The sequence below is a fragment of the Dipodomys merriami genome, unplaced genomic scaffold (assembly GCF_024711535.1).
Source record: "Dipodomys merriami isolate MVZ:Mamm:240054 unplaced genomic scaffold, mDipMer1.0.p SCAF_1, whole genome shotgun sequence".
Classification (NCBI taxonomy): Eukaryota; Metazoa; Chordata; class Mammalia; order Rodentia; family Heteromyidae; genus Dipodomys; species Dipodomys merriami.
In genome coordinates, this window is record NW_027202270.1 from 125570205 (window position 1) to 125640739 (window position 70535).

Consider the following 70535-nt stretch of genomic DNA (forward strand, 5'->3'; position numbering starts at 1 on the left):
AAGCCAAAGTACACACACACACACACACACACACACACACACACACACACACACACACACACACACTTGACTAGTTTTGAAAGCTACTTTGTTGGTGTTATGAATGTTATCCTAAACAATGAGGATTAAACTTTGATATAATATAGTACCTAGAATTCTGCTTGCTGCAGAGTATTAAATATCTAGCTTACATGTTTCTCCATACTTGCTTTAGCTGTCATTTCATTGTCTACACTAGAACACTATAAAGCTCTTAGTTATTTCTGAACATAAAGGGGCAGAGCCATGAGAATTAATAATGATGAGTGATTGCAGCTCAGTGGGATGCTGTAATATTCTTACAATAGAAAACACACATGTTCACCTTACCTGGCTGAGGGGGTTTCAGCAGGTGGAGGTGGAAGAAGACATTGTTGCAATGTATGTCTAGAAGATTTCCTAGACTTGGAAGTGATCGGCAGCAGTAAGTGGGCTGCATGCCACGTGTGTCCAGCAGGAGCCACCATGCCCATGTGCACAAAGCACACGGGATCACTGAAACACCCAGTCCCAGGAACACCTTGCTGAAGCCTGAACTTGGCTGTCATCCATTCAGAATCCAAAGCTGAAGATGAAGCCAGGGAGTGTGTGCAGACCAGGTACTATGATTAAAGCCAAAGTACATCCTTACTATATTATGTTTCTACTGAAAAAGGGACCCACTAGTTGTCCATTGAAAACTTGTTGAGTACTGGAGGTACGATTCAAGTGCAAGGCCCTGAGTTCAAATCCTTGAACTGCCAAGAAGATGAACAAGGAGAAGAAGGAAGAAGAAGAAGGGGGTGGGAGGAAGGAGGGGAAGAGTATAAAAATGGTGTGGAGAAAAGGGAAGGGGAGGAGAGGGCAGAAGGAAGAGGATAAAGGGGAGAAGAGGAGGGGAAAGGGAAAAAAACATATTGGGAGAACATATTTAGCACTAAGCAGGGATCATCTTACTGTAGCTGAACTTAACAGCTGGTTATAAAGGAGATTGAAGATATGAGCCTAAATTTGTAATTAAGAGGAAAAAGCTGACTAGAAGATTGAAAGATACATATAAAATGTTAATGATGCTTATCTCTGGGATTTGGATTAAAAGATTTCTGCCTTGCTTTTAATTATTTTTTTTACAATGCATATTACTCACACAGTTTTCAAAAGTAAAAACATATTTAAAATGTGCTTTCTTTTCTGTCTTCTATGGGGCTCAGATTCTGAGCTTATGGAGCTGGCCAGGAGGCCCTCTCCTCTCCCCTCCTCTCCCCTACCCTCTTATCCCTTTCCCCCTCTTCCCTCCCTTCCCTTCCCCTCCCTTCCTTTTTTTTTTTAACTGTATTTTTTTTGTCTTTTCTTTTTTGGTACTGGGGATCGAACCCAGGATGTTGGACTTGCTAGGCAAGTGCTTTGCCACTGAGCTACATAGCAGCCCTTTGTTGTTATTGGTCCTGGGGCTTGAACTCTGGGCCTGGGCATCATCCCTGAGCTCTTCTGCACAAGGTAAGTGCTCTACCACTTGAGCCACACCGCTACTTCTGGTTTTCTGGTGGTTTATTCAAGATAAGAGTCTCGGGGACTCTCCTGCTGGGCGGGCTTTGATGAACCATGATCCTCAGATCTCAGCCTCCGGAGTAGGTAGTATTACAGGCATGAGCCCCCTGGTACCTGTCTCCCTCCCATCTTTTTTTCTTCTCTTTTCTTTTCTTTTCTTTTTGTGCCTGTAGTGGAGCTTCAACTCAGGATCTCATGTAGCCACTCATGCCATTGGCCTGGCATGCATTAGAAGTCAAGAAGTAAAAATCTTTACTTGAATGCCATTTACCCACCACTTCCCCTAAATCCATCTTTGAAAGATCAGGTATTGAGATAGAATTTATTATTTATTTATAATTATATTTATTTATAGTTTATTCAAATATTTATCAAGTTCCCTGTGTGCAAGATGCTGTGTTGGGAATAGGCTGTCAGGTGAGTTCTTGCCCTGAAGGTTTAGCCATGGAAAATGGCAATGAATGGGAAAGGACCATTCCCACAGGGTGATCACAGTGCGAGCTGAGCGTCAGGCAGCGTTTGACAGCAACAGCTGGAGGCATCAGGTGGACATGGTAGGAGTTACTGAGCTGATGTTAGCTAAAAATACCATTTGGTGGAGAGAAATGTGAGGCTCTGAGAAGCTAAGGAGCTACCTAAGAAGTTCAAAGCCAAGCACAGTGGCTCCTATCAGTAATCCTAGCTACTCAGGAAGCTGAGATCGAAGGACTGTGGTTTGGAGTCAGTCCTCGAAGCCAAGTCAGTGAGATTCTAATCTCCAATTAACCACCAAAAAAAACTGGAAGTGGAGATGTAGCTCAAGTGGTAAGGGGTTGGCCTTGAGTCAGAGCTGAGGCCCTAAGTTCAAGTCCCAGTACTGGTGCACACACACACACACACACACACACACACACACACACACACACACACACACACACACACACACACACAGAAAAGACAAAGCAGGAAGAGGAGGAGAAGGAAGAAGAAGAAGAAGAAGAAGAAGAAGAAGAAGAAGAAGAAGAAGAAGAAGAAGAAGAAGAAGAAGAAGAAGAAGAAGAAGAAGAAGAAGAAGCAGAAGCAGAAGCAGATATAATTCATAATTCAATCCCACACCAAAGATTGGGATTTTTTCATCAGAATGTACATTGACTGGACCCTGGGCTGTCTTGTCTGGGGCAGGGGAAGGAAGCAGGAGGAGCCAAGATATGAGGTCTGTGCTGCTCTGTGACTAGGACAACATATCCAAGAGGCCTCCACACAGCCAAGGGTGCCGCAGTGACTTCGCTGTCCTGACCTTCCCTCCCTTCTCCTCTAACGGAGATGTCGGCCTTCTGTCTCCCTCCCTCCTCATCCTGGACATCTGGCTCTCAGCAGAGCCTGCTGATCTCCCCCAAATCCTCCAGTATGGAGACATAAATCACAGTGTCCAACAAGTGTGCTGTACCTGCCCCTTCCTCTTTTATTCCTTCTTCTAGTCTGTCTCTCTCCTCTTCTCCTTCATCTTGTATCCCTTCTTTCCCCTTCCCTCTGCTTGCTACATGCTCTAAGACAAAAGGACCAATTTACGTGGCTGCCACCCCCACCACAGAGCTGCACACTGCTCCGAGGGTATCGGCATCCCTACCAGGGCTGCCTAAGTGGTCCCTGGAAACCATGGCTAATTAGGAAAAGATTGCATTCATTCTTCCACAGTCTGAGCACTACAAAAGAGGCTTTTCTCAGCTAAGCCAAGATTGCTACCCTGAAGCATCGATCACCAGGGAGACAGCTGGGGTTACCTGTCACCCATAGGGTGACATTCTCATCTGTTGCTTCTACCTTGATGTGGGGGCCTGGATACTGGGCATCCCTGACTCTGCTCAAACACACCTCCTCCAGCACCACCAGCCATGTGATCTGATAAGTGTACTGGAGACTTGCATATTTATCTGTGCAAGTATAGTTTTTTTTTTTTTGTCGGTCCTGGGCTTGAACTCTGGGCCTGGGTTCTGTCCCTGAGCTCTTCAGCTTAAGGCTAGCACTCTACCACTTGAGCCATTTGAGCCACAGCACCACTTCTGGTTTTCTGGTGGTGAATTGGAGATAAGAGTCTCATGCATTTTCCTGCCACGAACCAGTGTTAGCAAAGTGAATTACCACTTCCAAATAGACCTATGATAATCTAATTTCCATGTACTTGGTTGGCTGAGATAAAGATTACACTTATTTTCCAAAACAGGGCAAGCAGAGATAGCATCTTTTCGTGTATGTATGCAAGTCTTGGAGCTTGAACTCAGGGCTAGGTGCTGTCTCTGAGCTTTTGTGTTCAAGGCTAGCACTCTGTGACTTGAGCCACAGCTCCACTTCTGACTCCCCCCTACCCTCTCTCTCTAGTGTTTGATTGGAGATGATAGTCCTAGGAACTTTCTTGCCAGGGCTGGCTTTGAACTGCAATCCTCAAATCTCAGTCTTCTGAGTAGCTAGGATTACAGGCATAAGCCACCAGCGCTTGGCTTGGGGAGCACTTTGTGGTCATCCTGAGTTGCTGTTGTCAGGAAAGACTATCCTGCCTGAGGATATCTCTTATTATGGTAATTTCAGAGCACTGTTAACCTTGAGGCCCCAGCCTTTGTCCGTCTGAACCAAGAACATGAATATGAAACAAAGCCCAGCAGCCTTCATTACAGCTCTGTTGAATCTCAGATGTGTTTCTATCCAAACATTTGGGGAGCTTAGGGCTCACCAGACATTGATGGGGGTCTGCTACCCAAAAAGAATAGCTGCTTGCTTTATGGAATTTCTTCCTTTTGCCAAAAAACAAATGGAATAATTGCCACTCAGCAATAACACCACTAAATAGCAAAATTTACCATGTATAAGTCTAAGAAAGTGCTCAGCAACCATCAGATGCTTAATCTATGTCCCTGCCCCCTTGGGACTGCCTGCAGGCACAGGCACAGCTTAACTATGAGAATGTATGTCAAGAGTAAGCAGCGAATGTGCTTTGTACATTATTTTCTGTTTATGGAGAATGCGACTAGTCTGGGTGGGTGGCAGCAGAATGCAAGATCAATGGAAATTTATTCTCACCAAATCTTCCAAAGACCACAGGATATAGCTTTTCTTTTTAGAGAGAGAATGGTATTGACTCATCTGTCAATATACTTTTTTTTACTCAGTGCTACCCTGGACAAATCAGAAGCCACTTCTTCACCCCTCCACCAAAAAAAAAATTCCTCATTTTAGTTAGAGAAGACAGTTTTGGTGTAGATAAAGAAAAAGACCCCCCCCCCACACACACACCTGAAGCACTAAAATAACATCCCATTTGGCTCTCATTCCCATTTTATGGACAAGCATTCAGAAAGCAGAGAGGTTAAATGACTTGCTCAAGTTCATATAGTTGGTAAGTAGCAATAAAGTGTTTGTTCTTAGTCTGTTTAACTCTTGATAGGGTCAGAGTCAAAGTGAAGCACAAACTGACCTCCCTATTGATTAAAGCAATTGTGGAAAACAAAGCATTTGACTGCTCTTCCTTTCAATCCAGTCCTTAAGGTGGTATGGCTATAGGTATCTGGCTTTTATGCCTTTTTCTGTAGGCAGACTCTGTAGCCTTTGTCCATTTATGTCTGCCTGGCTGGATATCTTTCTCCCTCCAGGCTGACTGTTCCCCTCCCCCACTGACATCTTCCCACGTTTGCCTAGCTTCTCTCTCTCCTCTCCCTCTCTTCTTCCCTCCCTCCCTCATCTCTCTCTCTCTTCCTCCCTCCCTTCCTCTTCTCTCTCTCTCTCTCTTTCTCTCTCACACACACAAATTGAGACCCACACCTTCCCACCACACACCCATATGCAAAATAAAATTAGAAATACCACCTGACTATCAAGGTATTTAGGGAATGGAGATGCTCAATCAATATGGCCCAAATCAAGCACTCCAGGCTCCTTCCTTCCCAAGCCATTGTAAGAGGCAGCCAGAGCTGGCCAAGGGGCCAGAAAGCCGCTGGCCTGTGTCACAAGGCTGCTCTGAGGGGGAATAGGCCACTGGTGCTTCCCGGGGCCACTGGAACTTATAGCACTACCAGACTCTCAAAGGCCACCACCTGGTATGCTATTCTGCTTGTATATAAGATCCTTCCAGAACATGTGAGGTTTCCTGGCCCCCTTTTTATTTTTATGTATGCTGATAAAATACAGAGAAAACAGTGTCTGATGATTCAAAAATAGAGGCTGAGCTGATCAGCATATGGCCCTTGCTTCAAGGGATTGCTCTTGTTTTAATCAACCAGTGGAGAAAACAATAAGCATTTCTGTATTCTATTTGCCTGCTGCCAAAGGAGTGGAGCAGGCAGCTTGGTGGAGCTCTAACAGCTGGGAAACTGAGGCTAGCAGAAGCCTCTGTGACCCTACAGTGTTTCATGTTCTAAACCTGTCCTCATTTGTCACATGGTGGTGCTTCACAGCACCCATCGGAGAAATGTGACCTCTGGGTAAACAAAGGAGAAAGGAAGAGGGAGGTGGGTGGGGGTGGGGCTCCAAGCAGAAGCTCCAGGTTCCAGGTCTAAATCTGGATAAGCCTCATTGTCCTTCCTTCCCAGAAACCAAAGCTGCTCCCGGGTTCCCAGGATAGGTGCTTGATTGTGTTGAGAGGCTGGGAACTGGAGCCTAAAGGCTAAAATGAGGGACCGACCCAGGCTGTCTTCACCGACTCTATGAAGGTGGGCATGGAGCTGAAGCTCCTTGGAGCCCCAACCTTCTCATCCCTGGAATGGGGCTCATCCAATTCCTCAGATCGTGCCAAGAAGATTCATGAAACCACCTCACGCCAAAGGCTTAGCCCAGTGCCTGGGACCTAAGAAGGGCCGCATCTGTAGTGTCCAGCAAGCTGTTCTAAGACACAGACCTCTGCTTCCTCCAGGCAGGCTCTGGGTACGGGTTTTCTGTCGGTTGCCATTTAAGCTTCACGCCTCTCTACAGATGAGGATACTGGAATGTAAGATCGCACCCGTAGTGAATGGTGGATCTTTAAGCCCAGGCATACAGACTCTGGGCGGCTTTCCCCCCTTCCCCCGCCCCAGACCACGACCACAGCCCTTTTGCTAATCGACACGGGTGTTGTCTAGCTACGACGCCCTGCCGAGCTCTCAATCCCCCAGGTTTCCAAAGCCCACAGCAGGGAGGGTAATTGGTCACTGCCAGGGAGCCGGGAGGAGGGAGGAGGAGCAGGGGCTGGCTAGAGCATCCACATCAGGGCTGAATCCGCAGCTCCCAATAGGCACCGGCTCTGAAAGTCAGGCAGGGCGCCCCAGCCCGCCTAAGAGGCGCGGGGAAGGGCGGGGATGCGGGGGGCAAGTCCACGGCTGAGCCGGTGGCCGGAGCCCCGCCCCCAGGAGCGGAGGTGGAGGGGGGGCGCCAGCTGCCGTCCCCGCCGCCTCCCGGTCCCCACTCGCTGGCGCCCAAGTGGGAGGGCAGCAGCTGCCCGCTCCCTCCTCCCACACCCCCGCTACCTGCCCAGTCCCCCGACGCGGAGCGGGAGGCGGCTGCGAGCCAGCCGGGCCGAGCCCACAACTTTGCAGCCTCGGGGAGGGTGAGAGCCGACGGCGTCCGGGGCTCTCCGGTGGTCGGCGATCAGAGCTCGGTGAGTTCATTTCCTTACCCCGCGGCGGCACCGGGCGGGGCGAGGGGGAGGTTGGGGACGGGCGGTTTCCCGGGCGTCCCAGAGGCAGTGGCCGGGGAGCCCGCGGCCGCCCGCGCAGCCTGGCTGGTTCGGCCGGGCTCGCCCTGGTCTGCCGGCGCCGGTGCTGAACGGACAGCTCCCCGCGTCCCCCGCCGGCGCGCCGCCTCTCCCGCGCCGGGCCCGGGCGGCGGCGGCCCGCCGAGCACCCCTCTCACTCGCCGGCCCCTGCCCTCCGCCTTCCCAGCCGCATCTGGAGGCTGCTCCCGCGCCCCCCTGGCGACTGGCGCGGGGAAAACACTTGCTTCGCCCGAGCCCGGGACCCAGGGCCCTCCGGGGTGGGCAGAGGCGTTGCAGCCTCTGGGGGCGCACGGCTAGGGCCGGCGCCGAGCCCCCAGCTCCCATCTCCAGGCGCGCCCCGCGGCTGCACCCCGGCTGCAGAGAGGCCTGAGCGCCCCACCGCGGCCTCGGGGCCCCGGAGGGCGGAGGAGATAGCAATACCGTCACCTGCAGCACGGATTGCTTCGGTCTGGACGGGACAGCCAGGCCCGAGGCCCCGTGGCACCCGTCCATCCTGGGTGCCGCCGCCTTCCCAGAACTTTTCTCGCGCCTCCCCCTGGCCGGTTCCTTAGACCTTGGAAAAGTTCTCTCCCGCGCGCGGGGCTGATTTCCTCGCGGCTTCCGAAGTTGGGCGGGAACCGGGGCCGTGGGGGGGAGGCCGCGCTCGGCGTGGGGGGCGCCGGTCTCAGCAAACGCTGGCCAAGAAGCGGCCATCCAGGCCGGGCTTGGGCTCCCGTGCCAGGGGGTTTGTTCGGACGTCTCCGTCGGGGAGGGCGGGAGGCAGGCTCGAATTTTGGACCGGCCCCAGGGGCGGCAGCGGCGGGGCTCGGGCTGGGGATGGAGGACAATTCGGGCTGAAGCAGCACCCAACCGCACAGGCTCGTCGGCTGCGCCTCCACCTCCACTAGGCGTCAATGTATCGATTGTTTTAATTGATTGTTTTTTTTTTAAATAGAAAACCCAGGTGGCAGCGGCTGCATGTGTGTACACACACACACACACACACACACACACACACACACACACACACACACACACACACACACACCACGCCCCCTGCCACATACCTCCAAAGAAGCTTGGGTAATCTGTGAGGTCCCTCAATATCCCCAAGATGGGGATCTGGGGACAGAGGAAGGAGGGGTGAAGCAGGACTCCAGTCAGTCGAATGACTGACTTTGCCTCTGACTTCATCCCCCTCAATCCTTCACTTTCTTTTCCAAGAGATGTCTGAACCTGAAATCCCAGAGCTGGGCTCGTTTCCAGGGGGCCACAACCCCCACAGACCACAAACGCAGCTCCTCTCCCCACAGTGCTTGTTGAGCCCATAGCTGTAGGGCACCAAGGTCGCCAGATCCAGGGTGCTGCAGGCCCTGCTGGGATCCCTGGCTTTCTCGCCTGCTTGGACCCAGGATAGGGAAAGTGACCCAAGAAGCCCCCGCTTCGGGAGCGCACGAGGACGCCCCCACCTGGAAGTCCGCAGTAAGTCTTCCCCTCACCTTGTGCCCCACAGGAATGTAATCGAGGATGCTGGCCCTGCGGCTGCTCAACGTGGTGGCCCCTGCCTACTTCCTGTGCATCTCCCTGGTGACCTTCGTCCTGCAGCTCTTCCTCTTCCTGCCCAGCATGCGGGAGGACCCCGCCGCTGCCCGCCTCTTCTCGCCCGCCCTGCTCCATGGGGCGCTCTTCCTATTCCTCTCTGCCAACGCCTTGGGCAATTACGTCCTGGTCATCCAGAACTCTCCGGATGACCTGAGCACCTTCCAGGGGACCTCATCCAGGAGGGCTCAGTGTCCCCCGCCCAGCACCCACTTCTGCCGGGTGTGCGCCCGGGTCACACTAAGGCACGACCATCATTGCTTCTTCACCGGTAACTGCATCGGCAGTAGGAACATGCGCAACTTCGTCCTGTTCTGTCTCTACACCTCCCTAGCCTGCCTCTACTCCATGGTGGCTGGCGTGGCCTACATCTCCGCCGTCCTTTCCATCTCCTTCGCCCACCCCCTGGCCTTCCTCACGCTCCTGCCCACCTCCATCAGCCAGTTCTTCTCCGGTGAGTGGGCTTCCGCTGGCAAGGTCAGCAGACAACCCAATCCACTGACATTAAAATGTGGGATAAACAGTAGTTTAGTATAATTATGTCCCAATATTGCAGAGACATAGTTACACAAAGGACATCTGAAATTCAAATTAAATGGACCTGCTGTATTTTACCTGACAACACTTCCTGCCCCTCTCCTCCCCTGCCTGTCACCCAGGCCATGCACCTGCTGTGTGCAGGAAACATTCCTGCACATAGCTCATGCTATGACCTTCCTTGGTCAGTATCCCAGGCCTTCTTACATATTCCCCTAAGGACTTTGACCTCCAGGGGTCTTACTAGCCAACCACCATAAGACGGAACTTGACACCAGGCCATGCTATGTGCTCCTTTCTGCCCTCCAGACTTTGGCTGCCTGGAGGTGGCTCAGAGCAGGGAAACTGGTCAGAGATGCAACCATGCTTCATGGTTCCAGTCCACAATCTGGAGCTTGGGCCTGAACCTCTGGTGCCAGGCATATGGTCATCACATTGGTGCCCAGGTGAGGCTTGTACTTTAGTATGCCACCAGGAATGTGACCTGATGGGAGACTTAGCTCCTGGTGACAATCCTTACTGTTTTACTTGCCCCTGAAATTTGCCTTTCCTTCAACTTCCTTCCACTCCTGGCCTTCGAATCTAATTTGATTCCTACAATTGGTAGTAAGCACACAAGTGTGTGTGTGTGTCTGTGTGTGTGTGATATGGCATTGACTTCATCCTGAAGAAACAGACTTGGATAGGACTAAAGGGCTTACCCAGAGTCTCCCTACTCCTGTGTGTCTGTCCCTGGTCCGGAAACCATAATCCAATATTCTTCTTCACCAGAATAAGAAGAGAATGTATTTCTAAATACAATGAGCTTCTAGGGCAAACAAAGACAGCTACTTTCCCTCAGCACCCAAGACTGTTTTGATGCACCTGGACTGACCTGGGCTGGACATTTATACAAATTTTGCTCCACTCTAGAGGAGCCACATCATTCCATCTTTGTTATGGCTACAGCCTCAGTTCTTTCCAGGCATGGAACTATTGTGCCATTTGGCAGTAGGAACGCAGAGACCCAGGGAGGACCCAGCCAAGGGGGATGCTGGGTGTCTGGTGGCTGAGCTGGGCCCAGAACTCAGAGCTCTCAGGCCTTCTGGATCTCAGTGCTGGCATAGGAGGCTGCCAAGACCAAAATAACCAGGATGGGGGAGGGTAGGTGGGCGGGCTGTGGGGTGGGGTGTGAGCAAAGACAGGTGGAGGGATGAGAAGAGCCAAAGAACCTGATTGCACATCCCTTTCCAAGTAGTTACACTAACCATAAAAATGGGTGGTTCCAGAAGGAGATTCTTAAATGGTTTGATTTAAGTCTGGGCTGGAGGCCTGTCCATATGTGCTAGGTTTGGAAGATAAGAAAGAAAGAAAATCCCTGCTTTGATCCGGTGGGAAAACAGCTGGTCAGTGACCACCTTAGGGCCAGATCCATGTTCCCATATCAGGATGAGTTTGACTCTCTCACCGTGCCCCGTGGGAAAAGAGGCCAGGGTTGCTCATCTCCAGCTCTCTCATTTCCTTTGTTGACCCTTCATCTTTGCCACCCTCTCTTCTTCCCCCTTGTACATACCTTTGTTCAGAGTCCCCCTTCACTCTCTTCTTTCCCACCTCCAGTCCAAACCATTGAGAGCCCATCCTCTCTCATCTCTCAGGAGAGGTGGCAGGAGGGAGTAGGAAGGCACATGCTGTTTGATTGGAATTGATCTGTCTCCAACTCTGGTACCGACCCAGAGTCAGATCTGCTGCCAGAGCACGAGACAGCTGTGAATGTGGGCCCCGAGAGCTAAAAATGGGAAAGATCTTCTAAAGTGAAGGTGGCTGCCGATCCAGGCCTTTAGCTGATACCAGAGACAGAGGAGGCCAGCTGGTCAGACTTTACAGTTGTGTTTTCTTCTGGCATTGGGGCTCCAGTATCGGCAAATGTCATCTCTCTCAACTCCCTTCTTTTCTGGAGAATGGAGGTGACATCACTTCATATATGTCATGATATCTGAGTGAGCATACCTGTGGATACCCAGTGGAGAGTCCAGTAGGAGGGAAAGGGGACTGTCCAATGTTTGTTCAACACTCTACATGGTACATCTCATTTCATCCATCCATCCATGACACATCTGTGAGGTAGATATTTTTGTATGTTTTAAGGCTCAGAAACCAAAGGCTTAGCCAGATGAAGTTGTTTTGGACCCATAAAGCCTTGCCCTGCTGCCTTCGAAGTTCTCTCTTCCCAGTGAGCCACACTACCTCTCTGGGCTGCCTCCTGGTTCTGCTTCATGACAAATATGAACCCCTTTGGAAGGGAGGAAGCTTCCTGTCCCTAGATATATTAAGGAAGATGCGGGGTGACCATCTATCAAAAGTGTCATAGATTGTTGGTCAGAGGCAGGGACAGAGAACTTTGAATGATGTAAGCTTTTTAGGCCCTTAAAAAAATTCTTGGTTCTCAAAAAGAAGTGGAACTATTATTAAAGTTAAGAAAACCTGAAGCAGTCAGGCTCCGTAACTTCAAACACTTTGAGAGAAAACAGGAACCCAGAATAGCCTTTTGTAGCTGCTGCATGGGGCCAAGGGAAAGGCCACAGGTCTTTTCCTCCTGCCTTGATTTAGAGCCAGAAAAAAAAAAAAGACCTATGAGAAACAGCTTCCATCAGCTCAGGCTTGTTCCTGAGGCTGACTTGCAAGGCAGGCCTGAGCTTGACAGCTCTGATGTTCTCATATCCCATGGTCCCTTTTTGCCCATCAGCATTCCTTCAGCCTGAAGGGTACCATGGCCCCAGGATCCTTTTCTGCACATGGTTGCTCAAGCTAATCTGGACTGACAAGGAGGAAGTGGGTCAGGGGATGGCGCAGGAGCCTGCCCCACTGCTGTCCCCATACCAGCAGAGGGGCTACTGTGAACGCCAGCTCTCAGTGAGCTTTCTATTCCCTGGACAGCTGGAGCTATTTGTCTCCAACTATGCAAAGAAAAACCTGTCAAAAGCTCCTAGGGATGAGCAAAAAAGAGGCTGCTAATGAGCAAGCCTGCTCAGACTGGACCATTCTCATGCTGCTGAATTCTCTGGGGTCTGGAAATAGGGGCCTAGGAGACCTGGGAAGAGATGGGCTGGGGCAAACAGAGGATGCTGAGATTTGCAGGGGGTAGAATAGGCCGAGAGGTGGTGTTGCTGAAGAAAACCCCTAGAGAAGGGGTGGCCCTATGGGGAGCAAAGGGCTATGGAAGGGATTTGAATTCTGTTCTGAGCTCACTGCCCTGGCTACTGAGCATATCAAGTAGCTGTCTTTACTATAATAGCTAAAGCTACAGCGCAACCGGGATTCTAAATCCAGGATGAGGGTCTCACGAATTAAACTTGAGTGCTTGGGTATAGTTTCTTCCTCTATAAAATAAGTCAGGCCGGGCGCCAGTGGCTCATGCCTGTAATCCTAGCTACTCAGGAGGCTGAGAGCTGAGGATCACAGTTCAAAGCCAGCCTGGGCAGGAAAGTCCGTGAAACTCTTGTCTCCAATAAACCACCAGAAAACTGGAAGTGGTGCTATAGCTCAAGTGGTAGAGTGCTATCCTTGAGCTAAAGAGCTGAGGGACAGCACTCAGGCCCAGAATTCAAGCTCCACAATCAACAAAAATGAAAAAAGAAAGAAAATAAAATAAGTCAGGTGCCAGTGGTATATGCCTATAATCCTAGCTACTGAGGAGGTTGAGATCTGAGGACCACTGTTTGAAGCCAGCCTGGGCAGGAAAGTCTGTGAGACTATTCTCTCCAATTAACCACCATAAAGCCAAAAATGGAGGTATGGCCCAAGTGGTAGAGCACCAGCCTCAAGCAAAAAAAGCTAAGGGACAATGTCCAGACCCAAGTTCAAGCCCCAGGACTGGCACGTGTGTGCACCTCCCCAATCCCCATTTTTTAAAAAAGACCTCTGGCAAAGGAGTGTTGCACTGAGTGAAAGAATGCTCACCCGTCTGTACCCTGTTTGCTTCATCCTGCAACCCCTGTGAAATCATGTTTTTACACCCAGATGAGCTAACTAAAACCCAGAGAACATAAGAAACTTATGTTTAGTCTACCCAACAAACCTACCACGGACCAATCTCCCAAAATCTGAAACTGTGTGGGTGTTTAAAAGTGATCATAGGGAGTGTTTGGTTTAGAGGAGTTTAGGGGTGGTGTTGCCCCACAGTAAGGGACCACACTGATCACTTTGGGGTTCAGCACAGCTCTCGCTGAGTGTTCTGGTCCTCTGGTTAACATTCATGAATGAATTATTCTCTTAAGTCAGTGCTCTGCTCTGTGCTGCCCTTGAGGCAGAGCTTGTGACTTCTGCTTCTTCTTGATGACTAGGTCCTGTTCTCCATCATGCTGTCACTTTCCAGAGTCCTCCCAGACATTGCTCCCAGCCGCTGCCCCCCTCCCCCAGGGAGAGAGTGCTGAAGTCTAGACAGCTACCCAGACACTAGCTGCCGCTCTAGGGTCCTCAGCTCACCCCTCTCTCTCCTAGAGAAAACCTGAAAGCAGTGTGTGTGTGGGGGGCGCAGTTTCTGTCTCTAGAGAAACATGTTTTCACAATCTAGGCTGATCTGGTCTGGAGAAGCTGGGGCTCTCCTAGCTGAGCTCCCCTGTGTGCCCTTCCCTTCTCAGGCTCCCAATTCGCCCTCTCACCTCAGCACTAATGAAAAGTTGTAGCAACTAGTTCATCCTTCCTCTGGCTGGCTGCAGTGCTGAGATTGCTACAAAATGTAGCTTCTATCTCATTAATCCCCCTTCCCCCTCCCCCTCCCCCACCCGGGTAGAAAGCGCCTTGCTGGCATTGCATTTCCCTACGTGGCCTGAGTGTAAAGTGGTTCTGATCTCTCCCTCCCTCCCCCACCCACCAGGCGCTGTCCTTGGTTCTGAAATGTTCGTCATCCTCATGCTCTACCTCTGGTTTGCTGTGGGCCTGGCCTGTGCTGGCTTCTGCTGTCACCAGCTGCTGTTGATCCTCCGAGGGCAGACTCGCCACCAGGCTCGAAAGGGGATGGCTGTCAGTGCCCGGCCTTGGCGCAAGAATTTACAAGAGGTCTTTGGAAAGAGATGGCTGCTGGGCCTGCTGGTCCCCATGTTCAATGTTGGAAGCGAGAGCTCTAAGCAGCAGGACAAGTAGCAGGGCAGGCACTCTGGTGGTTTCTGTGTCTCCATTCCTCCTGCACACCAGACCATGGCACCTTGTCTCCACCATGACCCACAACAACTCCAGGCTGGTAAGGTCCTCTCACTCCAGGGTCTTCAACCCACAGAACACAGCACTAGCTGGTTGGATGGTGACCAAGAGGAAAACTGACCACCCAGGCATAGCCAGCCGACTGGCTGCTATTCAGATGCCTCTGCCTGGAAGAATTCTTCCTGGCCCATCCACTCTACAGTCTCATGCCACAAGCTCTTTCTAGAGCTCTTTCCCTCTCATTACTGCTGCTCCCAGGACCTGGAGAATGGCAAATGTTCCGACAGCCATGTGTGAGAGGCAGCCAAGTCAGCTCTGCCACCTGCTAGGGAGTTGGATGGGGGAAGAGATATGTGTCCACACCCTGTCTATCAGACGGAGGGCAGCGAGGAGGAACACAGCACAGGTGCTTACTGTCTACCCCCCAGGCTCAACGTTCTTTCTCTGGAGGCAGCAACTCATGGCCTGCTATTGTCAGCCTGTCTCAGGTGGGCACTTCAGTCTAGGCCAGGATGTGGCTAGATGCTTCCTTCCCCTGGCACCCTTCCAGCCTCTGCCTTCAGTCTCCAACCTCTGGGCTTTTGGTCAGGTGTTAGGAAAGGAAGGAAGAAGAGAGAGAGAGAGAAAGAGGAGTTACTGATAAATGAGAGAGGCATGTAACTGCATAGCTGCATAGAAGAGAAAGAGGGAGGGAGAGAGAAGGAGAAAGAGAGCAAGAGATGGATATAGAAGAAGAAAGCTTAAGGGAGGGGGAAGTAGAAGGGGCAAGCAGGTTCATTTATGTCCTGTATAAAGGACATTTTAGCAGGTAGAGTGCTCGCCTTGAGCTGAAGAGCTGAGGGACAGCGCTCAGGCCCAGAGTTCAAGACCCACGACCGACAAAAAAAAAAAAAAAGAAGGACATTTTAGCAGCTAAAGCTGTTCTATGCTGGAATGTTACCTGGAGAGGGAGTGGGTGCTGCACTGCTGGAGACATTTAAAGCATCTAGGATATGGTCTCTCAGACATGTTGTGCCAGAGATTTCTGCATAACCTTGTTGTGGATGAACTTAAGAGTCCCTTCCTACTCCAAGATACCTGTGTCTTCTTTGCCACTGCTGGGCCCTACGGCTAGAGCTGCAGAGAGGCCTGAGAGCTATTTGCTTTCTTTGAGGTTAGGGTAGACCTGGGAGGAGTCTGAAAATCACCCAAAGGCTTAGGCCCCAACCACCGAGGAGAAGACTAGCCAGGTATTAATAGTGACTGGTGGGGGAGCGGGGCAGCATTTGAGGGCAAGGGGGTGAAACAATGTGTCAGGTCAGGGAGAGGCATCTGTGGGAAGAGAAGCAAAGCCCGAAGGTCATGCTCAGCTCTAAGGGAAGAGGTTTGGGGAGTGAAGGCTGAGATATGGCAATGACTAGAATGTGAACATGAAAATTGGCAGACTATCCAAATGCTGTCACTAACTTTGGATGCAGGCAGTGTTTTGTGTTTTGGGACCCAGAGCACCAGACTCCTGGGGCATATGAGGGAGTGGGGAACAACACAAGGGCCCCCCCTCCTGACTGGGTCCCTAGGCCAATCTGGCATCATTACATCATTACAGGCCACCCACCCCTGCCTGGGTGGCCATCTGGACCCCAACCACTGTTGGACAATGCCTAGAATTCTTGAGCAAAGCTCAGGAAGACTTTACCTAGACCCTGCCTTCACGTCCCCTAGAGGGCTAATGTAGTATGGCTTGACTGCTCATATTTCCTCCCTGAATTCATTTGTGCAGTCATCCTTTCGTTCATCTTGCCTGTATTTATCAAGCACCAATTACAGGCCAAGCCTCAGGCACTGGCAAACAGCAAGACAAGATCCCTGCCACTGGGGACCCCTTGCCACTATGTACTGACTCCCACCCTGTTGACAAATGGTCACTCTGCCATCTTGGTGGTCAAGGGACAGGCCACTTGGAGGGGAAGGAGATGGCAGGGGGAGGCCTCTTCAGTGGAGGAATCACTGGGGGTGTCACTCATTCCCAACTCTGGGGTCACACTTGAGCAGCAGGGGAGGGCTGAGGAGAGGAGGGGCATGGACAATGCAGACCTCCGCTTTCTCTAGACTCTGAAGTTCAAGCTTGGAAGCAGGTCCTGCCATGCCCAGCCTCCTGGAGGCTCAGCAGCATGAACCTGGCACCCCAGAAGGAGATGAAAGCTAGACCTGCAGAGGTCAGTTCCTTCAACACTGATCAGTGGGTGGTGACCTTGGGGAGGGTGATAGGTGTGGAACTTGAGTGGCATTAGCACATATGGTTATTGTCAATGAAGAACACCAATAAAATATGTGATTTTAGGCTGGATTTGATGATCTTGTGAGCTCTGCAGTTGGCAGAGGTCTTGTGGGGCTGTTGTGCGCCGAGGTCATCAGATCAGTTGGCCAGTGTGGAGGAGAATAAACAGAGAATCTATCTGCTCCTTCATCAGGACCAGCTAATTGCCCCCAAGGATTGCCCATAACCTTGGGGTCTCTGGAGACGTCCAGGAAGACATTGGGCCATGAAGGAGCAAGCTCTGAGGTGAACAGACTTAGCCTCTGATGTATTCTAAAGACAGCAGGTCTGGACTGCTAGGAGATGTGATTATAACAGGCTGATTCTCTCTGGATTATCAAAGAACCTTCAGCTGAGGCCTGTGTTACAATGGTCTGCATTCTACACACACACACACACACACACACACACACACACACACACACACACACATACACAGAGGCAACCAGCAAGCCAGCTCCCAGATGAATGGACTTGTGGCTTCAATACCTTCGACATCATGGCTGCTATTACTGTAAAGGCAGATACCCCTGCCTTTTTGCCTTTGTATCCTTGGTACCTGGCAGAGGTGAGGCACATAGTAGGAAAGCAGAAGGCTGTGCTCATTTGTGTGCTGTACAACACTTATTCTTCTCATGTGTCCAGTGCTGTGCTCTGTCCCTGAGAAGTTCTTACCCAGGAAGAGGCTCCTCGAAAGAGGGAGAAGGCACAGACAGCTGTCAGGACAAGAAGAGGGGCCCATGTGTGCAGGCCTGGAAGGATGGACAGACTTCAGCAGATGGAGAGGGACCAGGAGGGCCTGTCCAGGTAGGGGGAATAGGCCTACAACCTTGGAACACAGGGAGCAAGGAGTCAAGGCTGAAAATTGGCATCTTCGAATACCAAGATAAGGAATCCACAGCCAATAGGAAGTCACTGAAGGTTAGAGGCAGAGAGTGACAGGATCAAGGCTAGATTTTAGGTACTTCTCAGAATGGGGCACAATCTGATGGTGCTGGGAAGGGGGTCCAAGATGGCTGTGAAGGTTGGAACCGGGTACATAGGGAAACTTCAAAGAACAGGCTGGCAGGAACACTGGGGTGAGGAGAAAATTGCCATGTTGAAGTCAGTCACTGAAACATTTGCCTCTCATTGGCTCATCAGTGGACACATGATGATGTCATTATTTTTTCTCTTATGATGTGCCAGTACTGGGGCTTGAACTCAGGGCCTCATGCTCTAATTTGGCTTTTTTTCCCTCAAGGCTGGCGCTTTACCACTTGAGTCACACCCCCCACCTTCAGCTTTTTGTTGGTTAATTAGAAATAAGAATCCCACAGGACTGTCTTCCCTGAGCTGGCTTCCAGCCATGATACTCTGATCTCAGCCTCCTACGTAGCTAAGATTACAGACTTGCGCCACCAGTGCCTGGCCTATTATTCTTAACTACACTGCCACCTGACATGCAGCAAGGGGTTCTGGGGACATCTGCTGGCCACACATTGAGCCCAACTCACTGCTCCCCACAGCTGGGGGCTGAAGTCAGACATTTGGCTCCCAGTACCTTATTATTCTCATCCAGAATGTAACAGGTGGGGAAGTGGGGAGGAGGGGAGGGAGGAGGGAAAGAGAGAGAGAGAGAGAGAGAGAGAGAGAGAGAGAGAGAGAGAGAGAGAGAGAGAGAGAGAGAGAGAGAGAGAGAGAGGGAGAGAGAGAGAGAGAGAGAGAGAGAGAGAAAGAGGGAGGGAGAGAGAGAAAGAGAGAGAGAGGGGCTGATTCCTGGACCTGATTTCCTTCCTTAGACACTGATTGTCCTTATCACTGACCAGGCACTTGGCTCCCAATACCCTGGGTCATCTTTGTACCCTGGGTTCTTACTGCTCATGAGTGACTCCCCCACCCATCTCCCTCCTACCGTGCTCTGCACATTCTTGCAGACTTGATTGGAGATGTGCTTCTCATGCAGGGAGTGCTTTGGAGGTGAAGCAGAGGGATCTCCTCTCCCAACTGGGGTAGTCTGCTCTGAGGGTGTGGGAGGTGTCCAGGGGTGGAGCTCAGCTGCCCCTGATGTCGGCTTAATGTTGACAGTGAGGAAAGTGAAGGTAGAATCAGGGACTAATGTGAAGATCAGCAGAGCTACGCCTCTCACTGCATGTTGCCAGAGCAGCAACTGCACACATTCCTCAAACATTCACTGATGCTGACTCTGTGCCAGGCACGATGCCAGGAGCCAGGAAAGCGAAGATGAATGAGACCTCAGGGAGCTCACAGGGAAGAGGACAAATTGCAGACAGTTGTGATTCCGTGGCCTGAGCATCCTGGTGGAGGACAAGCTGCTACAAGAAGTCTGAAGGAGAGCATGGGTGTCCTGGAAGGCTTCTCAGAGGAGGCAAAGTCTGGGATCAGGTGGGATGAATAGGGGTGGGCTAGGCAAGCAGGCAGGGCTGCAGATGAGACTAGAGGGAGGAGGGACAACACAGGGGCCCAGATGCCTGTGGCTTCTGGGTATGAAGAATCTGGGTTTGGGAGCGCTGGAGCATGAAGATACATCCTGTGACCACAGTTGGAGATTCTGTCATTTTGTTCTTCTCCCCAGGACCTTGTCTCTTCCTCCTAATTACTTCCTACAAAACTGTCTCACACCAGCTCAGAGTCCTGTTTAAAATGACTCCTAGGGACCTCCCAGTTGGCAGAGGGCGGAAGCCCAAGGCTTCTGCAGCATTCACCTAGAACCATCAGCAATCCTTCTGGTTTCCTGTGCCCAAAGAGGGGCATTCGGACACTCCCAGCCACCCTGGCCTTCCTACACATGGCCTCAGCAAACAGCTCCAAGGAGGCTTCCTGCGATGGGAGTGAACTAGACACAGGAAGTGCAGGGAGGGACTCTTCCTAATATTCAGTGTCCCCCTTTTGCCTGGAGATGCAGGTGCCATGGTGGTTCCTTTGCATGCCATGACCTGGTGGCCCCACATGCGCCTTCCTAAGCCAAGGCTTCTCCAATTCTCCATAAGACCTTTCCTCAAATGGTCCCCTGTGGAACCTTCCTTCAACCCCCACTGCGCCAGGCAGCTCTCTGCCTCTGCGGTTCTTCCCTTCTGTGGATTTTGTCTCCTAACTGCACTGCTTACTCCTGGAGGGCAGAGAGATGGCAATGGTGGAATCCTTTGACTCCCCAGTCCCTGCAATGTAGGGCACTGACATGAGCATGGATGCAGTAAAGCTACTTGCTTGGAGTAATAATGGCCAACATTTACCAAGTATCCACTTCCTGCCAGGCTCTCCTCTTCACCTACATTACTTTCATTTCTTCCTTGTAGCAACCCTATGAGGTAGTCTATTATAGCCCCATTTTCCAGGTAAAGAACCAGAGGCACAGGGACGCTATGTAACAAAGCTAGTAAGTGGCAGAGCTGGGCTTCAAACCCACCTGCACTAGCCTATCTTTTCAATGCTTTTTATCATAGGAACCCAATGAATTCCCTGCTGAAAAGTAACCAGGAATCAAATTTTACTCATGAATTCATTCATTCATTCATTACATCCAGACATTGGGCACCATAGTGGGTACTGGAGGGACACAGAAAAGATGTATGCTAAGTTTATGGTCTCAGCTGCTCAGGGAGCTTCTGCAGGTGAAGGCAGGGCCTGCCTGGACTGGGGGCTGTGGGGAAGTCAGCCTGGAGGAAACAGCTTGTTCCCTGAGATGGGAGGATATGGAGAGGGGTATCTGGAGGTGCAAGGACAATCCAGCCTGGGATGCCTTTGATACAAGCCAAGGAAAATGCACCCTCTCAGGCAGGGCCAAGGTGCTGAGGGGACGGGATGGGGGGGGGCAGAGGCCAGCATGGTCAGGTCATCTTCAACCTACTCCTGGAGACCAGGGGGGAGGCGGGGTGCACACAGACCACTGTGGGCCACAAGAGAAGCACCTTTCTACCACATTAGGAAAGAGAAGGTTCTAGAAGGGCCATAGCCTAGCGGTGGAGGGGCTCACATACTAAGGCCCTCCCCTCGGAGCACTGGGTTGGTCCTAAGCTCTGCCTGCTGGGAGCGGGGCACTGACCTGGAACCAGGGCAAAGCAGAGCAGAGCATTCTGCCAGACCTTCCAGACACAAGGCAGCCCATGTGAGGACCCCGCCCCAGCCTTGCTGTCCCCAGAGGCCCCCGTTCCAGTCTGCTTGTGAGGCCTGAAATCCCCACCATTAATATCTTCCTACAATTAATTTCAAATTCTGGGAGGTATATTGTCGCTAACTACCTTGAAATGAGGCTGCCCCCCTTTCCTGCTGGCGGCAGGCCAACGGCTTTGTGAATGGGTGGTTTAGAGGCGGGGAGGGGTGGCCCAGGCATGCGCACTCTTGCAGGGAAGGAGGCCCCAGGAGCAGCGGGGCTGCGCCACCTGGCTACTTCTGCACGTAAGGCATGGAGGCCTTCAGGGGGCGAAACTAAGCAGGTGGCTGGCAAGTCCCCAGCGGCATCCCGGGAAGGTTACCTGCCGAGTGGTCCTGAGCCGTTGGGATGATCCCCCAAGAAGCAAACCGGTTCTGCTTTGCCATAGATCTACCTCTCTCCACTGTCCCACGCAGAGCTACCTACAGTTTGCCTCTTGCCTGTTTGTGATTCTGAAATGTCCAGCTTCAGGAAGGCGGAGTGCCCTGTGTGGCCTGGCTCACCAAGCTTAGCTCCCCAATCTGCCCCCCTGCTGTGTCCAGCTGTGGACAAGGAAGAGAGGGCAGGAATGGTGCTAAGAGAACAAGCCATGGGGGTGTGGTGCGGCGCTGGGAGCCTGGTGAGAAGAAATACCCACGAATTTGATTTTGATGAATGGGAATGGCCAGGTCACTCGCAGCATGGAAATGCTGTTCTAGAGTTCGCCTAAAGATGGTAAAGATTGTCCCCGGAGCTCAGCTGCAAAGGGGGGCGAGGGGACCCGAGCCAGGAGGCTGCGGACAAGGCCAAGCCTGTCCACTGAGTGCAGCATCCATGGAAAATTCCCTCCATGCGCCGGGTAATTAATACACAACAGCAGGGAGGGGCATGCGACGGACTCACGGAGAACAGATCTAATTAGCAGCGCTTTCAGGAGGCAAAATTAAATGACAGGGAACAATGCGCACTCGGAGGCCCACGGCACCTCTAACCACAGCAACCAGCGCGCAGGGATGGAGCTAATGGGTCCCGCCAGCGGCCCCTGCCGTGCTGCGGCCCGCCAGGAGGGGGCGCTGCCGCCCGCCGCGCCCGGCGGCTGCTGAAGCTCAGCTCAGGCTGGGCCGCCGGAAAGAAGACCCCACGGCGCCCAACCGCGGAGCGGCTGCCGGGTGCTTTCCTCGCCAAGCCACAGAGGGCCTCAGCAGGAAAAGGGAGAGATCCCCTGCCCACCCCCAACCACCCCAAGAGTGGGCTGACCCCAGCCTGCGTTGGCAAAAAGGGGGGCGTAGCCTGATCCCCGAAAGGGCATCCGGTAGGGCGAGGGCCACTATGCACCCCGGTCCCCCCCCTCCCCCCGACCCGGGAGGATCTCAGGGCTCCCCCCTTGCTCTCCTCCCCACCACCCTCCACTCCTCCCGCGCTCTGGGGTCTTCTCCCCTCCCACCCAGTGGCTTTTCATGTCACAACAGCGATCGTTCCTGTACGTGGGCCACAGCCAGGCCTTGGTTTAGGATGCACGAATCGTGACTATAGACCTGTGCCTATAGTCTGAAGAGGATCAAACCGGAGCTCCAAGAAGCCGCCCAAGTTGCCCAGAAAGGAACAAGTGAAGAGGTTGAAACCCCTCCCGGTGGCCCCTGAGCTCTGCCCCAGCCTCCAGAGCCTGTTTTGAAGCCCCACGCCCAGCGCACAGCCTCTCACGTAGGCGCTCATAAATGTTTCCTAAATGAATGCCAGGCTGTTTCTTTTGTTGAAGGAGCTGGGGGAGGGCGGTGGTGCACAGGACAGCTGTCAGGAGTGTGAGAATTAAACGAGGTGTGTATGTACACTACCTGGCACTGCATTCGGATGATGGAAAGCATTTCCTCAAAGCCGGTGCCAATGTCCCCGCCATCCTGCAGTCCCTGGGGATCCTGTTAAAAATGCACCAGGCCCGCAGCTCTGCCTTTCTAACTAGATCCCAAGTGACGACTTGTTTCTGATCAGATTGCACGGTGGGGAACTATTGCCCACTCCCACACCCCAATTCCCTTTCCAGTTCTAGGGTTCCTTCCTGCTCCCCCCTTTCCCCCCTCCCCTTCACATTTGCCTTCAATGGAGGAGCTTTAGGAATTGCTGATGAGGGTGGGTCAGGGGAGGGCCTCATTCCCCAGGGACTCTGGGAGTCCGGTCTTGGATTTGGTCCCGGGTGTGGCCAGAGAGCTGACTTTTAAGAGCTCCCTAAAGGATTCTGCTATGCAGCCAAGGCTAGACCACTGCAATGAAGGCAATGAGAGTGATCTGAGCAGAGGGGGTTGAGTTCACTTGATAAAGGTGTAGAGGACAGAGCATGGAGGAGACCGGAGGCTGAGTCACCTGCTAGATGGCTTGGCCAGGTGTGGGATGAGGGGTCCTGGCTAGGGTGCGGCTGACAACCATCACTTCAGATTCCTTTATAGCTTGCCACTTGTTGGCTATGTAGCTGTGAAGAGGGGCGAGGTCTGAGCCAGGCCAGGAGAGCTGCAGAGCTTGCTCGGTTGGTATACTGCAGGGTGTGCACTAGCAGAGGCTGTTCTGGGTACAGCAGGGTGCCAGAGGCAGACAGGGAACTGGCAGATAGGCTGGTCACTGCCAGCAAGTACAATGTGGGACGTTGGCCTTGGATAGAGGCCACCAGCCCAGTCCTCATTCCTCAAATGGCACCATTCCCCTGCAGTAACAATCATATGGTAGTTTAGTGAGCAGCCACCATGCAGGCCAATGTACTAGACACATTAAGCACAAGGATCTTTTAGTGTTGCTAGGGAATAACCCAACCAACGAGGCCTAGAGAAGTGATATGGCTTGCTGGGCTTACACAGACCAGCTGCAGACCTGGAGCCGTATTTCTGCCTCACCATCATTCCTCTTCTCCTTCTCCTTCCTTCTGATAAAGCACTATTTCCCTGTCTCTCATCTTGCCCAAGCTCCACCCTGTGTCAAGGCTGAATGTCGATCTCTTCTCACCTTGAGCTCCTCTCCAGGCCTTGTGAAACTCGTCCAGCTCTGGTCTGTAACTCAGCGTTGGCCACTGGGCCACAACCCTTGCCTCACCACCTTTTCTGTGGGTCATGGCTGTGGCTCAGATGCCAAGGCTCCAAGGCTGGGCCCACAGTATCTTTCTGTAAGTCCTGAACCTCAAACAGGCATTTGGTACTGCTAGGTCTGGGTCTAGGGATCCTATCAAGGCCTCTGCTGGTAGTTGCTGGGGTAAAATAGCTGGGGCTCCTGTGTGTGAGCTCGGAGTTCTGGAGACATCACCCAACAGGACAGTCTACTTCCTTCCCAGAACTCTCCTGGTAAGCTTGAATGGTGTGGGGGTACACGTGTCACCCAATTAACAGATTGTGCCCATTACAACCCTTGTTCTCAACATGGTAGTCTGACAGTGGGACTCTGGCCCTAATTGAAGAATGTTAATCCAAAGCTTATCAAAGCACTGATCTTCCAAATAAAAGTTGGAGTAGGAGGGGCCTCCTTGTTCAGGCTCATACACAAATCCTTGCATGTATAAATAGTCCTGGTGAGCCCCGAACCATCAAAGGGATCACTGACTAATGGTCACAGTTATTCTTTCCCCACAAGACTGGAGACAGAGATGGTGTCTGTTTGGGTCACCATTTTATCTCTCACAGCTGGATCAGCACCTGGGACACAGCCAGGTACCAATGTATTTGTTACTTAAGTAACAAGAGCCATGTTCTGGTCAAACAAGTTTTGAGAGTCCTTCTCAGTTTCAGAAGTGGATCAGGATCAGGATATGGGACAAGTTTTCAAGGGGGAAGCGTGAACAACCCAGAGAAGGGGACCACACCTTTTTTGGAGGAGCCTGGGGCTGGCCTGTGCTGTCACCTCTGATCCTGTGCATCCCAGCTCTTTTCCAGAGACAGTTTTCCCACTTGGTGTGTGTTCTCCCACAGCCTTCCTTAATCCTACTGCGGCTGGGATGGAGGGGGACAGAAGTGACATCTCCACTGTGACCCCTTCTAATCAGGGTAATCAGTAGCAGCTAGGAGCTTCACAGTGCAACTGATGTCATACACATCTGAAGAGTAAAACAGCATGGGCCAGAAGGCATCGTACTTCTAAACACACCTGGACTCCACCAGCATTGGCTTAGACAGCCTTTAGTAATGGCTTACACCTTGTGGCCCTGCCCTCCCTTTGCCTGCTGGAGTGCTGGGGCCCATCTCTGAGAACACATCTGTCTTTCCACCCAACGCCTGAGACTGTCATCAGGCTGGGGGTATGGGCTGTGTGATTGGCAGTCCTTCCTGTATGCATTTCATGTCGATGAGCACTCATTTGCATTCCCTGAGCTACCCAGGACAGGGAGGGAAGGCCCAGAATGCTTGCTGGAGACCAGAGGGAAGCAGAATTAAATCTTCAGAGAAGACTCCCCAGGCCTTAGAGCCAGGTTTTCCTGCACAGGTCGAAGATGATAGGGACCTATTTGGGAAGGTGTCTCATGTGTGTCTTCCAGCTACTACCCTTTCCCCAACTTTGGGGTGAAGGAGCCTAGGTAATTTCACCCCCAAGTGTGGCCTCCTGATGTGTTGATTATTTTAAAGATAGCCACAGAGGCTGGAGGAGACTATTGTGTGATTCCCTCATCAGACTAAAGCCTGTTCTCCCAGGGAAAGTATGGGTTTCTGCTTGAGGTTTCCATTGCAGAGGAGAGCTGAGGAATGTCACCATTACCTTAACACACGGTGTCACTACTGTCTTCATTCATTCTTCCAAAGAAAGTAATTTAAGAAGAGTTGTCTGGATAGGTGTGGTGGCTCTTGCCTATAATTCTAACTACTCAAGAGGCTGAGATCTGAGGAGCTGTGGCTCAAGTGGTACAGCACCAGCCTTAAGCCTGTCCTCCTGGCTCGTCCATTTCTCCTAAAATCACTTACTGCCCCTGGATCTTGCTTCTGTCTTCTCGTCTCCCTCTTCCCTCTGAGCTTCACAGGGCAGTCACTTCCTATGATTTCCCCTGAGGAATATTAATAAATGAAACGCCCTCTCGCCCTCTCCTGACAGTCTCATTTCATTCCAGGACGGAGGGGAAGCTCTCCCCTTCATTCATTTGTAGGGGAGGTGAATGGGTATGGTGGTTTCAACCTAGTTCTCTGCAGAGACATCTGTCTTACTATCTATAAGGTCCTGAGTTCTCAGGGTTTGGGGGTCTTTTTACTCACACCCCCAAATGAAGGGCATGCTCCAGGCCAAGTCTACCAACAGGCCCACCACGGATCTTAGAAAATAGAGCCCTGGGCTCTCCAGTGGGGAGAGTGTTTACCAGAACTGAACGAGCAACCTTCCCAGTGTCTCTACCCTGCCTGAGATAAAGCCAGTCTTTAGGGAAATGAAAGGCAGCTATTGTTAGTGGGGCCAAGAGCACAATCATTCAGTCTGACTGTGACTCTCCACAGGCTGGCCTTGGCATCCTACATTTGGTTTTTATTCCCTTCATTTCCTAACAGTGTCCACCCACTTGCTGTGTGCACTTCATACTCCACGGGCTTTTCTCGCCTTTTCTCGCTCCTCTCCTCCAGCTGCCGTAATTGGAGGCAGGAATCATGCAGACTGTTCTTTCAAGCAATTCTCTCATGTCTTGCATAAGCATCCCTCGGAAAGATAAGAAAGCCACGTGTTCTAAGAATGAAGGAGGGTTCTGAGTGGAAAAGCTAAAGTAGTCACATGTGGACCCACAGAATATCTCCTTCCAGGAAGACAGACAAAGGAACCATCCTGGGCTGGCATTCGCTCTCTTTCTGTTAACTGCAGACTAGGTTTTGGTAGAACAGAGTCTTAATTACCCTAAGCTACTAAGAGCCCTTCACAGGCTAAATGCTCTTACTTACACTCCATCACCGGGATTGTGTGCTAGGAGGTGGTCTTGCTCTGCAACACAATTCTAAAACACTTTCAAGACAGCATTCTTGAGTTTGAGTGGCACTGCAAAGGCCAGACCCAACCTCAGTTCCCAGTATTCCAAAACACAAATTTTTTAAAAAAAGCACTAGGAGATATAACAAATACTGATTTTTTTAAAAAAAGGATATTATTCTTATGCGCTGAGCCACAAAGATTCCTCCCCTACCTTCCTCAAAAAGAGAAACAGAGGTGGCAGACCAAAAGGCTATAAGATCTAAGACATGCCACTGCATCTTTCTGAGTGACTCTCACTGTTCTGTGTTCCCAAGCTAGACCTCATCTGTAATCTTTCTTCCTATGAGGTTGAAGGGTGACACCCAAAGAGTGGGACCATCACAAAGTACTACGGTATCCAGTGATCCCTGATTACTGACAGTGATACTGGTAAGTTGATCCAGAGCTCCTTCTACTAGTACATGTAGAACATCATTTCCAGTTGTGGGGAGATAAGTTTGAGAGGAAATGAAAGACTAATTGATATTCTTTTCCAAAAGATTAAAAAAAAAAGAGCTGAGTCCTTCATCTCAGATGAAAGGAAAGGGCTGTCCACAGATGACTGAGCAGCATGTCATTTAATTACAAATGAATCTCCTTTCGGGCAACACGAATTCTGCTTGAAGAGCTGCGGATATAGCTTGTTGGCAGAGTGCTCACCCTACATTTGATCCCTAGCACCACACACACACACACACACACACACACACACACACACACAAAATCTCACTTGAGAGGCTGAGACAAAAGGATCATGAGTCCAAGGCCAGCCTGAGCCATATAGTAAATCTGAGACTGACACAAAAACCAAACCAAAGCCAGTAGCTCACACCTGTAATCCTAGCTACTCAAGAGGGCAAAGATCTAAGGATCTAGGTTCAAAGCCAACCTGGGCAGATAAGCCCAAGTCTCTTATTTCCAGTTAACCAGCAAAAGCCAAAAAGTGAAGCTGTGACTCAATTGGTAGAGTACCAGCCTTGAGTGAATAAAGCTAAGAAACAGTACCCAGGTCCTGAGTACCCAGGTCCAGCAAGTACGTCCCCACCCCCATCCCTCCAAAAATAAAAGATGTAGCTGGGCACCAGTGGCTTATGCCTGTAATCCTAGCTACTCAGGAGGCTGAGATCTGAGGACTGCAGTTCGAAGACAGCTGGGGCAGGAAAGTCTGTGAGACTTTTATCTCCAATAAATTACCAAAAAAAAAAAAAAAAAAAAAAGAGCTAGAAGTGGAGCTATGGCTCTAGTGGTAGAGCACTAGCCTTGAGCAAAAGAAGCTCAGGAACAATGTCCAGTTCAAGCCACAGAATAGACCCCCCAAAAAGGATAAGACATGCAAATTTAGGTCTTTAGACCCCAATGCATCCAGGTTGATGGATCAAAGATGTGGCTTAGCTTCCTGCCCAAGCAGTCCTGGATGGGCAAGTGTTTTCCTAACATGAACCATAACCACGAGGCAGGCAAGGAGCTACACGCTCAAATACCTGGGGCTCTCCTATGGCTCACAGGGTCTACTTTGCTGTGTTCTCTCCCTTCTCTGGATTCTGCTTCTAAAGAAAGGGTGGTTCTATTTCAGGTGGAGCCTTTTCTATCCATCCCTTTTAATTCAATTTTATTAACTATATAGCTATATATTTAAGTCACTTAGACAATTATTTATAGAATAGAAATACTACTATAGGTCGGGCAGTAACAACCCTCCAGGCCTTTTAATTAGGCTAAGCCTTTTATATTCCCAGTGTATGTGTGTGTATGTGTGTGTGTGTGTGTGTGTGTGTGTGTGTGTGTGTGTGTGTGTGTGTGTGTGTGTGTGTGTGTGTGTGTGTGTGTGTGTGTGCGCGCGCGCGCTTGTTCAAGGCTAGTGCTCTACTACTTGAGCTACAGCTCCACTTCCAGCTTTTTGGAGGTAAATTGGAGATAAGAATCTCATAAAGCTTCCTGCCCAGGTTGGCTGAGATTAGATCATGAGCCACCAGTAACTGGCTTATATTTTCCCAGCACTTTCTTTTGTTTTCTTTTTTCTCCCCCTTTCTCCCCCCCACCCCCAGGGGAGAGTGCAAATGCAGTCCCCCACTACCACAAATTATGCAGTTTCCCACATTTAGGGAAATCACAGGGGTCAGCAATGAAGAAGCCTTGCCCTCGGAAAACCATCTTTGTGATCATGCTATCTCCGCGCCAGGTATTATTCCCAGCATTTTAAATACCTCAAGGAAGAGTCCCCACGCTGCTGGCCTGAAAAGCAGAAAGGACCCCACATCTTCCTGTCGCATCCCTAGAAGGACCTTGGCAAGGTACACACTTTTAGGAAGCCTGGGGAAAGTCTCTGAGACAGACTGGCTAAGGACTCCTCTGTTGTATAAAGACCCTCACTTAATGGGTCTTGCGTTTATCCCACCAAACAACTGTTTTGTCATTTAAAAGTTCTAGTTGTGGAATGTCCATCAGACTCAGGAAACAGATGAACTATTCTCCACCCTCTGCGATGTAAACGTCAGACTCTGGGGAACAATGGACTGCGCATTAAGACTGCCTGTTTCCTCAAAGTCTTCATTGTAATTTCCTACATATTCAGTATCAAATCTCAGTGTCCCCAAGTGACACTGAACTACATGGAACCTTAAAGCCATTTAAATATTTAGATTTCACTTAGGACTTTGTTTTTCACATTGCTGGAGTTGGAAGCCAAAGCCTCACACATGCTAGTCAAGAGCTCTATTGCTGAGCTATCGCCAGCCCTCCTTTAGTATTTTTTTAAGTAGTTATAAATCAAAAGGGCCAAATGGTTTTCAAGTAAGTGACTTTTATTTTTCTCTGATATTTCACAGTCAATTTCTATATAACTTCATACTTTCTCAAGAGAATTCACATTTGTTAAATAAATTTCTACCCCTAAATAACTCAGAGCTGGAAAATCACTTCAATATATGCATGAGTTATTTGTTTGTCAAAGGAATCATAGTAGAGAAGAAAAGTCAGACAATACTATAATCAATAAAAAGCAATGAGTATAATAAATTACAAACAGCATCAAACTCCATTCTCATAACCAATTCAATCACAAACTTTTTACACATGTTTCAGTAATGCCAATAAAATCTGCCAAAGAGTCTCTTCAGGGATGGTCTCAGCTAACACTGGTGTCCCACTTTCAGAAAACAGTAGCTTTGCCACAGTACTTCATGCCAAATATTATCAGGACCCACTAGGGCCATTACTACTTACAGTGCTGTGCAACCAATGGAGATCTTCCTGGTGGACCCCGGCATTCCTCCATTTGCAGATCTGGCCTCTGGACTCAATGGATCTCTTCTCCCAAGATCTAGCTTCTCTACCTGGGCTCATTTGTGCCTAGCTCCGCTAAGGAAAGAACACATTCATGCTAACAGCCTAGAGACTCTAACTTCAGGTATGAGATGAGAGAGGAGTAGGGGTACTGCTACCCCTCCCTGCCACTCAGCAGTGAGCATCAATGGTGGCTTTCATCTTTTTCAGTGCTAGGAAGGGGAATGCAAAGCCCAGCATAGGAGAAAGAGTCCAAGAGGCTCATAGCTCCACGTAGGGTTTTTCCAAAGGCATACATTTGGTTCTCGGCAAGTGCTTTCAGATTTCTGACACTCAGTAAGACTCATGACTGGTGCCCAGGCTGTTGTGAATGCACCTGTCTCTATAGCTTTGCTGCCAAACTCATTCTGCCAAACAGGAAGCTTCCTAGCATGGGGCAGACTAGAGCTGCTACAGTACCATGCAGACTCAGAGGACGCAAAGAGAATGGGCCAAGAGAAAAGTCTGGTTAGAGACATACTTGCTCTGATTTTGGAAAGTCTTTCAGGAAGCAAATGAATGGTAGGGTGATGATTCTGTTAGTCACAAGGGTCTAGAGGTTTACCCAGTTATTTATTTTCTAAACTCATCATATCTACATCATGTGTCTGTGAACACAGTGTGGGAAATCTCACCATTCCAAATGATGTTCTAGAGCTGCAGTTACCTAGTAAATAGGATCATTAACTTCTGACTTCACAAAATCTCAAGTGCACTTTCCTTACAGACTGCCATGAAAATTTATCGAAGGAATTTATAATGAACAAAGTTCTCCAGGGGATGAAAATGTTAAAAGAAGGTATAAAATATTTTGAGGTTACTACTTAGGCATCTCATGGCTGATAAGATAAAGCAGAAAAGAGTGTGCATCATCTGGAAATTCTCCTCATTCTCCATCTTGAGACAAGCATCAGAGAACCAACATGATACCCTTGGGCATGAAACCAATAAAACACTAACACATGAAAGAGACACAAGATGATTCCACAACTTTCTCCCATCACCAAGACATGGGACAGACAAAAACAGGATACAAAAAGGAAATGGGTGAGAAGAACGCTTTCCGATTTTGATGATCTTATATAACCTGAGGGTGATTTTGTACAATTCAAAGTTTATAAGCATAACCATTTCTTTCTTCTAAAAACAAAAGGGGGCAAACCAAAAAGGTGGCAGCAGAGAGGTAACCTACACCAGACCCTCAGGAGCCACTAAGGCTATCCTTGAGTTTTTCAGACATAAAACAGCTCAAGAATCTCCCAGCTGCTGACAGGAAAATGCTGGCCATGGCTACTATCTTCAGTCTCTCAGTCAAAGATCAGTTCATCCACTATATTTTCAGATGGCACTGAATCAATCTCATACTGTAAGTCTGAAGCCTTTTTGCCTACTCCCTAAAGTGAAATCTGTATGTGATTCAAGTGCAGGAGGCAGATGGTACTACTCTTCCTATCCTCCACCTTCAAGTTGAAGAAAAACAAGTTAAATGTAATTAAGTGCTTGTACCTGTGCCCAGAGCAATTTAGGTTTCGCTCAACTGGTGCAATGTCCTGTGGAATGCAAACACACCTCCTCTTGTTTTTGTCTATGACTGAAACAATACAAGGGAGGATCCCTGAAGGGACCTTGCATCACTGCCCAGAATGCTCATCCATTTTACTTACTGTACCCTTGATCCAGTTAGTCAGTGGGATGGTGGGAGGTACCAGCCAGAAATGCCCCCCCTCCCCCCACAGTCATCTCTCCTCCTTTGCCCTATGATGCAGCTAAGTGTCTGCCGGCTAAGAAAAAGATTCAAGGACACTGGGAACCAGACATCCTCAGTGGAACAAAGACATGCATGGCCCACGCGTGGACTACAGGTTAAGACATCAGCCAGGGGCTGGCATGTGGTTTCATGAGTAAGTTTAGAAGGAAATGCTCTAATGTAGGACTTGGGAAACATGTGTGAGTAACAGCAAGAATGAAAAGAACCACTCAGATAACAGGAACATAAGCCCCTGTGCTATATGTCGGGGTGATCGGAGAATGCATCTAGGTCACTGCCTAGATGACTGGATCCAGATGTTAGAGATGCCTGCAGCTTAGCCCAGGCCTGAGGAGCCCTGCTCTTGGTGGCCTCTAGAAAAAGCTGGGTTTGTTCCTTCAGCTGGTCTAGCTCCACCTGAGTTGCCTGATTCTGACGAATCAATTCTTTCGTTTTCAAAGTGATCTCCAGGAGGCCAGACTTGTGCAGGACTACAAGGGTGTTGTGAAAGCGCCTGTGTTTGTTCTGCTGCTGCTCGGGGAAGACCTCTGGGCTGTGGCAGAGGTGCTCGGCAGCCCACAAGGGTGAGCTGTAATTTGCTGACAGTGGGGAGAGGGGAGAGCTGCTCTCTAAGCCATGCAGAGTACTGTCAGCAGCACAGATGGGGCTGGCCGGGGATGCAAAGGTCAGACTGGGAGCTTTAGCCACATGACTGCTGGACACTGGCTGAAGAGTCTGTGGACTGCCACCTGCCACCAGGGAGGGCACACCTTGCGGAGCTGAGTCCTCAGCGAGTTTGGTGCTCGGGGGTGCCGGAGTGGAGGGATTGGATAGTCCAGTGACAGCTTTGCCTGGCTCCCTGGAAGGCAAGCTGGACCCTGGTCTCTCAGTACAGATTTTCTTCAGCATTCCACTTGCTCCTCTTTCTTCTGAGTTGAGGGAAAGGCTCCTTTTGCCTGGGTGGGGGGCTATTTTGGCATAAGAGTTCAGAATGGGTAAATAGTTTCTGGAGTCTGACTTTCTCTCGTTTGCGTGACGTGGGCTGACAGGCGATGGCACAGGTGGATGAAGGACGAAGACCTGTGGCTGTGCCGAGATCACTTCGAAGGAGGGTTGGACAGTCCAAGACTGGAGCTGGGAAGAGCTGCTGCCCTGCAAACAAAGGAGAGAGCAGCTTCTCACTGAGGATGGAGGGTGCGGCAAAGGCAAAGCAAACAGCTACTTGAAGACAGAGATGTTTCAAGTTCTGTGCTTCCCTCACCTGAAGGGGAGGTTCATAGAGGATGGAGCTCCAAAACCCACTTATATCTAATGCCACATTTCTTGCCCTAACTTTCCCTAAGGAAAACTTAAGGGAATAGCTATTTTTATTCAAATGCTATCACTCAGAAAAAGAAACTCTGGGCAGGTGAAGTAATGACATAGTTGAGGGCACAGTTGAGACAATAAAAATGTGGACAGTACAACTTACTAGTAAAAGGTGCTACACTTAAGGTTATGTTTTCTTGTTTTTGAGGGTACTGGGGTTTGACTTTAGAGCCTTATAATCGCTAAGCAGGTACTCTACTACGTGAGCCATGCCCCTAGCATTGAAAACTTTTACTCAAAATTTGTATCTTAGCAGAAGCCTGTGGGCCCATTTTTGAGGCAGCGAAACCCAATAAACATCAAACTATTTAAAAGAGAAATGGCTGCCATGTGTTAGTGATACTTTTAGCTGACATGGTGTAAAATGCTTACCCCCTTTAGGGGTAGTGTTGTACCACTTGAGCTATACTTCTGACTTTTGGCTGGAGATAAAAGTGTCACAGACTTGTCTGTCTGGGCTATTTTAAAACTGTCACCTTCTGATCTCATCCTCCTGAGTAGTTACAATTACAGGCATAAGATATGGGTACCCAGTATTGGTTTTGTTGTTGTTTTGAAACAGGATCTCTTTTTTTTTTTTTTTTCTTTTTGCTTATGTGGTGCTGAGGAATCGAACGCAGGGCCTCATGCATGCAAGGCAAGCGCTCTACCACTGAGCCACCTTCCCAGCCCCTGAAACAGGATCTCAAAAGAAACTCCTGATCCTCCTACCTCTGTTGTCCTAAGTGCTAGAATTACAGGCATGCACCACCACACCCAGCTTTCTAAAACTCGTCTTAACAAAAGACTATACTGCCTTGTTTCTCTCTGAAAATATACACTTTATTTTTGAAGTACTGATTCAGATGAAATTAACAGAACATGGTTATATGTCTCCAATATTTGAAAGCCAGTCCAACTCCAACCCAGTCTCAAAGACTGAAATGTAGATGAAAGTAGGCAGAGAGTGAGCCTGACAGATCCTCATCCTTGCTGGTGATGTGTGGGTGTGTGACTTGGCTCAAGTTCCTTATGTGCTCTTTTCCCACACGTGCACATGCACACTATTTTGCGCAGGTTTTGGCTTCTTAGATACTGGGTTGGGAACTGGACCAAATATAACTCCTTTCCTGTGCAAACATCAGCATGATGTAGAAAGCCCGTTCTGGAGCCCTCTTGGCATTCAAATATGGCTGGCATAAAAATAAAGCAATGAAGGCTCAGAAGCAACCTTTCTCTGTGGGTTTCAACATTTTTCTCTGGTTCTCAGAGGAGATCCAAAATCAGAGATCTTTTAATGTAGAGATCACCCAAGGTCAGCTCAGAAGCAAAACTTCAGGCTACTCCCCCAACTATCTAAAGCAATTTGTAATCTTCTTTCTCAAGAAGACTTTACTGGATCATTCCTCTTGATGCTGTTGTTAATTTGTTCTAATTGTTAGAGTTTACAAATTGAATTATTCTAGTTAAAATCATCTGAGGGAATACAGAACAAAATATTAGAGCTGAACAGAACCTAAAAATCATTTCATAGGAAGCCTCATGGTCAAGATGTATAAACAAAGCTCATGGTGGCTAAGTGACTGGTACAAAATAATACTGTCTAATGGCAGAGCTGGAATCAAATCTTCAAAAGAAAAATTCCTAAAATTAAGCAGTAATGATCAAGACATTACATGATATGGAAAAGTTAAGTCCATTATTTTAATTTTAGAGCAGAGTACATTCTACAATGTTGAAGGAAAAAAAACTAGATATCTGCATACCAATGCCCATGGTGGCACTACTTACAACAGCCAAGCTATTGAATCAGTCCAGGTATATAACATCTGATGAATGGATTAAAAAAAAATGCAGGGAATATACATAATGGCGTATTATTCAGCAATAAAGAAGAATGAAATTATGTCTGCAGGAAAATGGAGGGACCTGGAGATTATCATGTTGAGCAAGACAAGTCAAACTCAGAATGTTTTTGCTCATATTTAGAAAATAATGATGATGACAATGATGATGATGACAACATGATTGTAAAAGGGGAGCTTGGGGGCGGGGAGAAACCAATGGGAGTGGAAAGAGGAAAAGAAGAGGTTGGTGGGGGTATAAAAATGATGGCAGTACTTAAGACATATATCCATGTATATGTATATACATATATATGGATATATGTATAAATATATGGGTACATGTACATATGTAGAATATATATAAATACACATATAGCATACGTATTTTCTATATATACATAGATACACACAGAGAGAAAGATACACACACACACATATAAATGCTAAAAAGTATTAAAAGAGGAATGAGGGAGGGGGGATTAAAAAAAGTAACATGAGCCGGGCGCTGGTGGCTCACGCCTGTAATCCTAGCTACTCAGGAGGCTGAGATCTGAGGATCGTGGTTCAAAGCCAGCCCAGGCAGGAGAGACCGTGAAACTCCTATCTCCAAAAAAACCACCAGAAAACCGGAAGTGGCGCTGTAGCTCAAGTGGTAGAGCGCTTGCCTTGAGCTGAAGAGCTGAGGGACAGCGCCCAGGCCCAGAGTTCAAGCCCCATGACTGACAAAAAAAAAAAAAAAGTAACATGGAGCTGGTAGTGTGGGTCAAGTAATAGAGTACCTGCCTAGTTCAAACCCCAATAACACATGTGCGTGCGCGCGCGCGCGCACACACACACACACACAAAGAATATAGGCTTGGTGAATGTGATCAAAGCACATTATATGGATATATGCAATATTACAATGAAATCCCTTTGAACAATTTAGGCTAATAAAAAACAATAAAAATGAAAGTAAATTAAATTCTGGGGCGCCACTTATCATTCAGGCCTATCTCCTGGCCAGCCTGTCTCTGTCTACAGAAGAGCCTCTGTGAGAAAAGCCTCCTCACTCTTGAGTGTGGGCCTCTTGCACCTCCTGAAGCTGTCAGCCCGCCTGCTGCAGAACAGCTATCAACACAGGGACACAAGGGGAAAGAGTAAGAAGAGGGTCAGAGGAGAGGGAGGAAGAAACACAAGGAACAGAGATCCCCAGAGGCATGGGGCAGCAGGACAAACTGATTTGGGATCCACTTCCTATCTCTTTACTCTCCTTTCCTTCAAAGAGGATATGATTTACCAAGTAAAACCTTCTAGTTCTTTTTCTGGAACTCACTAAGGTACCTTGTTCAAAATCACTTTGTAGCCAGGAGTTGGTGGCTCACACCTATAATCCTAGCTACTTTGGAGGCTGAGATATGAGGATTGCAGCTCCAAGCTAACTTAGCAGGAAAGCCTATGAGACTCTTACCTTCACTAAAGTCCCCAAAAAGCTAGAAGTGGAGCTGTGGCTCAAGTAGTAAAGTGCTAGTTTTGAGCAAAGGGACAGCACCCAGCCCTGAGTTCAAGTCCCAGGACTGGCACCAAAAAGGATAATAATAATCTTAATATTTAAGTCACTAGGTTTCTTGTCATACCACAGTCATACTCTGCTAATGTCTGACCTAAGATGGGAGGGTTGACAATTAAGCTAGACCTCTAATTTCACCATCTTTAAGTAGCCTTGTCAACACACCATGCAAGACCTGGGCTATATTTTCAGAGTAAAGTGGCACACACTTAAAATATTAAGTCAATTTCATTCCTCTTGATTTCTTTACTTCAACTCTATCAAATTCATATAACTGAATTCTCAATTTCAAACACTGGAGATATATATATATATATGTATATATAATATATATTATGTATACATATATATGTATATATACATATATGTATATATTATTCACACATACATATTTTTTTAATTTAATTTAATTTTTTTTGCCAGTCCTGCAGTTTGAACTCAGAGCCTAGGCACTGTCCCTGAGCTTCTTTTGTTCAAGGCTAGCGCTCTACCACTTGAGCCACAGCACCACTTCTGGCTTTTTCTGTTTATGTGGTGCTGAGGAATGGAACCCAGGGCCTCATGCAGCAAGCACTCTACCACTAGGCCACATTACCAGCCGCTGGATTTTTTTTTTTCTCAGTCTTGAGACTTGAACTTGGGGCCTGGAGGCTGTCCCTGAACTCTTTTGCTCAAGGTTAGATATCTACCATTTTGAGCCAAATTCAAATTAAACAAGAAATTCTTTTGCTGGGCATTGGTGGCTCATGACTGTAATGCTAGCTATTCTGGAGTATGAGATCTGAGGACTGTGGTTTGAAGCCAGCCTGGGCTGGAAAGTCCATAAGCCTCAGAAAATCATAAGTGGAGTTATGGCTCAAAGTGATAGAGCACTAGCCTTGAGAACAAAAGTTCAGAGACAGTGCCCAGGCTCTGAGTTCAAGTGCCACAGTGGACACACACACAAAATAAGGTTTGTGGTTTGGTTCTGTTTATATACAATTAAAGATTTTAGGGCTCCCTTGAACAAATTATATGAAGATAATTTTATATAAATATAAAAATAAAATGGTGTCTCAAAAATGAGAATGTAGGCTTGGGGATTTAGCTCCACAGAAAAGTACTAGGCCCTGAGTTTAGTCTCCCATACCACCACCATTTTTTTGGGTGGTGTGGTGTGCTGGTGGTGGTGGTGGTGGTGGTGGTGGTGGTAGTTATGGGGACTGATCTCAGGCCCATGAACATGCTAGGAAAGTACTCTACCACTGAGCCACATGTAGGCAGACCTCTTACTACTCTGTAGTTGAATGGTTAACACCCTTTACCCAGGACAGAAAGTACACATCAGTGTGTTTCTCCCGTCTGCTTTGAAATCTCTCCTTGGCAGCACAGAAGAGTTTGTATGTCGAAACTCAGAAACTTTAGTCTGCAGAGATTTGGGCCACACTGGTCCTCCTCACCTGCTTGACCAGCACATTCTTCATGACAACCATGGGTGACAGCGTAGGGAAGGCGCTGTTTGCAGCACTGGAGCTCTGCCTCATCCTGTCTTCTCTGCCCCAGCCCAAGGCGCTCAGCATGTCCTCTGACTCCATCTGCTCTGCAGAGCTCAGACATTCTGAGCTCCCATCTGGTGGGCAAAAGAATGGTCAGTTTACTTGGGCTATATGCTAAGGACTCTTAATTCAGCTACTAAAGAACCATGGACCCCTTGAAATAGAAAAGAACTTCGGCGATATGTGTTTTTGTGAATGCTCTGAGGTGTTTAACTTTCTTTGGATTTTCAATGGGATCCATAATCCACCCCCCCTCTAAAAGATTAAGCCTCACTTCTCAGCTTGACTTCCTTTATAAATCTCTTACAGACAAAAACCTGTATCAGTCAGGGTTCATGTCAAAGTAATCATCACTAGTCTGTAAGAGAAACAAGTTGAAGGCTTTAAAGTGAGCTCATTACTTTCAAGAATCTATTGCTGAGAAAGAAAGAGAGTGTGGGACCCCAGACAGGATTAAGACCTTTAGAGGCTATGGACACAGATATAATTAGAATAACAAAAATAAAACCAGCCCGCAAATGTCAAAACTTTCAACCATGCTGAAGTTAAAATAGCATCAAAGTGAACATACATATACATACTTGTATACACAATTATTTATTCAGATAGATATAAAACAAGAGTCTAAGGGACTACTTAGGAGGAGAAAGGAGAGGGGAAAGGGAAAAAGAAAGAGGGTGAGGGGCTTTGAAATACACTGTAGCTATGAATGAAAACAGCAGAAGCCAGGTGCTGGTGTCTCTTGCCTGTAATCCTAGCTACTCAGGAGGCTGAGACCTGGGGATCACAGTACGAAGCCAGCTCAGGCAGGAAAGTCTGTGAGACTCTTATCTCCAATAAACTACTCAGAAAAAGCTAGAAGTAGAACAGTGGCTTACGTGGTAAAGCACTAGCCTGGAGCAATAGAAGCTCAGGGACATAGTTGAGGCCCTGAGTTTAAGCTCCATAGACCAGCACAAAAACGAAAAAGAAAACAGCAGAAAGAGCTTCAATGCAAGTTGTTGATCAATAGTGGGTTGGAAAGGAGGGCAAAGAGGAATAGGATCTATTGGGGTAAGGGGCTAACAATGGTGAAGAAGATAAATATGGTCAAAACAGATCGTCACTAAGTGTGAAAACTTAATAAACCTGCCGCCACTGCATTAGGAAAGGGGGAGGAGGTGAAAGGAGAGCAATGGGGGAGGACTGACTGGAATATATGTGTGGAAATGTCACAGTAAAAATCCTCCCTTAAATAGCTAATATATGCTAATAAAAATAGCATCCTCCTGAACTTTTAATATTGTACAATCCTGGCAAATTTGTCGAAGCTGAAGTTTTTCTCTTTTCTCTCCCTCTTTGTGCTGTTCAGCAGCTCATTTGTTGAGCATGTGAATATGCCTAGTGGAGATCCTACACAACCAGTTACAAGATGTTCTCCAAATCAAAGCAAATAAGGGTACCCTATGTAAACTCCATGCCAAAAGGTTGTGGTTAGATACCTGCTGGAGTAACCAAAAGACTGCTGTATCTTGATATTGAAGAGTCTGGGACAAAATGCTTAGCAAGAATCTCAGAGAAGAGAGCCAGATATGATGGGGTACATGCCTGTAATCTCAGCACTTGAGAGGCTGTAACTGGAGAATCACAAGTTTAAGGCCAGTTTTGGCTGCTCAGTAAGATACTCTTAAAAAAAAAAAAAAGGCAAAAAAAAAAAAAAAAAAAAAAAAGCAAATTGGGGCATCTGTAGCTCACAACTATAATCCTAGCTACTCAGGAGGCTGAGATCTAAGAATCAGTTCAAAGCCAGCCTGGGCAGGAAAGTCTGTGAGACTCTTTGTTGCCAATTAACCTGAAAACCAGAAGTGGAGCTCTGGCTCAAAGTGGTAGAGCGCTAGCCTTGACCACAAAGAGCTCAGAGACAGTGCCCAGGCCCTAGGTGCAAGCCCCACGACTGACCAAAAAAAAAAAAAAAAAAAGGAAGTAGAGATGTGGTTCATGTGGCAGTGTCAGCCTTGAGTGAAAAAACTAAGAGACAGCAAGTTCAAGCCCCAGGAATAGTACAAAAACAAAAACTATTAGTGTAGTAACTGACTCAAGAAAGGACATCATTAATATCTAACCCATTTGCTAACCCTAACCCTAACTTAACCCTACTCATAGCCCTAGTTTAACAACAACAACAACAAAGACCAATAATAGATACTAAAACCACTGCTCAAAAAATTGTTGAGAGTTAGGCCAGGTGATGCATGCTCTTAATCTTGTATTTGGGAGAGAAAGCAAATTTCAGACTAGCCCGGGCTACAGGGTAAGACCCTTGCTCAACAAAAAGTTGTTAGGAACAGGGTAGTCTCAAAGTATCATCCCACAAATTGCTAGTTAATTACAAAGAAAAAAAGACAATAAAGAAATCTAGGGCTGGGAAGGTGGCTCAGTAGTAGAGCACTTGCCTTGCATGCGTGAGGCCCTGGGTTCGATTCCTCAGCACCACATAAGCAAAAAAGAAAAAAGCCAGAAGTGGCACTGTGGCTCAAGTGGTAGAGCACTAGCCTTGAGCTGAAGAGCTGAGGGACAGTGCCCAGGCGCAGAGTTCAGGCCCCATGACCGACCGGACCTCAAAGAAAAAAAAAGAAAAAGAAATCTGCACATACGATCTTAACCAAGTGATCAATCAGAGCAAGATCACCAAGAATGAGATTGATTTATGTTTCCTTACATGTGGCAGTGGGAAAAACATAGCATTACCAACATAGTATTCCCATCAAAATTGTTTATGCTAATCCCAACAATAGGCAAACTACTAGGAGTTCCAGCGTGTGGAACATTCTAAAAAAACAACAGGCTTGACTTGTTCAAAGAGGTCAGTTCCACAAAGAAAGGAAGAAACAAGGACAGGGAAGGGAAGAAGTGGCAGAAGAGCTATTCTAGATTAAACTCAATTAAAAAGACAGAACAGTAAAACGCAATGCATAAGCCTCAGTTGGCCCCTGGATCAAAAATAAACAAAATCACAAAGAAAAACTACAAGTGAAAGTAAGAGAAAATCAGGGAAGGGGTAACAAGGTTGACAAGAAATGTACTCATTAACTTACTGTACCCCTCTGTACATCACCTTGACAATTAAAAGGAAAAGAAAAGAAAAGGGAAAAAAACTACAAAAAGCCAGGTGATGCTGGTGGCTCATACCTATAATCCTAGCTACTCAGGAGGCTGAGATCTGAGGATCATGGTTCAAAGGCAGCTCAGGCAGGAAAGTCTGTGAGACTCTTACCTCCAATAAACTACTCAGAGAAAGCCAGACATGGTGCTGTGGCTTGAGCACTAGCTTTGAACACAAAAGAAGCTCAGGGACAGTGAGAGGGCCGAGTTCAAGCCCCAGGAACTGGGGGGGGGGGAGGGGGAGAGGGGGGAAGGGAGACTATAAAAGACATTGTCAGAACACAGAACAATGGGTAAAAACTATAGACTGCTGAAGTTCTTGGGTATGATATTATTATTATATAGAAGAATGTCCTTGACTTTAGGAAATTCATACTTAAGTATTTAGGAATGAAGTGAAATTTCAAGTGTTTAAAACTTACTTTCAGCCTGTTTGTGTGTGTGTGTGTGTGTGTGTGTGAGAGAGAGAGAGAGAGAGAGAGAGAGAGAGAGAAAGAGAGAGAGAATGTGTGTGTATGTGAGGGAGAGAGACAGAGACAGACAGATGATAAACAGATAAAAAATATATGGCAAAATAATACTCAGTGATCTGAAACAAAACATCTTTCATGTGGGATACTCACTCACTTCTGTATAGATATGAGATTACTCAGTATATGAAGTTGGGAAAATAAAAAATAAAATAGAAGACATTATCATAGTTTTACAAATTTCATCATATACAAGGTACCTAGAATAATTCAGGCAATGATAAATGCAGTGGCACCTAGCCTGGGAATGCCTGGGACCACCTTCTGGAACAGAACAGGTTTGACTATTTTTATATGGCCCCATGTTCTTAAAACAATTGGCCTGACACCACTAAAACTGCCGGAAGGAGATGTGGTAAAAGGTCAACAGCACTAGGAATTATAGATGGACGGACTATGCACAAAGTATGTTTTCTTCTTTGACTTGCCTAAATTTCTAAGCTTCTACAATGAGCATATATTACTCCCACGATACAAAAAACAAAGGAAAAAAGACACTTGTTTCATAAGTCCTTCATTCTAGTCCCTCTCTGTTTCTTAGAATGAGAATTGGGGAGACCATGTTTTTAACGAATGCTTTGAGTTAGCCTTCTAATGAGACAAGCTCAGGAAACAATGCTATGGGACAAGTGCTAGAGGTTGGCTCACCCTTCCCAACTGCCCTGACCCCAGGCAGACAACTAATTCCTCTTACTCTAAGCCCTTGGTTGGTGCTGTCCTTCTTTAAGTAACAGTCTATTAATAATTTGGCTTCTCATTCCGTGTGCTTATCAGGTGAAAATGCACCAATCTAGAGAAGAGTTCTAGTTTTGCTATCAGGTGCATTTCAACCTATAAATTAATGTAATTGATAGATTCATTTCTGTGAGCATATACATCTTCCCCTCTCAGGACACTGAGCCCAATTCCCTGGCATTATCTCCCCCATGTATGCCGTGAGCCAAAAATGTTGAAAACTAGTTCAGTTTTTTAGGATAGTTCCAGCCACCTCTCAAGACCTCAAAATCGAAAGAAGTTTCATCATAAAATTAAGAATTCATGTGGGATGCAGCTAGCCCGTTTGGGTAAAGCTGAAGATATATTAGTAAAGAAAGCTGTTCTATTTTCTTTATTTTCTTCTAACAGAGTTTAGAATCGGGCCAGGTGCTCAAATATAAAATACACAGATATTGGGGGAAGAACTGTTCAGGTAGGGGACTTTTTGAGTACAGCAAAAGTATCTTCTTAGAGAACAAGTTATCTTAACACATGACATTATGTTCACATAATGAGGCTACTGCGCGTGAGAAGGTGGCTATGCCACCTGTAAAAGGATGCTCTACAGTGTTCTATAAAAACAAGAATCGTTTAAGGACAAGTGTCTCAGAATGTATTCTCTCATTATAATACATGACTGATTACTTTTAACTAGCAGCCTTCAAATGGTTACATGAAGACAATATCAAGTTATATTTTCCTCTGCAATATAACAATTCCTATGGAAAAGGAGTTAACACAATAGAACCATGAGTGTTTATGGTTTTGGGGGGTTTTTTGTTTTGTTTTTTCTCAGTAGCCACTGATAACAGTTGGAAATGTAAGTTGGAAATTTAAAGTTGAGAGTCTAGGGCTGGGAATGTAGCTTAGTAGTAGAGGGCTTGCCTAGCAGCAGGAAGCCCTGGGTTTAATTCCTCAGTACCACATAAACAGTAAACACCAGAAGTAGTGCTGTGGCTCAAGTGGTAGAGTGCTAGCCTTGAGCTAAAGAAGCTCAGGGACAATGCCCAGGCTCTGAGTTCAAGCCCCAGGACAGGCAAGAAAAAGAAAAGAAAAGAAAACAAAGAAAGAAAGAAAGAAAGAGAGAAAGAGAAAGAAAGGAGAAGTTGAGAGTTTAAACTGAAAAAAGATGTCAAATTATTCTTTCAAAACTAACAACCCCTCAAAGACTATGATGGACACCCACTCTGCCACATGGCATCAGAATTACCATTTATATTAAGAGACCAGATAGCTATTTATCCAGAGTGTGAAAGCTCCCCATCCTTATCATACACATGAGTTTTAGGGAGGAAATTTTTCAAGCAGATCATTCATTACAACATAGAAAGGATAAGGTGTTATTGACCTGAAAATCCAGAGTCCTTATCCGACTCGGCAGCTACCGTGCCGACCTGCCGAGACACTTTTTTCATCTCTGTGCCCCTGGCTAACTTGGCTGAGAGTCTTCTGGGGCTCTCTCTGGACGGGATTTTCCTCTCCATGTTTTACTGGACTGGAAGCACGTTCACTGATATAGTCTTTTCATCTGATTGCCCTATGAAAAACAACAGTTACATAAGAAGTCATTGCCTGGAGAGCTGAAACAGGTGATCCAAATGGTGCAGAAGGTGAGGGCAAAGAGCACTGGCCTCGCCCACTTCGCTATATTTTCTCATCTGTCTCATTGACAAAAGCTAGGAGTTTACCAAAGAGAATGGTTTCTATCTGAAAGGGGATTCATAGTCTTCTTGCTGCCCTCTAACTCCATTACAAATTCAAGACACACAAACCACATTCAGTGGAAGCTTTGTGAACTGCTAACAAAGGCATACTTGATTAGGCTTTCTGGAATGGGTAACCATATCAACTTGTCCTCCTCCCAGAGGAGAGGTAACATCAACCAACAAGGCTTGCTTTCTCAGTGTACATCTGGGGGCTCATGACCTATTGCCACCTCCCACAGTGTAGTTTCTCAAACAAACCTCTCAGTTCTTTAGATGAGTACTGAACAGAGCAAAACCAACTTCCTCTATATGCATGCTACTTTCTGAACTGCAAAAACCTTTATGGATTTGGAGGCGTAATTCAATGGTACAAGACTTGTCTGCCATGCCTAACATCCTAGGTTATATCCCCAGCACAACAGAACTCCACAACTAAACCCCACATTTTTATGTGCAAGTACTATATACCCTAGAGAAGTTACATTCAGTCGTTTAAACTTATAAATCAATTGTGCTCACTATAAGCTAGACATTGTGCTAGGAGTGGGGGCAGACATGTTTTCATCTTTCCTCGAACTTGTGATCTAGAGAGAGGCAAACATTAACCAAGCAATCACACAACTGAAGACTATTTTATTCGAGCTTTAAAGGGACCAGACTAACAGTCTAGGGAACTGAGCAAAAGTGCCATGTAGCTGGGATCTGGAGGATGAGGAGTCAGTAGGAGTTAGCCAGGTACAAGATAACAGGTGAGGTGTGCAGGTGTGTTCCGGGCAATGTGAAGGCTCTAAGGAGAGCGAGGAGCTTGGCACACCCAAGAGCTGAATGGCCAGGGAGGCCAGTGCAGAGAGAAAGAATGCCACACACGGATACTGGAGGTCGGCGGGGACAGGGGTGCCTTGGAATCTGTGTTGGAAAAAAACCTCACAGACACTAACATGGAAGAATTTAAACTATAAGATTAACAAGATCAGATCTACCTCTTAAAAGTATTTTGGGTTGGGCACCAGTGGCTTACTATAATCCTAGCTACTCAGGAGGCTGAGATCTGAGGATCGAGGTTCAAAGCCAGCCCAGGCAAGAAAGTCCATGAGACTCTTATTTCCAATTAACCACCAAAAAGCCAGAAGTGGAGCTGTGGCTCAAGTGGTAGAGTGCTACCATGAGAAAAAAAAAAAAAGCTAAGGTTACAGTGCCCAGGCCCTGAGTTTAAAAAAGTATTTTGAATGCTGGCCTGCAACGAAAGCGGAGACAGGCAGGAGGCACTAAGATTATTCAGATGCTACTTCTGCAGCCCAGGGAACTACATTATGGCCTGGGAGGAGGAGATGGGGAGAAGGAAAAGAGGTTGAGCTGATGTTATCTGGAGGGTAGGAGGTAGACGTGGTACTATTTTCTAAGCTAGGGAGCCTAGAACAGCATGGAAGAGAACTGGGGGTGGGGTGAGATGGTATGACTCCACTAGATCAATTTTGGTCATGTAAGACCTGAAGTGACTGTGGGTCATCCAAGGGGAGATGCTGGGTAGAATGCTACATGTAAGACAGAGTCCAAGGAAAACCCAGATAGATCTGCCTCAGTGGTACACATCTAGACCCTGGCTAACAGTGCAAGAATGAGACAAATTATCCCTACAACCGAACTGGCAGAAGCTGAGGACATTCCAGATGTTTTAACAAATATTTGAGTCATCAAAAAATGGCAACTGTAAGGCTAAGAACACAGATGATACTGCAGGGATAAAGAGAATAGAGTACCAGAAAAGGAAATTAATAATAATAATAATGATGATGATGATGATGAAAGTAGGTAGGTGTAGGCAAAGTCTAATAATGTTTCAAAATCACAATCTGTTCATGACTCCATCCTACTGTCCTGAGAGAAACATGTGCAGCCAGCCAACATTACATCTGCAAGCCCTGAAGTGCTAAGCCTGAATGTTTCTGATAATGGAGGACCTAGTGAAGAACACAAGAGGAAGGATTCACAATGTAATTAAATAGAAGAATGCTCCGAAGCATCCTCGACAGTTCTTGTGCTCAAACTCCAGTATACAGATGAACTAAAGGAAAGATAAACGAATCTGAATGAGATGAAACACAATTCCAAGTAAAAAAGATTTTGTCTATATCATTTAAGGGGACTGGCTTCCTCATTCAATTCATGTCTAATCAAGGACTCTTCCACAGGTCACATGTTTAATCCTATGGGCATAACATGTAATCAATGGCACTGTTTTTGTTTTTTCCTTTTTTGGTTGTGGGACTTAAACTCAGGGGCTGGGCATTTTTACTGAGCTTTTTCACTCAAGACAGACCACAAAGCCACTTCTGATTTTCTGGTGGTTAACTGGAGATAAGACTCCCACAGACTTTCCTGCCCAAGCTGGCTGTGAATCACAATCCTCAGTTCTCAGCCTCCTGAGTAACTAGGATTACAGATGTGAGCCTCTGGCACCTGGCACACTGTCACATCTTACAGAGCACTCTGCAAAAGCAGTATCTATTTGACAGCTATGATGTTTTATAGCATGGACAACCCAGTTTAAAAAGCAGACTAAAATGAAAAACTGTATCTCTAATTAAATCAAGATCCTTTTGTATGAAACCCAGCAAATGTGCATAGTGTTACTTTCCTAAAATAATAATTTCAAATGTGAATAGGAGCCTTCTTCAACATGGAAGCACAAGTGACTTGTGGATTCAGACTAGACCAGGTCTAACCAGCCTGGTAATCCAGATTAAGAGAGGCAGCTCACGTTGGCTGTAAATAGTGAAGAACCTAACGAAGTTTCACAGGATCTTACCAGGCATGGGTTACTTTATAGATATTTTAGATAAAACATCCGATTTTGCTTTTTATAATCTTTATAACAAGACAATGAGAAACATCTTGGTATGTTATTAAAATGTACACAATGAAGCTACAGAAAAATACACAGGAATTTATTCTGGCTCACCAAGAATTTACAAGGCAGTATTGCTAATGGAATCAAAATATTGAAACATTGACAAATCAGTTAAGAGGAAAGTAGATGCTAACATTTTAGATCCTGGGGAGTTGGCTGCAGGTGGAAATAAAGAACACATAATTGACTTTAGAATGGTAAATCGACTATTTTGGGTATGAAAAATATAAAAGGCTGTTCTCGATGAAGTTCTCTTTTTATAGCAGAAAGCCTTAGTGTCCCAGCCAAGGAGGCTCATGTGGCAGGGCACATGAGGAGCTACATCCCTCTCCAGCTCACTTGTCTGGCAGAGAGTGGGCTGAGGGAGTCCGTGAGCCATTAACACAGACCCATGCTACATAGCATCAAGGAAGTCTGGGCCGAGAAGCAGTGGTAGCATTGGCCACCAGGACCACACCAATGGCAAAGTCTGAAAACCTTCAGAACACTAGCTTTTCTTCTCCCTCAGCATTATTTTATAGTAAAGTTTAGATGCTCTCAACCGAGAAGGAATTAAAGATTCCTCTCAGCATCTCACACCTTGGCTTCCTGGCCCAGCCTGGAACTACTTAACTGCTTTACTAACATCTCAGACCCTATGCCTCTTACTTATTTTGCATTAAGCTCTCAAACTGTCAGACATGACCCAATGTGGACCTAGGACAGATATGCTAAAATTCACAATTCAAAGCTAATCAATAAAAACAGGCTTACAGAAACAGGAGTAAGATAAAATCCTAGCCCAGTGACAGTGGCTCACACCTGTAATCCTAGCTATCAGGAGGCTGAGATCTGAGGAGGGTGGTTCAAAGCCAGCACAGGCAGGAAAGTCTGTGAAACTCTTATCTCCAATTAACCACCAGAAAACCGGAAGTGGAGCTGTGGCTCAAGTGGTAGAATGAGCGCCTTGAGCTGAAGAGCTGAGGGACAGCACCCAGGCCAAGAGTTCAAGACCCACAACCAACAACAACAACAACAAAAAGATAAAATCCTAGCAATTACTCCATACCACTTGTGCTTACTTCTATTTTTGCACTTCTTTTTTTTTTTTTTTTTTTTTTGAGTCTGGGCCTGGGCGCTGTCCCTCAGCTCTTCAGCTCAAGGCTAGCACTCTACCACTTGAGCCACAGCGCCACTTCCGGCTTTTTTCTTATGTGGTGCTGAGTAATCGAACCCAGGGCCCTGAGCATGCAAGGCAAGCGCTCTACCACTGAGCCACCTTCCCAGCCCTCTTTTGCACTTCTTATATTAGCATTTAGCTATTTATCTCCTTGACCTCACAGGTGGCCTCTTTCCATCCTTGAAACTCAGCCCCCAATAATGACAATGTCAAAGAAAATAACAGATTCTAACAAATCTGTCTTGCTGAGTGTCTGACTGCCAGAGCACTTTAGCTGTCAGAGAAATACCTGAACACCTTGAAGATCAAGACTTAGCCTTTCCAAACACGATAGTCATCTCAAGATCTAGTCAGGTCTAATACAAGACACATATCTAATCTACCCTTTGTTCTAAGATGAAACTTCTGGGACAAATCCACCAGCCAAATTAAAGGTTGGTGTAATCCATAATCTCTGGAGATCTGAGTTCATGATAAAAAGGAGACCAAAGGGTTACAAGGAAAGGATCTGAAATGCAGCTGGCAGCTCTCTCCTTTTATAGATACTTGGCAACATTCCTGAGAGCTCACATTCCCTTTAAAATGTGTCACGTGTATGACATGCATGCACAGAGAGGTGTGAGGAGAAAGACCAAGCAGAGGTTTAAATACAATAAAGTGATAAGGGCATAGAAAATAATTTACTAGTCACAAAACCATGAATAATCATTTACAATGATAAACATCTTACTATGTTTTCTTTGAAGTTATTTCCTTTTGATCTGTCTTTTCACAGATACCATTCTTGGGGGGGGGGGAAATGTCTGTGTATTTTAATGATGTAAAAAAATACCACCAATATTCATATACATGCAAACATTTATATACATTATCATTCTCTAACTTGGTTGAAAATTAGTGTCAAAGATCCTGAGCCTTGGGATTCATACAATTTCCTACATTTGAAACCAAGTAAGGTTTCAAATCTCTATCCTTGCCTTTCAAAGGGCGAGAGGATTAAAGTTTCTTTGCAAAAAGAGTTGACAGTAACAGTGCCCACCTAGCCACTTGCACCAGCCCACATGGCATCTGTACCAGACAGCATGTACACCCTCCAGGCATCCAGCAGCCTGCCAGCTCAGCAGGACAGAACTGGGCTGTGCTCTGACTGGCAGACCACAAGTCTCCAAGGCACACGCCAGGCAATGTGGACACTGCCAGGACTTGGGCAATAACAGGGCACCTGGCTCTGGCCTGGGCCGAGATCACAACTACCCCCCCCCCAAACCACCCCCTAACTACTAACTCCACTGTCCGCCTTCTCCCACACCCCTATTTCTGACGAGTTGGCCACTCGGGAGATATAATCAGCAAAGGGTGTGTGTGTGGGGGGGGGGGGGGAATGGTAGGTCTGTGGAAAAGGCAGCACACCTGTACCCCAGGCCCAGATAAGAAGCTCCTTCGGGGAGATCCTGGCGGCTCCCCGGGTGAGTAGCTCCGTGCTGGCTCCCTGCCCAGTCCCGGGCCCTCCACTCACAGCCCGGCAGGCCTCCAGCTTCGGTCCCGCGGTCGCCCCCCAGGTCCCGGTCTCCCCCACGGCCGGCCCAGAGCCCACCTGCCCTAACCCACTCTCTCCAAACTTGCTCCCCACACCAGCCCCTCCGCCCCTGGCCAGCCCTGGCTGCAGACCCACCAACGTGGGCAGCCGGGCCCTCTGCGCGCTCTGTCTCCCTGCTCCCCCAGAAGCTCGTAGCCCCCCGCCCCAAAGTCCTGGCTCCCCCTCCCGCCTCCCTCGCCCCTCTTCCTCCCGTCCCCACTCCCGCCTGCCTTCCACGCGCTCCCCGCCTGGACCCTTCGGGCCGCGCCGTCCTCGCTCCCTCCACCGCCCCGCTCCCCGGCCAAGCCTTCACTTTCTCACCTAGGGCCAGGGTCGCGGGCTTCTCCACCAGTCCCGCAGGTCCGCTGGCGCATGCGCGAGCCCGGCCTCACGGCTCCATGACAACCCCTTGGCCGCTGGGCCTCCAGCTATTCCCGGGCCTCCCGCCCATTTCTCCTCCCTCCGCCTCCGCCACTGCTTTCACCAACTACGGAGCCCGGCTCGGATGACCCGGCACCATAGAGACGGCACGCTGTTCTCCTAGAGAGACCTCGCAGGAGGGAGGGAGGAGAACGCTCCACCCCACTTCCTCCGGAAGGGGCGGGTGCAAAGAGGCCTGCGCCCTCTCTACGCGACAGGCGCGTGTCTCTATGGTTGGCTGCGGCGGCCCCCGCCGCCATTTTGTAGGAGCCCTCGAGCGCTGGGCGCCCGGGCCGAGGGTGGCGGGCGGGTTTTTGAGGGTATTGGGGAGCCTGCTTGGAGGCCGTAGGGGCTGGAGGCTTGGTTGTGTAGAATACACACGCTGCTCTGGGATGTGTGCTGCAAGGGCGTCGTTAGGAAGCAGGCGATTTTAGGCCCAGGCCCGGCGTGTCCGTCCAGCCGCGCACCCTGTGTGCCGGTGCGGGGAAGGGCCGCAGCCGTGGGAACAGCAGCGCTCAGTACCGCGCCAGCCGCGGTGGGGTTGAGGGAGAGTCAGAATAAAGATACCCATGGTTATTACGTCGTGCTCAGAGGTAGCAGGTGGAACTTGGCTATGTCAACAGTCATGGTCTGGCCTTTCCTGGATCCCAGAATGACTTACAGGGAAGAATGGCTCGGGACAAAGGACATAGCTTCCATGGTGGCTTATCTGCTTTGCTCTCATAACTCCATGCTTCTCCCACAGCCCACGGACCACCCCCCGCCCCCCGGCGGCCCCTCCTGGTTCTCAAGAAAACGTCACCCCCGACCTTATCTAAAAGTACAGGACTGCTGGGGTCCAGAGGATACCCTTACCATAAATCCCCAACATCCTCCCCGCTCCCCCTTCCTTGGTCTTCCTGACCCTACTTCTCCGTGTTACATGGAGTCCCTCTGTAGTTAATGATGTGAGCCTGTTCTGGTCTGCTGAGGTCTCTGCCTTCTTTCTCTACTTTTGTCTGCTTGGTCTTTCCTAACATTCATGACTCAGTTTCCTCACATACACAATGGAGGAGTCTGGGATGCCTACCCTTTATCTCACTTTTAGTTAATTTATTGGCTCAAGTAAGAAATCTGTGTTTCTCAGCAAACAACAACAACAAAAAGTTTTAAGCACCTGCTACAGTTAGTGCCTGAGGGACCTACAGGAGGGGAGCACTTGGCTGGGGTGTCCCCATGGGACAATTGGCAAGTGGCAGATGCCACGTCACTCACATTCTTTTGCCAGGTGTCCCATGGTTGGGTTGAGTCCTCTTGAACTCTCCAGATCATGCTGACTGAGGCTGAGAGACAATGAGTATTTCAGTTGCCATTTGATGCTTGGCTCACTAAGTCTAGTGTGGCTGTCTTAGATGTTGGGTTTTATATGAGTGCTGTTTCTAGCACCAGCCATTGGGGAAGTTATCAGATGAACATGTAGGAAAACCAGGGTCAGGGTCAGAAGATGGGTTTATAAACCTTGAGAGTAAAATTATATCACCAGTGGAAGAGAGGACAGACAGCTTAAAGATTCCAGACAGTAGGTTCTAAAACTGCACTGTCCAAATCAGTTGTCTCCATGAAGAGCTATTTAGATAAAACATCCAGTTTTCCTCCTCTCAAGAGCTTCATAGCTACTACAGCTAATTTTATTGAACACCACATTCCCAGCACTGCAGAAAGTTACATTGGACAGCACTGATCTAGATGATGGTGAATTGCCCTATCCTGGCAATCAAAGCATTTTAAAGTACCATGAAGTCCTAGTTAATTGTTAGTCCTCTACACAAATGCTAATACTGACTATGAGTGTGCTTATTAGCATAAGCTCTTAATCTTTGTCCTACAAAAGGGCAAATAAGTCAGACTTTTCTGATTTTACCTGAAAATGAGTAGGCAGCTTCAATGTACTAATTTGAGTTTCAAAGACGTTTGGCAATGGAACCAAATAAGTCAAACCTATTTACTGATAGGCATAATTTTATGATTATTTTACCATATGGTCTTACATAACTACATAGAATAAACCATTTATAAAATGGATAATAGTGAGGTACTAGTGTCTCACACCTGTAATCCTAGCTACTCAGAAGGCTGAGATCTGAGGATTGCAGTTTGAATTCAAACTGGGTAAGAAAGTCTGTGAGAGCCAGGCGCTGGTGGCTCACACCTGTAATCCTAGCTACTCAGGAGGCTGAGATCTGAGGATCGCGGTTCAAAGCCAGCCCGGGCAGGAGAGACTGTGAGACTACTATCTCCAATAAACCACCAGAAAACCGGAAGTGGCGCTGTAGCTCAAGTGGTAGAGCGCTCGCCTTGAGCTGAAGAGCTGAGGGACAGCGCCCAGGCCCAGAGTTCAAGCTCCACGACCGATTAAAAAAAAAAAAAAAAAAGAAAGTCTGTGAGACTCCAATTAACCACCAGAAAACCAGAAGTGTATCTATGGCCCAGAGTGGTAGAGCACTAGCCTTGAGCTTATGCTCAGGTGACAGTGACTAAGCCCTCAGCTTAAGCTCTACAACTGACAGAAGAAGAAAAAGGGATACTCTTTTATATAGCCCCTTAAAAACTATCTTTAGAAATCAGCATTTCTATAGTTTCCTGATGCAATAAGTTCTTTAATCTTTCTTGAATTCTTGCTAAAACTGTTTTCTATGATGGGCAGTAGATTTTGAAACTCCACGTGTGTGTGTGTGTGTGTGTGTGTGATGGGCAGTAGATTTTGAAACTCCGTGTGTGTGTGTGTGTGTGTGATGGGCAGTAGATTTTGAAACTCCATGTGTGTGTGTGTGTGTGTGTGTGTGTGTGTGTGTGTGTGTATGTGTGTGTGTGCTGGTCCTGGGACTTGACCTTGCCCAGCTGACTTTGAAACTCCACATGTGAGTGTGTGTGTGTGTGAGTGTGTGTGTGTGTGTGTGCTGGTCCTGGGACTTGACCTTGCCCAGCTGGCTTTGAACCATGATCCTCATATCTCAGCCTCCTGAGTAGATGACAAGCATGAGCTACCACTATCTGGCAAAACTCCACTTCTTGCTGTAGCATCTTAGCATTTGGAGTCCTCCCAGTACCATTTGTTGGCAGCAGAGGGCGACATGCTCCCTTAAATGCTACACTTGGAGATGTAGAATAGGTTTCTTTTTCCTTCTGTCAAGAAGAGCTGGAATGAAAAAACAAATCGTTTAACTAGGGATACAGGTGGACCCATTGCAACAATGAGACGTACAAGTCTTTATGTTGAAAACAAACTTTACAACTTTGGTGGGAGGGGGCAGGATAGGGTGGAGGGAGGAGGGGAGTATGGGAAGGGATAGGAAGGGGAAACAGAGGAGGCAATGCTTGATAAGAAATGTACTCGTTATCTTGCCCATGTAATTGTAACTCCTCTATACGGTATTCTCACAATAAAAATTAATTAAATAAATAAATAAAAAAGAAGAGCTGGGTCAGAAACCTCAATTCTGCCCAACCCACTTCATTGTCACCATGTGAGGATACCATGAAGTGTGAGCTTGTGTTGTTTTCTTACTAAAGAATGTGTATTTTTGGATATTTAATTTTTTCACAATTATTTTGACTAGGTTTGGTGTGTGCCATTGTAATCTCATATTCTGGAGGTTAGTAGGAGGATGGCTCCAGCCGGGACGATATAGTAAGGCCCTGTCTCGATTTTTTAAATAAGATTTTTATTTTAAAATTGAATTTAAAATTTAAATTATTTTAAAATATTTTAAAGTAATTAAAATAGTATAATAGAAGCCAGGGAAAGTATTCAAAAGGCCGCATTTCAAATCCCAGCTTCTATCAATAACATTGTCAAAAGAAGAACATTTTGACATCCATATACACAAGAAGAAACTGCATGGTCTCACATTTAAAATTTGAATAATTTCAGATTTCTGAAAACATGACATTCTTATTTCTCCAGTTTTGCCACTGTTCTTGGACCAGCATTTCATATTGCTGAACCTACCTTGATCGTCTAAAGTCATCCTCTAGCCTAATCAGTACTCAGCACTGTTAATGCTGACCACAAATCCTTTTAAAAAGGATTTGATAATGTGAATGCATTTGTACTCACCACCCCAGCCTCATGGTCATAAGAAAAGAGGCTAGTTTTCTGTCCTGAAGTAGGCAGAGGCAAAAGTCAGAAATAGCAGGATGCATGATCTGCTTTCCTCAGATGACAAGGCTGCCCCAGCCATGTTACTTCTTGGCTTATGTTTTTAGGAGACTATCTGGAAGAACAGGAACATGAAAAAGACAATATTCAAATATTCTTTAAGGTGTTAATAGATAGATCTGGGTTTGATTCTAGGGACCATGAAAACTTCCAAATGCTGTTATTCTCCTGGCGATACCTAAAATTTCTTTGACACCAGAGTACTCAGAACCCAAGGTAAAGTCATAACAACAATGACTTAACTATTTGCCAGACCTGGTTCTAAGTGATTTTCCCAAGTATATGTACTCACTCCTCCCACAGTACAGAAAGGTGATGCCAATACTGTCCTTTGACTGGAGTCAATTAGGGTATAGAGGCCATGTCACTTGTCAGAGTCACCAATGATAAAGAGTAGAGCCAGGATTAGAATTCCAGATTAAAGATGTTGAAGGGGAAATGGATTTCATCACACCTCTTCTCTGCTGTATTAGGCCTGAAGGAAACCAGAAGCATTAGGGGCAGGCACTTGTGTGGGAAGGACTCTAGGGTGGAGGTTGGGCACTGTCAGGGTGAACTTCACAGCAAATTCCTCCAGCTGTTCTGCACAGGATAGAGATGCTGGCTGAGGTGGGAGAGGGAAGACAAGTGGCAGAGGTGTATTCTGATCTCCACCCTCATCTTCTCCAATGCGCCAAAGCTGCTTTTCACCTGTGAGATCCTTTACATAGACTCTTTTTAGTGAAAAGACTTTTACAAAGTCTGAATATGTGGCTTTGATTGATTTGGGTTTTTTAAATTTTATTTTTTGTTGGTTGTGGGGCTTGAACTCAGGGCCTGGACACTGTTCCTGAGCTTTTTTTGCTCAAGGCTTTAACGCTCTATCACTTTGAGCCACAGTTCCACTTCCATTTTTTCTGGTGGACTTTCCTGCCCAGGCTGGCTTCAAACTGCTATCCTCAGATCTCAGCTTCCTGAGTAGCTAGGATTACATGTGTGAGGCACTGTCACTCAGCGAAGCTTTGATTTAAACTCACAACTTAAAGCTCTTTCTCAGATGATCCAGAAAGCTATTCAGTTGCTTGTTTATGTGGTGAGCCATTTGACTTCTGATTTGTAGATTCTTCTTGGGTTCCTACCCAGCCTCACAGGTTTCTCTTCCTTCTATAAACTGCTTGTGGATTCCAGTTGAGTTCACCTGTATAGACACAAAAGGTAAGGAACACAGGCCACCATGACAGAAAGCCAGATAGAAATAGAGCTCAGGAAGCTAGCTACAAAGCCCAGGGTGTGAAGTGACAACACAGAAATTGTTCCCAATAGTGAGAGCCTTGTGTCTCTTGTAGTTTGATCTAGACTGGCTTGACTGCTCGTCTTGAGTATAGTACCTATTTGTCTTCCCATTGCAGTCTAAACTCCTTAAGAGCTGAGTTTGTGTTCAGTTTTCTCCCACAAAGCAAATTCCACATAGTAGGTGTCCACTCATTTTGATAGCAGTGGGGGCCAAACTTGTGGAATATTTAATAGTTGGCTCATGCATCATACTGAAAGACGCCAGAGAGAGAAACAGATCATACCACATGGGGGAGTAGCTTCCAAGATTTCTGGGCAAGAACAGACTGCACCTCTCCTGTTTTTTTTTGTGGGTTCCCTGACTTGTTCTGCTCTCTCTCACCTCCAGGCCTTTTGTACACAACTTTATTTATATATGGCCACTGGAGAATGTTAAAAACGGGGAGTGGAGGTAGCTGCTGGCTTACCAAAGAGCCTGCTCCAGCTATAATTCTGGCCAAGAATTTCCAGAACCTTGTTATTTCTGTGACTCTGAATCATTGGTGGATCTTTCCCATTCTGAACATTTACTCAAGAATGCTGTATATCTTCCTCTCAACATTGGATCTGATCGTATGGATTTTATTTGGAATTCTATGAAGAGTCATAAAACTTGTTAGTCATGGAGATGATAGCTACAGTGGCTGTTATGTTGTTGACAGAGACATGTCCAAAAGCTTTGCAAACCAAGCCTTCCTCTTTCCACTCTTGGGGAGAGGACTGTACCTTTTCAAAGCTTTACCCCTCAGGGTTGACCAGCTGGGCTGTTTAAATCAATAACATAACATACTAGATAAGAAGGTACCAGAGCTGTTGGGATGGAGGCTTGTCCAGTTGTTCAACAGCCTGGTAGCTGTTATTGGTTGCTCATGCCTGTAATCCTAGTTACTCAGGAGGCTGAAATCTGAGGATGGTACAAAGTCAGTCCAAGGAGAAGAGTCCATGAGACTCTAATAAAGTACTCAGAAAAAGCCAGAAGTGGCACTATGGCTCAAGTAGTAGAGTGCTATCCTTGAGCACAAAGAGCCTCAGGGACAGCTCTCAGGTCCTGATTTCCCAGAAATGGTAGAAGAAGAAGAAAGGAGGAGGAGGAGCAGGAGGAGGAGGAGGAGGAGGAGGAGGAGGAGGAGGAGGAGGAGCAGGAGGAGGAGGAGGAGGAGGAGGAGGAGGAGGAGGAGGAGGAGGAGGAGCTTAGCCTCCTTAGTTTGAATTACAGTTTTAATTCGTTTCATTTTCTTTTGTGTGTGTGGGTATGTGTGTGTGCCTAATTGTCAAAGAAGGTTTCAGACATACCTTATTCATTTCCTGGTGGCGTCTCATGTTTTCAGCCTATTTTAAAGACAACTATGTCAGGATCTTCAGTGGGGTGGATTCTCTATAAGGGGACTCTCTAAAATATTGGAAATCATATGTAAACAAATGATTAAAAGCAGGTATGAAAAATGTGGTCTGTTCATCTAGAACTTGGGTTTCTTTGAGATGCTGAGTGTACATTTTTAAGACTTCAAAGGCTGTTTCTATCTGGTAAAATCTCATCCCAGCAGGAGCCATGAAATACCCATCTGGAGCCCTTCCTGAAGTGACAAGCCATCCACAGCAGAATTGCTGTGCTTTTGGTCTCTTGCTTTGTGGACAAGGATAACAGGATAACCCACAGGGTAAATCCAAGACAACTCGCCCATGTCTTGTGCTAATAGTTTAATGAAATTCCCCCTGCAGCAAGTTGTGACAGGACATGGGGACTTTCTCTAGTGTCATCACACTTCACAAGAGTGATTGTGTCATCCAGGTGCAGCTGTTCTTGGCAGTCCTTTACCTGTTGTCTGCTCATGTCACATACAGCTACGAAAGCAGACAGAGCTCGTCTCTATTACACCAGGAATTACCAAGTGGTTGCCTAGCAACTCTCACAGTGCAATCAATATGGTCTCAGTTGTGGAATGTAGAGTGGTTGGCTTTCCTTTCCAGAGTGACTATATTTGCATATTTCTTCTGGGTTTCTGGGAAAAAAGGTATGTGTTCCTGCATTTGAGCTATTCAAGTGGTCTTTTGTTTTCTCCCCAGTATTCACTATATGGTAGGTCATTAAGGCAACAAATGACAATCTGATCAAGTCATTAACACAGTAATTGGTTTGATTAAATTCAATTCAGTAAACATCTTCTATATCTCAGACTTATATACCAGAAATTAGGAATTATAAGGATAGTCTCAGCAAGCATGAAATTTAATATACATGGGCTCAGTAACAGAGCATTTGCCTAGGACACATGAGGCCCTGGGTTCAACTTCCAACAGAGCAAACACACACACACACACACACACACGTACATGTTTACATCTGTGATATAGAAATCATTTGTTTACACATGCGAGACAATTGTATGTACATATGAACTAAAGGTATTTTATTTATTCCTTTGTGTTTGATCAAAGGAATTGTTTGCTTTTATTTAGATCCCTGCCTTTATAGCTTCCAGCTGTAATCAGTTCAAAAAGCTGTAATCAGTTCAAAATCACTTTTAAGACCTAGCTCCAATTGGAATCTAAATAATTAGCAGCTCTTAAACAGCCCTTGTCAGAGCGTGGCACTGATGTTGTCTGCTAGAATGGCGCTGCCTGTGTCTGCACTGCAGTTGTTCTGCATAATTGCTGCTATGGCAGTCACAGCCTCCACCTCTCTTTTACACACTCCAGTTTAAAAGAAGCTCCTTCCCTTTGTCTTCTTTGCAGCAATGCAACTGCTCCATTTAAGGAAAGACTTTGGCAGGTCCCAGATCTTACATGAGTGAATCCTTTGATCACTGAGCTAACTTCTGTCCCATTGGGCAGACAGTTGCTAGACAGGGTCTGGGGTTTGACTAACCCCTTTATCATGAGTTGATTTGTTGAGTGAGTTGGTCTGGCATCCCTTTCATCCTTAGTGCATGGTGTGAGTTAATGTCCCCCCACACACCCCCACACACACCTTGGCACATGCTCTTAGATGCTCCTCATGGCTGGGCTGTGTTGGGACTCCACAAAGAAAAAGGAAGCTTTTATGGCTAGTTGTACCAGAATACTCTACCATCTTTTCCAAGTGCATTTTCATTTCTTAGCTTGCCTTCCTGACTCCTGTTTAGGACCTGCTGCTTCTTGATCATTTGCTTTATTATCCGGTTCCTTTAAGTGGCTTGAGAAGTTATTCAGAGTTCTTGCTTCACAGAGAGCATCCAACCTTTGCTGATGTCACGGAAGGAATGGGACAAAGGGTAGAAGGAGGTTGTAGGAAAACAGACACTCTATGTTTTCCTTATACGTCCTCATGTCATCACAACAACTACCTCATAGCCCGTACACAAACCTCTAAAGAGTGAGCAGTGTGAATATAAACATTTTCCTGTCTCAAGGCTGGTTCCTGTGTCCTATGTATCTCCCTAAGGGTGAGGAGAACATAGTAAAGCATAAGAACTACTCTCTACCCCTGAGAAGCTCACAGATCAGGTTTATAAAATGTCCTAATAAACATGTGTGAGTACAGTGATTAGGTAAAGGAAGGAGGAGTTCATGAAAAGATGAATGGTGAACCATTTAAATCAAGTCTGGAAGATTTGGCCAATACAGAAAGCTGCTTTACCTACCTTTTAAAACGGGCCCAGAATGGAGAATCCTTTGCTCTTTGCTGTTAGAAAATCCTTCATCGCAGTAATCTAAATCCTATATGCCACAATTGGCCCCATACTTCTCATTCCAACTTCAATTGAAATAGCAAAACTCTTTGTGTAAAACCCTAGTCACTCAAAAGCCTTTAGAATATCAGATCTGGTTTACTACTCTAACATAGAAAAAAATGTTTTCCTTCTATTTTAAAATCCCATAGCTGCTACCTAGGAACAATTTCTGAGAGGTTCTGTCTCCTGCTGTGGCCCTTCCTAGGAGTGTGAGAAGGTGGAGGGCTACCATAAATAACTGCACTTGCAAAGAGGCTGTTTTTCGAGTTTCTCTCCCTTCCTCCTTTCCTCCCCTTCTTTCTCTTTCTTTCTCTCTCCTCCTCCCTTTTCTCTCCTCCCTCTTCTTTCCCCCTCCCCTTCCCCCTCCTCCCTCTTCCTCCCTCTCACTTTGGTGCTGGGGATTGCACATACTTCACTCACTCCTGGCCACCGCCCCTAGCCCATAACCACTTGTTTTTTTTTTTTTGTTTGTTTTTTGTTTTTTGCCAGTCCTGGGCCTTGAACTTGGGGCCTGGGCTCTCTCTGTCCCTGAGCCCTCTCTGTGCTCAAGGCTAGTACTCTACCACTTGAGCCACGGCACCACTTTCAGCTTTTTCTGTTTATGTAGTACTGAGTGAGGAATTGAACCCAGGGCTTCATGCATGCTAGGCAAGCACTCTACCACTAAGCCACCTTCCCAGCCCACCCCCTTCCCCATAACCATTTTTGATGGAAGCTCGGCTGAAGGCAGAATTCTTTAAGTTGAATGATGTATAGATATGAAGAATGAAGTCCATTGTTAACATTAAAACTCCATATGACATTATCAGCTTGTAGGTACTATATTGGCATCCAGACCTAAATTTGATCAGCTCTGAACCTCTACTGACAGTCTGTTGATGTGACTTTTGCCTGTAGTTGACTCTTCTTCAAATATCCACTGTATACACACACACACACACACACACACACACACACACACACACACAGAAAAGCAGTGATCACTCCTGACCCCCCCCCCCACACACACACAGTAGTGTTCTCTCTTTTGTCTCCTAAGCCAGCAGGTCACCAAAGTGGAAGGTAGGATGGGCAGTGGGGACTCTCACTGATTAGCTGGACGTTATTGCCTTCATCTCTAAGCAAAACTGCTTGTAATTTCAGTTGCTTAAAGTCTTACATGATTTCCTCCCTTTTTATCACTCTCTTTCCTTACTCAGGCTGGAAATAAATTGCTCAAGCCAGAATTAAAGATAAAAGCTGACTAATTCCTTCCATTAGCCTTACCTTTCTGGCCAAGGAGCCTAGTACCCTAACTAGCAACTCTGATAAAAACCAGTAAAATCCAGTTAACAAGCAAATGTATCTATTGATGACTAATATTTGGAGAGGTGAAGTATTGGTGGTGTTCTGCAAACTCCATCCCATAATTCATAGGCTAGGAATAGTAGGGTTTTTGTTTTGTTTTGTTTTGTTTTTCTCACAGAAGCACCCCCTTCCCCAGGCTTGATGTCCTCAAGGCAGGGCTAACTCCATTCCTGGATCCAGAGGAGGCAATATAACCTCAGACTGATTAGATAATCACATTCGCTGCCCTTGGTGCTTTGCTGGGTGATGAATCCATGATCAACTCAGCCAATAAGGTGCAAGGTGACTTTTTACTGGAGCTGCAGAAAGGAAAAATATTTATGTGTTTTCTACCCAACTTCAAATCAGGACAGAATTCGTATAGAATAACTGACATCCATCTTGCTCCTACAGGAATACAGGATGAAGAGGAACAGAATCCAGGCATAAAAAGAAAAACAAGTCCTGGAAAACTAGGGGATATAGTTCAGTGATAGAGCACTTATCTAGTATGTGCAAGGCCCAGGGTTTGAGCCCCAGTACTGTTTAAAAAAAAATCCTGCCAAGTGCCAGTGGTTCACGCCTGTAATCCTAGCTACTCAGGAGGCTGAGATCTGAGAATCACAGTTCAAAGCCAGCCCAGACAGGAAAAGCTGTGAAACTCTTATCTCCAATAAACCACCAGAAAACCGGAAGTGGTGTGGCTCAAGTGGTAGAGCGCTTGCCTTGAGCTAAAGAGCTGAGACACAGCGCTTAGGTTCAGAGTTCAAGCCCCACGACTGACAAAAAAAATTAAAAAAAAAAAATCCTGGAGCTGGGAATGTGGTCTAGTGGTAGAATGCTTGCTAGCATGAATGAAACCCCAGGTTTGATTCCTCATACCCAGAAAATGCCAGAAGTGGCGTTTGGCCAAGTGATAGAGTACTAGCTAGCCTTGAGTTGAAGAGCTCAGGGACAGAGCCCAGGCCAGAAAAAGCCCTATGACCGAAAAAAAAAAAAAATCCTGGTGATGTTGTTTGAGTCCTTGGATGATGTAAGCATCAACTAACACCAAGGTTAATTCCTGGGCTTCTCAGTTGTGTGAGGAAGTTACCTCAGTGGCAGCACTCTCTGCCTTTTTCTTATTACTTTTTTTTAAATTGACAGACTGTTGAGCTGTATAGCCCAGGAAGGCATTGATTTTGAGATCCTCCAGCCTCAGCATCCAGTGATAGAATTACAGGTAGTGTCTGCTACCACATCTAACTAGCACTTCCTTTTTAAATCACTTAGAGGTGAATTTTCTCTCATTTGGTTCAACCCAGGGAGTGCTAATGGATACAGATGCCGTGTAAACTTGACTTTTCTTTTACATGAAAGGTGATTTCCTTTGGGAACATGTAGTCCAGTTTTACCCTGGGTCTCCTTAACTACCTGATCACTAAATGGGAACTGATACTTGCCATGGTTCTCATCCAGGGGTGATTGTGGCTCTAGACAGCATATAGAAAGGTCTAGAGGCAGTTTTGATTATGAAGGATATAGAAGGGGAATGCTACCGGCATTTTGTGGATAGGGGCCTGGATAGCCCTAAGCATCTGACAATGTAGAGCACAGCTACCTCAAAGAAAAACTTACCCAACCCCAAATGCTGTTCATATCCTGTGTCTTAAAGTCTTCCAAATATTGCAACAAAATACCTTATACCAGATAATATACAAACAACCAAAGTATATTGCTCACAGTTCTAGAGACTGGAAAATTCAAGATAAAGGCTCAGCAAATTTGGTGTCTGATGAGGCCTCACGCTTCATCCATTCTGCCTTCTAAGTTTCTCACAAGCAGAAGCCCCTTAGGCCTCTTTGATAAGGGCCTTAATCCCCAATCATGAAGTCAGAGCCTTCACAAGCAAACCTCCGACCAAAGGCCTTACCTCTTGATACTGAATTTGGGGAGAGACTTTGGCATTCTGACCTAGCAACATGCTACCCCTACCCCCACTCCCCAACCCAATTACATCAAGAGTTGATATGCTTGGAGAGGCCATACCCTGAGACTTTCTTGGGATGGTCATTCCAAGCCAAGGGACACTAATTTGTTCATAATTAAGCAATGCAATTATTCAGCTGTTTGGAGAAACAGCTGAGAATGCTGTCATTGTCTGGTGGAGGATTTGTCTGCTTCCGGGTCCAGGTTCCAGGATACTGAGACAAAGAGATTTTATTTAGAACCCAGCAACCGAAACATTCAGAGAAAGGCTTAACTGGTGTTAGGAGCCCTCTCCTAACAGCGTGCAGGGAATGAGACATGTTTAGGTTCTGGGCATCTTCCTGGCATTGCCAATCAGTATGATAAACATTTGGGGCTGAAAGAATGCTGAGAATCCAGGTCTCTGGTCCCTGCAGCATCCTTCCTGACTCGGGAAGCAGGCTTTTCCAGAAGCTTCCCCTGCGGGAGGCCCTGGTGTTCAGGCTTACCTCCACACTGCACTCTAGCCCTGCCTCTGCCCAGCAGGGTCCCTCTGCTCAAGGAGGGGTCTTGCTGCCTGGTGGGTGTCTGGCCCTCAGCCAGAGCTCCGACTTGATGCCTTAGACCTCCCCAGTCCTAGCTCCTAGTGTCTTTTCTCCCATGGCTTCCTTCTGGGAAAGCTTGACTTTAAAAAGGACAGAGGTAGTCCCAAGCTTGATGCAGCTACCATGAGAGAGTGGAGACACAGTCAGCCAAATTGCTTCCCAGTAACCCAGACATTTAAAGCACTGACCAAATGCATCACAATTCCCGGGTAGTGAGGGAGTTGTTTGGGATTTATTTTGTTTTGTTTTGTTTTGTTTTTGTGGGTCATGGGGCTTGAACTCAAGGCCTGAGCTTTTCTGTTCAAGGTTAGTGCTCTACCACTTTGAGCCACAGCTCTACTACTGGTTTTTGGTTGTTAACTGGAAATCAGAGTCTCATGAATCTGAGCACTGGTGGCTCATGCCTGTAATCCTAGTTACTCAGGAGCTGAGATCTGAGGATCTTAAGTCAAAGCCAGCCTGGGCAAGAAAGTCTGTGAGACTCTTATCTCCAATTAACCACCAGAAAAGTGGAAGTGGCATTGTGGCTCAAAGTGGTAGAGCACTAGCCTTGAGCAAAAAGAGCTCAGGGACAGCACCTGTACCCAGAGTTCAAGCACTATGACTGACACACACACAAAAAAATCACATAGACTTTCCTACCAGGGTTGGCTTTGAACTTCCATCCTCAGATCTCAGCCTCCTGAGCAGTTAGGATTATAGGCGTGAGCCACCAGCACCCAGCAAGGGGAGATGGTTTTATTTAAGAGAATTGTTTGCCATGCTCTCTCTAGCCCTCCCTCCCCTATTTAGTGGACTTTGCCAAAGCTTTCCAAACAGCTTTTGTTCCCAGGCAGAGCTACATCTTTGGGCCTCCTGCCCAGACTCCCCTCCCCCTCCCGGGTGAAGTCAGGTCAAGGCTGGGTGAAGAGTTCGGAGGGTGTGGATGTTCTACTTGGGGACAAGGAGTTCTTTCTGTTTTTTGTTGTTGTTGGTTTTTTTTTTTTTTTTTTTGTACTTTGTGTCATTTCCAGACTGATAGGAAGGAAAAAAGTAAATAGTAAACATTCTGCTGTTCTGTACAAAAGCTGCACAAGGATCAGGGACTTTTCAGGCAAGTCCCTGGTTTTGGGGTGGGGCTAGCAGAGGTGGAAGGAATGGGGGAGCAGGCTGAAGGTCAGGACTATGAGCCCCAACTTCCCTTGAGCTCAGTGAGACTGATCTGTGGATCATGGGGTGTAATTAATGTCAGCCATTGTTCTACCACTCACTGCCCATGTGAATCCTAAGGCCCTGCCCCTGGATCACAGCCCTGCCAGTCCCTTCCCTCCTGTGGTCATGCTTAGATATGCTTCTTTTGTATCACAAAACCCGTGGCGTCCAGTCCAAGAGAGTAAATGACAGTTCTCCCATCCATTCTTAGCTTTCTTCAAAGGTAAATCTCCCCTTCTGTCCTGGTGATGGTCTGTAGTTGGGGACTATTGGTTTCCAGGGATTGGGGAATGAAAGGATTTGTTTTCTCACCTGAGCACACACTTCCCTTGCCCCCTCCCATTTCCCATTGGTTGTTTTCTGAGTCTAAGTGGGGTGGGGATAGGATAGGGAAGAAAAGATGGGAATTGGGAAATAGGGCTGTTCTAATCTGACCACATGACTGCCAGCTCTCTGAGCCTAGCAGATGGTAAGAATTTCCTGGGCTCTTTAGAAATCTGTCTGTGGCTCTTTCCTCAAGTTGTCTGGTCTTACTTCCATTGTAGGATAAGGACTGTGACTCTGAGATCCTTAGAAGACTCAAAAGGAACACAGCTTTGAATGGCTCCATGGAAGCCTCCATCACTGGGTTTGGGATGAGGATGAAAGGGATCTAACATCTTTGATGAGGGTAGCAAAGCGCTACCCTCTCCAAACCCTCACCCTTCTCCACACTCCTTACTTCAGAACAACTGGTTCTCCATTACTTCCTTAGTAACCACTGTATGGGAGGGGGCTGTCACATGCTCAGTTTGGTAGTATGGTAGCTGTAAGTAAGGTCCATTCCTGGATGGCGAGCAGACCCCGCCCAGTACCTGTGTTACCTAGGCAACTGGGACACCTGGAAGAGGTCACATCTGCATCCACTGAGGTCACATCTGAATCTGATGTGGCCACACTTTCTCCCACCTGGTCCCACCTCTTACCTGCTCCCACTTCCCTTTACTTGGACACACCTTTTCCCACCCCTACCCTATATAAGGCCTAACCCGGGGCCAGATGCCCTCTTTTGCCAGCCGTGTGGAGTGCCAGCCTTGCCTGGTCCCAGCAGGTCTACTGAATAAACCTACCCCTTACCTGAATAGCACGTGCATGGTGTTGTTCTTATTTGGCTACCTCTTTTTAAAAACCTGCCTCCAAGATGGCCCCAACCCTCATCTCCACCTGGGAGCCACAGCATTGTGTTGTCTCCTCCCATTTGAAAAGAGCTGACACTCGTAACCACTTCAATTGCAGAAATGATGTCCTGCAACCTATATATGGCTAGGTCATCATAGTGGACCCCCTTATGTCCTCCAAAAAGATACATTGAAGCCTTAATCCTCAGTACCTGGAATGTGACTTATATGGGAATAGTCTTTGCAGAAATGATCAAAGGTGACACCAAAATGGCAGGGAGAGAACCAAGTCCACCAATTCCACAGAGGGAAGTAGAGCTGGAACTAGGATCCAGATATCCAGTCTTAAACTGATGCTTCCTGAACTCCACAGAGGCTGGGTCATGGTACAAGGGTCTCTGATCATATCCTGAATGTAAGCTTAAGCCTGCGGGGACACTGTTCTTTGATAATAGTGTCTCTAAGGGAAGATGAGGCTCAAAATACTGTCTCCTGATCTACCATCTTGGTTCAGTAAGTCCTTTGGGAGATTCTTTAGGATACAGCTCCCTCGGCGGCTCACAAGCTGCAGCCTTAGCAACCTGGCCTTGACGTCTTGGCTCTCCACATCTTCTCTGTGGTGGAGCTTTTAAGGAGAAGTAAGATCAGAATTTACTACTTTCTGTAATCTATGGGGTGGCCCACAGGGGAACTGCACAGCTGGTAGATAAACGCTGTTTAGCCAGGTGATCTCCCTCATCTCTACATTGTCCTTTCCAGGCAGGGAATTAAGACCTGCACTAGCAGTCCAGAAAAATGGTGCTTGGGAGGAAGCCATGGATCACAGAGCTAGTGGTGGGACAGAAGTAGGACTCTTGTTCTATGCCTGTCTAATCCTGAAGCCTGTCCCATGTTTCCATCACTTACTGCCCAAGAAGCCATGAGGGAACACTCAACCTGGGGACTTGGAGCGAGTGCACCAGCGAGGGAGACCAGCTCCAGCCTGGAGATATTGCCTGGAGCATTGAGTGGACAGGAAGACACTGAAGGCAATGTAACAGCATGAAGTAGTGCTTAAAAAAAAAAAAAAAGATCTAGGGTTAAGGGTGTGGCTTAAGTAGAAGAGTGTTCTTACCATGAATGTGTTCTTACCATGGAAAAGTAAGGGGATGGTCAGCCACATAGGGTGCTACACATCTACAATCCCAGCACACAAGAGTCTGAGGCAGGGGACTTGTGATTTTGAGGCAAGCCTGGGCTATATAACAAGACCTTGTCTAACGAAAAAAGAGAAAGAAAAGAGAAGGAAGGAAGGAAGAAAGGGAAGGAAGGAAGGAGAGAGAGAAGGAGAAGTGAAGGAAAGAGGAGAGAAAAGGAGAGAAGGGGAAGGGAGGAAAGGAGAAAACAAAGGGGAGGAAAGGGAAAGGAGAGCAGGGGAAGGGTAGGAAAGGGAAATAAGAGAAAAGGGGAAGTGGGGGAGTCTAGTGCCTGATGACCCAGGTTTGGAACCTAGCTTCTCCTAAACCTAGCTTCTACATCCGGAAATTGGAGATAAAATAGGTTGTTAGAGAGGTTAAATGAGATGATGTATATGAAACTCATGGCAAGTGTAAACAGTCCATTCACCTTTTCTGCTGTTAATGTTACTGCTGACATTACTGTCTCTCCATTACACTAGACTCTTGTTATCAGGCCAGTATTTGAAAAGGGACAGATTTAAACAAAACAGGTGTAGAGCTGGAGGTTAATGGCAGGGAAATCTGGCTGAAGTGTTGCTTTGTGATTTAGGGGGTTTCTTTTCCAGTTCAAAGACAGCTCCTTGTGTAAGATGATGAGTGTGATTAATTGCAATCAGCTCCTCTCCACGCAAAGAGGAAAGTTGAATGTCACCCTCTGGCTTTTATCCGAGCTGGTGCAGTTACCCATTGTTTCCACGGGATGTCGCTAGCAATCACGCTTTGACTATTTGCAGCCACACCAGGGTACTTAGGGCCCTGGAACTTAATATTCCTAGACTTCCATTTAGAGCAGAGATTTTGCCGTGGGACTGAGCATTGTCTCACAACACCCCTTAGAACTTTTATGCCTTTACACCTGTGCCAAGGTAACCCAGGGGAGAGAACATATAGTTAAAGAATATCTAGTCTCCTGCCTCCCAATTAAGTGCTCTAACCCTCCATATATGCCCTGTGTATAAGAAGCCTGAGGACAGGAGCTCATGTCTTCAGGTGGCAGGGATGACCACCGGGAGGGATTTGATTTGAAGATGGGAAAGAGTGACATGAAAAACCTCTCCTCCTTTTCCTTGAATCCCAGCTCTATGGGATTGCAGGGCAGCTTTTCAGACTCCTCTGCTGCCTTTCTGATGATGGCTATTTTAATGGCAGCTAGGATGGGATGGGTGAGTCTCAGTGTTAAACTGACAAGGGTTCAGGAAATCATCCTCTTTAAAGAAAATTTGGGGCCTTGCTCCCCACTCCTGAGAAAGAGGGGTCCCTGTGGCTCCAAGGGAGCGTGTCTCCCTGAGTACATTAGGCAGTGTGCACACAGAGGAAGAGAAGAAGCTGCTAATACTCCTTTCTGTGGGGCTATGTCCAGGAATCTTCCTTCTGAGACCTGTGCCCTCTGTGCCCCAGGGGCTCCCTTCTACCATGGATCCCGTGAAGGGGTAAATAAAGGGCAAAACTCATCTGTAACAGGCACGCACACAGTAGGTGCTCAGGAAAAGGAAGCACAGCTCCTAGTTCCTTCCTGACTTCTGGGAGGGGGACAGAAGGGCCAGTCCCAAGGTAGTGCTTTTTTGTCTATGGCTGATTAAGGGTTTTCATGTTTTGTTTTGTTTTGTTCTCCTATGGACTTCTCCAGTGAAGTGTTGGTCCCACATTGAGCCCCACCAGTTCCCAATCTGCTCAAGCTGGGCTGTAGAGTGGGGGTAGGTCTTCTAGTCCCTGGTCCTTGGAAGTCAGTCTCGTCCCCAAAACAGTACAGGAGGAAGCCTGAGAGCTTCCTACAGGGAGGAAGGAAGAAAGGGAAGGAAGGAGAGAGAGGAAGAGAGGAGGGAGGGAGAAAGGAGGAAGGGAAAAAAGTCTTCATGGGAGGTCAGCGAGGCTAAGGTCTTGGATCTCTGTGGGTCAGGGAGAATCTTCCAATCCTACATCATCTCCTCCCCACAATGAATTGTTGGCATGGGCAGAAGGATGAAAAGGGAAGATATAGGAGTGTTGTAATGATTTTATTGTTCCTGGTTCTTGAACTCAGGACCTGAGCACTATCCCTTAGCTTTTTCTGCTCAAGGCTGGTGCTCTACTACTTGAGCCACAACTCCACTTCTGGCTTTTTGGTGGTTAATTGGCGATAAGACTTTTCTTCCCAGACTGGCTTTGCACGATGTTCCTCAGATCTAGAAATACAGATGTGAGACACTGGAACCCAGTTTTTTTTTTTTTTTTCTCGTGAGAGCACAACCAGTCTGGGGTTGGTTTACTTCTATTTTTTTTAAGAGCGCTCAATAATTGACATTCATTGACAATAAAAAGAGAGAGAAAACATAAAATAAGCCAGGAAAAGACAACGAAAATCATCTGTTAACATATTGGCAAATCTCCTTTCTCTATGCTTAGAAACATAGAGAATACTTTTGTTTCATTAATAAAATGTTTTCTTACTGAGTACAGCTTAATAACTTGCTTTATTTTTAATGGAATAATATACTAGGACATCTTTTCAGGCCAAGAGCTAAATTGACTTTCACCTCCATTGATGTTTTTGGCTCCCTGGTGATCTTGTCTGCTGGTTAATAATTTACTCTGTCATTCTGCCTCTCTGGACTCACCAGTCTAGATGACCTGGGCACTTGGATCTGGGCCTGGGGCTGGATGTCAGGCTCTGGGTACCTGAACAAGGTTGAAGTCCAGCAAGGCACAGAGCTGGGCAGTGACAGCTGGTCTCAACTAACTCTGGACCTCAGAGGCAGGAGATGGGGGAGGGAAGGAACAGGGGCAAAGCCATAAGAAGCAAGGGTGCAGATGCACAATGGCTCACATACCTGGGGAGGGGGCACGTCCCAGGAGAGAACTGATTCCATCCAGCAATGGAGTACCAGGGTTAATCCACTGGTGTAACAAAATCCTGGCTCAGTCACCTACAAGCCCAGACAAGTAAGTGATAGAGCCTCATATCATTACTTACAAAACTAAAGATAAACCTAGGGACAGTGGCTCGTGTCTATAATCCTGGCTACTCAGGAGGCTGAGATCTGAGGATTGTGCTTCAAAGCCAGCCTGGGTAAGAAAGCCCGTGAGACTCATCTCCAGCTAATTAGAAAAAAGAAAACAAAAAAACCAAAAAATAAAAATACAAGGAGAGCTGTGGCTCAAGTGGTAGAGTGCCAGCCTGGAGCAAAAAAGTTAAGAAACAGTGCCTAAGCCCTGAGCTCAAGCCCCAGTACCAACACACACACACACACACACACACACACACACACACACACACACACACACACACACACACACACACACACACACACACACACACACACACACACACACACACACACACACACAAATAACTTATGATGGAGCTGGAGCTGGAGCTGGGTGCCAGTGGCTCATTTCTTTAATCCTAACTACTCCAGAG

At 47.1% G+C, this 70535-nt stretch overlaps 2 protein-coding genes, 1 long non-coding RNA gene and 1 pseudogene across 6 annotated transcripts; 1 reads left to right on the forward strand and 3 right to left on the reverse strand.

Annotated features, from left to right (window-relative positions):
* Positions 1-6818: 6818 nt before the first annotated feature.
* Zdhhc22 (zinc finger DHHC-type palmitoyltransferase 22) lies at positions 6819-16888 on the forward strand. Its single transcript, XM_070029065.1, has 3 exons — positions 6819-7162; positions 8772-9311; positions 14247-16888. Exons 2-3 carry the CDS (start codon positions 8786-8788, stop codon positions 14510-14512), a joined length of 792 nt encoding a protein of 263 aa, XP_069885166.1. The 5' UTR covers positions 6819-7162; positions 8772-8785; the 3' UTR covers positions 14513-16888.
* A 12090-nt stretch (positions 16889-28978) lies between these two features.
* Positions 28979-29120, reverse strand: LOC138835247 (U1 spliceosomal RNA; annotated as a pseudogene).
* Positions 29121-29724: 604 nt separating this feature from the next.
* Positions 29725-50531, reverse strand: Cipc (CLOCK interacting pacemaker). 4 transcript variants are annotated; one of them, XM_070029080.1, is made up of 4 exons: positions 50378-50531; positions 44056-44244; positions 38185-38354; positions 29725-33154 (listed from the first exon to the last, which is right to left on the reverse strand). In XM_070029080.1, exons 2-4 carry the CDS (start codon positions 44189-44191, stop codon positions 32261-32263), a joined length of 1200 nt encoding a protein of 399 aa, XP_069885181.1. In that variant the 5' UTR covers positions 44192-44244; positions 50378-50531; the 3' UTR covers positions 29725-32260. The 4 variants fall into 4 exon arrangements, with proteins under 4 accessions (XP_069885181.1, XP_069885192.1, XP_069885202.1 ...); XM_070029091.1 differs by lacking the exon at positions 50378-50531 and adding an exon at positions 49891-50048; XM_070029101.1 differs by lacking the exon at positions 50378-50531 and adding an exon at positions 49520-49655.
* Positions 50532-53581: 3050 nt separating this feature from the next.
* Positions 53582-55845, reverse strand: LOC138805246 (uncharacterized). The gene is made up of 3 exons (XR_011365473.1): positions 55691-55845; positions 54573-54729; positions 53582-53651 (listed from the first exon to the last, which is right to left on the reverse strand). It is a non-coding gene; the product is annotated as an uncharacterized lncRNA (long non-coding RNA).
* Between the last annotated feature and the right edge of the window lie 14690 nt (positions 55846-70535).

Excerpts from the sequence above, each read along its gene's own strand:
- Zdhhc22 (XM_070029065.1), top strand. The coding sequence starts at position 8,786 with ATGCTGGCCCTGCGGCTGCTCAACGTGGTGGCCCCTGCCTACTTCCTG. Across the intron at positions 9,312-14,246 it reads CATCAGCCAGTTCTTCTCCG|GCGCTGTCCTTGGTTCTGAA; the intron begins GTGAGTGGGCTT and ends CCCACCCACCAG.
- Cipc (XM_070029080.1), bottom strand. The coding sequence starts at position 44,191 with ATGGAGAGGAAAATCCCGTCCAGAGAGAGCCCCAGAAGACTCTCAGCC. Across the intron at positions 38,355-44,055 it reads TAAGGACTCTGGATTTTCAG|ATGGGAGCTCAGAATGTCTG; the intron begins GTCAATAACACC and ends TTTGCCCACCAG. Across the intron at positions 33,155-38,184 it reads AGAATGTGCTGGTCAAGCAG|GGCAGCAGCTCTTCCCAGCT; the intron begins GTGAGGAGGACC and ends CTTTGTTTGCAG.